Source organism: Erigeron canadensis, chromosome 7, assembly GCF_010389155.1.
Source record: "Erigeron canadensis isolate Cc75 chromosome 7, C_canadensis_v1, whole genome shotgun sequence".
In the NCBI taxonomy this organism is placed as follows: Eukaryota; Viridiplantae; Streptophyta; class Magnoliopsida; order Asterales; family Asteraceae; genus Erigeron; species Erigeron canadensis.
Genome location: NC_057767.1, coordinates 34770266 through 34832374, shown reverse-complemented (window position 1 = coordinate 34832374; position 62109 = coordinate 34770266). Strand labels below are relative to the sequence as shown.

At 31.2% G+C, this 62109-nt stretch overlaps 6 protein-coding genes and 1 long non-coding RNA gene across 7 annotated transcripts; 2 read left to right on the top strand and 5 right to left on the bottom strand.

Annotated features, from left to right (window-relative positions):
* Positions 1-3534: 3534 nt before the first annotated feature.
* LOC122607718 (UPF0690 protein C1orf52 homolog) lies at positions 3535-5778 on the top strand. The gene is made up of 3 exons (XM_043780746.1): positions 3535-3627; positions 4094-4260; positions 5164-5778. The coding sequence occupies exons 2-3, from the start codon at positions 4113-4115 to the stop codon at positions 5547-5549; spliced, it is 534 nt and encodes a 177-aa protein (XP_043636681.1). The 5' UTR covers positions 3535-3627; positions 4094-4112; the 3' UTR covers positions 5550-5778.
* Positions 5779-6930: 1152 nt separating this feature from the next.
* LOC122607043 (homocysteine S-methyltransferase 2-like) lies at positions 6931-10175 on the bottom strand. Its single transcript, XM_043779966.1, has 6 exons — positions 9832-10175; positions 9082-9368; positions 8652-8781; positions 7895-8095; positions 7699-7770; positions 6931-7262 (listed from the first exon to the last, which is right to left on the bottom strand). The coding sequence occupies exons 1-6, from the start codon at positions 10006-10008 to the stop codon at positions 7110-7112; spliced, it is 1020 nt and encodes a 339-aa protein (XP_043635901.1). The 5' UTR covers positions 10009-10175; the 3' UTR covers positions 6931-7109.
* A 1966-nt stretch (positions 10176-12141) lies between these two features.
* Positions 12142-18415, top strand: LOC122608261. The gene is made up of 2 exons (XR_006325194.1): positions 12142-12347; positions 17785-18415. It is a non-coding gene; the product is annotated as an uncharacterized LOC122608261 (long non-coding RNA).
* A 5606-nt stretch (positions 18416-24021) lies between these two features.
* LOC122608340 (serine/threonine-protein kinase STY13-like) lies at positions 24022-26090 on the bottom strand. The gene is made up of 6 exons (XM_043781435.1): positions 25868-26090; positions 25438-25559; positions 25130-25356; positions 24856-25030; positions 24434-24568; positions 24022-24231 (listed from the first exon to the last, which is right to left on the bottom strand). The coding sequence occupies exons 1-6, from the start codon at positions 26088-26090 to the stop codon at positions 24022-24024; spliced, it is 1092 nt and encodes a 363-aa protein (XP_043637370.1).
* Positions 26091-27150: 1060 nt separating this feature from the next.
* Positions 27151-32101, bottom strand: LOC122609395 (serine/threonine-protein kinase STY13-like). Its single transcript, XM_043782443.1, has 6 exons — positions 31894-32101; positions 29076-29197; positions 28486-28685; positions 28223-28397; positions 27725-27859; positions 27151-27446 (listed from the first exon to the last, which is right to left on the bottom strand). Exons 1-6 carry the CDS (start codon positions 32099-32101, stop codon positions 27231-27233), a joined length of 1056 nt encoding a protein of 351 aa, XP_043638378.1. The 3' UTR covers positions 27151-27230.
* Positions 32102-34776: 2675 nt separating this feature from the next.
* LOC122608014 (protein ANTAGONIST OF LIKE HETEROCHROMATIN PROTEIN 1) lies at positions 34777-37087 on the bottom strand. Its single transcript, XM_043781095.1, has 2 exons — positions 36692-37087; positions 34777-36145 (listed from the first exon to the last, which is right to left on the bottom strand). The coding sequence occupies exons 1-2, from the start codon at positions 36930-36932 to the stop codon at positions 35118-35120; spliced, it is 1269 nt and encodes a 422-aa protein (XP_043637030.1). The 5' UTR covers positions 36933-37087; the 3' UTR covers positions 34777-35117.
* Positions 37088-39172: 2085 nt separating this feature from the next.
* On the bottom strand, positions 39173-43508 carry LOC122606804 (sulfate transporter 3.1-like). Its single transcript, XM_043779659.1, has 12 exons — positions 43062-43508; positions 42533-42740; positions 42249-42420; positions 42069-42134; positions 41819-41932; positions 41223-41339; positions 40609-40735; positions 40218-40504; positions 39938-40128; positions 39770-39855; positions 39591-39667; positions 39173-39503 (listed from the first exon to the last, which is right to left on the bottom strand). Exons 1-12 carry the CDS (start codon positions 43402-43404, stop codon positions 39294-39296), a joined length of 1998 nt encoding a protein of 665 aa, XP_043635594.1. The 5' UTR covers positions 43405-43508; the 3' UTR covers positions 39173-39293.
* Positions 43509-62109: the final 18601 nt, after the last annotated feature.

Sequence of the window (62109 nt, the reverse complement as noted above, 5' to 3'; positions counted from 1 at the left end):
GAGGTATAGCTCAAATATTGGATTTTTTAAAAACATATATAAACATCCAAAAACGACATTTTTATCGTTTTTTGAAAATCAAGTTATTGAAAAGTCTACTGAAATAAACTTTAAGTGAGCTTCGAACATGAATATATTTTGACACGTGTCACCCCCGGTTTTGCATGTAAAGATGGTGTGAAACTACACCATGGCTATTGACTAGCGTGATCTCAAGATGGTGGCTTCTATGTCACGGCTAGCATGTCGTACGTGTAGTTGTGTTTTTCTTTTTCTTTTTTCCCCCTAATTTTTAGATTTCGAATTTAGTAGTATTGCTTAAATATAAATGATTTGTGTACTTTAAAATGTTTTGTTGGTCACTTGTCTATAAAAACCGTTTGTTTTCAAATATTCAGTGAAAAAAATAATTGTTTTTACTCACCTGCTTATATACTATATTACCTTTATTTTTACTCTTTTATAAAATATTTTGGATTTTTTATTTATGGTATGTCTTAAAAATTAAGCATATTTGTTTGTTTCTTAAAAAGCCCTTTCAACATATTTATGGTTTATAAAATGTCCCTCCACACATTACAACATTAAATTACCACATCTACCCTTATAACAAATTGTCACTCCTAAAACAAAATTTCGCTGCAATGCGCAAGTATTATATATGCTCGTGTTATACTCATATATAACATTTTATATATATGGTGACTTAGTCGAAAGTTATTGCCAAATAGGATGGCATAGGTCGGTTCCAATAGAATGGCATAGGTCGGTTACGTAATTGGTACTCGTATAGTTAAATTTCCCTCTATAAATAGGAGTGGCTACGTTTTGATATCCCAAAAAAATTTATAGGATGATTTTCATACATCCCCTCCCTAATTAGCAAAATAACATATTTACTCAACTAAATATGATAATAATATATATATATATACCCAATGTAAACCTAAAAGCTCGCACATTAATCCATTTTTATAAACGATTCAATAAAAAAAAGAAAACAATGATTTTTTTTATTTATCATTAGAGTGTTTTTTCTTTTTTTAGAAAAAAAACAAGTTAAAAAAATCATTTAATGCATTGGTTATGTTTCGTTAGTTAATTACGAGTATTTCGTTAAGCTATGTTTCGATCATCTAAACTTGTAAAGCACACACAAAAGTCTAAAAAACATAAGTTAATTACTTAATATTTTTTTCTCAAGTTAAATGGACAAGTAGCATCTAGATTTATTTTCCCCTAACATAGAGACTTTTATCATATCGTAGATATTCACCTTCATTAAAAAGAAATGAACAGATTATATGACACGCTAATTGCAAGAAAGAAAAAAGAAGACAATCGAGCTTGTACGTTGTAGTATGATCTAAAAGCCTCTTGTACGTATTTCTTAAGTCCATGTATAATTATTTATAAAAATGAAATTTTATGTTATTTCCCTTAAGGGGAAAAAATAGGGTTTTTAAATATGTAAAAATGATTTTTAGTGAATTTATTTAAGAAAATGAGTAAATGTGAGAATTTTTATGATTAAACTGGGTATGTATGATATTATGATGTTTACTTAGGTAAATATGTTAGTTTGCTACTTAAGAAGGGGATATATGATAAGTAATATCATTTAATCAATTAAAAAAAAAAGTATTTCGCGCCAATAAGTTTGTCTTCCAGTTTTCTATTTCGACTTTTTCTAGCTTGTTTATCAAAAGGTTTTCAAAAATCCCTTTTCAATTTTAATCCCATTTAACAAGCTTCGTCGTCATATCACCGATCTATATATGTCGGCCTATATATCTGGTGGATTTGTAGTTAGCGTAATTTACTGATTGATTGTTATACGTTACAACCAGATGGATCAAACACAACAACAAGAACAAGAAGCAGGACAAAACAAATCTGTTTTCTCAAAACGGACAAAGAAACTCATAAGAATAAGGACTTATGAAGATGATGATGGGAAATCCGACGTAAATAAGCTCCACAAGAACTTGTCACATGACCGAGATTCTGGTCATGAAGTTATGGAGTCTCCGTGGGCTCATAACGTGCCAGGTATTTGTGAGGATTTTAAGGTGAAGGGCTATTGGAATGATTCATGCGAGTCTCGGCATATTCATGGGTCTTATTTTCTTTTCAACGAGACAAAGTACTCGCGTATTGCGGCGGTTAGATGGTGGGGGTGATAGGTCTTAGAGTATGATAGATAATAGAAGGTGATAGGTCATAAAGTGTGATAGCCAAATGTCTTAGCCGTCTAGGCTCCGTCATCAGATTTAAAATTTTGTCAAAAGTATATCAAATGACATCTTTAATGAAAGAGAATAAAATTTTAAGAACATCCATATAATTATTATAACTTATCGATGTATGATTTTTTAAATAAAAGATTTTGAATGAATTAGAGGAATAAAATGATTTATGGAGGACTGAAAAAAATAAGTGGTTGAGATTTGAGGAGAGAAAAAAAAATGAGTGATTGAGATTTAGTATTAATATTGAATGTTGAAAAGTTGAAAGTTCAAAAGTGAATTTGTTTTATAATATAATATAGATAAATAATAACAGATTTGGGAAGAACAATTAGCATTTATCTTATGTTTTATCTATTTTATATGCTTCCTAGTTTATTCTTTCCTTTATATTTGTTTTTTTTTTTTTTTTATTTTTCTATTATAAAGAACTTGTCTCTGTCAATATGTCTTTAATTAACTGCATCAGTTTATATGTGTTATTCTTTTTCATGCTAGAATTTATTGAATTTAAAACTAAAAAATAAGTAATATATGTATATAATTTTTCCGTGCTTTTGAAACATATGATTTACGTGACCAACCGCAATATATATATATATATATATATATATATATATAATCACTTTTTCATATAAACATTTTTTTAGATTATTTACGTTTTACAAACATAATAATCAGATAATCACTTTATAACGCAATCTCAAACATCCTCTTAGAACTTGATACAAGTTTCAAAACACAATTAATACCAATCATATTCCTTTAGCTAATTTAGGTAGGTTGATCAGGGTACTTCTAAACCAACCATGTGAGCCTCGAAGGTGAGTTTTTCCCAAAGTCTCGGGTTCGAGTCTTAGGTTTCTCATCTCAAGGTATATATTTTCCATGAATAGGGGGTAAAAGGTTCAACAAATCTTTGGTTAAAATTACTTCTAATACTGTTACATACCAAATAGCCTAATGGGTGAGAGAGCCCATTTGGTATATAAACCCCACGTTGGTTTCCCATACAACCGATATGGGACAAGTTCCATACCTTGCAATAGTTTCGATCCGTAACAAATACGTCTGAATCGAAATCAACTTTAAAAAAGAAAAAATTGCTAATAGATTTTAACCGTTCAAAAAGAAAATAAGAATTACTACAGATAATCTAATTATTTAATTCTATGAAGTATCAAAATCATTAGTGAAAAGATTTATAAATAAATTATTTGTTATAAAAGAAGATTTATTATTTTTCTTTTTCTAATTGTTCACCTTAAAAATACAAATACACTACCACAAACATCTACCATGTCTTCCAGAATCCAGAGTCTGATACAATTGGGTCCAAAAAAAACCCAAATTCAACTTCCGTCCGTAATTCATAAAGGTATCTCTCTGTCCCTCTCTCTAATTTCTTTTATTTCTTACAATTTTTAGATGATAACTAATTTTGAAACCCTAATATTATATCTGTATCTATTAAAATTCACAACTCTGTGGTAGCAGTAAATAATAATATACATGTTTCATGAGCTTTTTGGTTCATTCGATAGACATCATAAATAGTTGAGAACAACTTTGAAATCGTCATATAAGTTGTCAACCACCATATAACCACAGATTTGAAATCGAATCCGTATTTTACATTTTATGAAAACCTAGCTTGTAGATAATTACTGTATGCACCCACAGTTTTTCATAAGGCCCAGAGGTAGAGAGACTGCTTCCATAAGGTCCTTCGGCCAAATGAAGCAAAAGTAGGAGAGTGTAAAGAGTTTAGTAAGTCGGATTATCACCTGCCTACATTAAAGAAGACCGTGTTGTATCATATAAGTATATATTTTGTTTTACAGCATTTCTTGAGCTCGATACATGATGAAAAGAACGATGCCATGGAGCGATGATGATGATTCTTCGTCTGATGAGTCTTCAAGTCCTGAACATTCAGATGGTTCCGATAAGGATCAAGTTCCAAAGAAGAGTCAAAAGAAAAGTTCTGGTGGATCCTCCAAATCTAAAGGTAATAATGTGTCATTCTTGCTTATGCTATGACTTTTTGTAAACCCTGGCAACCATTGGCCCATTGGTGAGGTACTTGTATCTTGGGGTTTCGTCGTTGAGCATATTCGTGAAAGTCCTAGGTTGCAACTTAGGCATTCAAGTTACTTTAGGATAGTTTGCCGTTCAAAAAAAAAAAAGACAACCCCTTCATGCATGTGCTAGCAAAGTCCTTAAAGGGAAGAAGGAAGTGTTTACGGGTCAATTCAACTGCCCGAATTGGTCTTGACTGCTCCTTAGACTTCGTAAGTTTGGACTCATTAGCTAATCCATTTAATCATTCACATCATTTTTTAGAGTATAACTATTAATCTTTGGAGTTCCATTTCATTGTTTCTCTTCGTTTGATCCGCGTTGTCAACATTGGTGATAACTTTATTTGAAATATTTTCTTCACCTTTAGATAGATTTTAATTATCCTCGTGTTTCACTACCATTATTATGCAATTCCAGTTTTAGCTCTTAAGAATATTTCGCTTCTGAATGATTTAATAACGTGTTGTATTTTTTTGGAGTCAAAATAAATAGTTTTATACTTTTATTTACCTGCAAAACAGTCATGTATTTGTTTGAGAATCTCGTACCTCAAATACATATCTCCTATTTTCAGAAGAACTTTATATTTGGTCATTTTATGCACTATCTTTATACCGAATCTGACGTACTTTAATCAACTGACAATAACAACATCAAGTAGCAACGTCACACCCAAACCGTGGCTTCTGTAACCATTTAATAAAAAGTGATTATATGATCTATCAAGATCACATAAGGACTTTCATAACGCAGATTTGTGCATGCTCATTGTATCATCATAAGAGTTGTCTCATATTCTCATTTGTTCCTTTGACATAAATTTATGCAGTAGTCAAACCTGCCAAGACAAAAAGTAAAGGTATTGACTTTGAAGCGTTGAGTCAACACGGCTATAAAGGTGGACTATCCGTTCTGAAAGTCCCACCACCAAAAGAAGACGACAAGGACCGTGATTGGTCTTGGTCAACCGGCAAGGATACCCGTGCTGCAAATGAGACCGAAGAAAGTTACCAAGAACGGCAAAAGACAAGAGCCATGCTACTTGAAGGAGAGCAATTGGCACACGCCCGGACCCAGAAAGAGAAAAACCTTTCTTTTTCACAGAAAGAAAAGAGGAAAAGAGATATTGGACAGGCTAGTAGGGGAAAGAGCTATGTTGAAGAAGAGAAGAGGTTGTTGAGGGAAAATGGTGTTTACTCTGGTTTTGATTCTTAATTTTACCAACTTTATGTACTTTGTGAAATCTGAGTTCATGCTACATACTGAGAAGATAACTCGAGCTATGTTATAAGTTGTGTTCACTGATTCCAATATCCCTTGAACTTTCAGAACATACTGGATGAACTGGGTCGGTTCACTGCTAATAAGCATTTAGCTCAAGTGATGAATGTTAAATATGTTGATCATTCCATCAAGACGAATATATATATATATTTTTTTTTCACTCTGAGCTTTGGCTCTACCAGCAGATTTAATTAAACTATCAAGTAACAACCACCTAGTTCTTTGCATATTACTATTTTTTTTGTTTTAGCCAAAAAGGACTGTCTCTGTTAGGGATGAATTGGGCTGTCATTGCTGATAAGCGTTTGGCTCACAAGTTAAATGTTAAACATGTTAATTATTCTGTTAAGACGAGTATTAATGGTTGTACGGATGGGTTTTTCTTTACTCTGACCTTTGGGCTGGACCGTTATGTTTATATGAAAATAGTTATTGTTATTAGTAGTTGCATCAATTTTCATATTCAAGATAAGTGTGATTGTGGAATTATTCATTTTGTGCTATCTGCATTAAGCCATCTACGGAGGAAAAAGTCGCAGTCAGAATCCGAAACAAGATTTAAGATTTGTTAATTAGTGTTCTTATTAAAACTATTGTACTAACACTTTTTGCTCTCCTTGTAGATGAAAGTTTTAAGCTGGATCATAGCGCGACTGGTATGCTAATTTTCCTTGTACTTTCAAAACGTGTGGAAAAGATGGTTCTTGATGTTCACCTTTTCCTTTTATCTTGGCTCTGGATCAGTACTTCTCGGCTCTCGCCTTCTCGGTTTCTGTTTGATCAACTCTTGGATTTTATCTGATAAAACAGCCATTGATTGTGTAGCTTTGAACAGGACCCGAAGTGTGATTTATCAAAAACATCAAACTTCATCTTGACCTTCTTTTGGCGATTCGGTTAACATCTTTATATACATCAAAAGCAATATACATATTTGTTAATTTCATAATAATTGATAAAGCTTTGCTAATCGGTTCCGTTAAATGAAAGGTTAGTATTATGTTTAACATGACAAAAAAAATAAATAAATCAAGTTACAGAAAAGTTTACTCGAAGCTTTGGGATATCAATGCAAATTGAGTTGTAAAGAAATGTTCGAATTTTCAAACTTCATTCATTAGAAATTTTGAACTTGACACGCTTCCTTAATTGTTTTAAGAAAGAGTGTGTTCCATAAGTATGGAACCTAAATTAATCCACATAATAGTATAGTCAAAGTCAACCTTTCCTTTTTATTGTCGGTCGAAACAAATTTTTGAAACAAGAAGCAGCCATTCTCAAATGTAACTTGAAAGTTTATGCGAATGCAATGTAAAACCAAAACCAACATAATTAATATTCAGAAGATCATTCGTTTACAAAAGACTCAGACATTTGTAGCAAAGACATGGTGGCTCAGCCAAATCTCTGATATTGAAGTTGAAACTGCATAGCTCTTAGATAATATAACTACAAAAATCCCAATTTGTTCTTGTAAGCTTTCTGTGATAATCATGCCATATTAGATTTGCTAGGAAGAGTTCTGCAAATGGCTCTAATTGTGTCTGGGGTAGTTCTGCAACAACCTCCTACAAGTGATGCTCCTATCTCGCACCATTTATTCACGAAGGAAACAAAATCTTCATTTGGGACTCCGGTGTTTTCCTGGTGACAGAATATATAACAATTCAAAGACTTACAAGAGGCTAATTTCATAGCATCTATCATTCCGGAGGTGCTTAAAGTGAACGATACCTTATACTCTTATAGGCAAGTTGGGTAGCTGGTCACAACAGATACATTTTGTGTGAATCAAATCAGGTCAGGTGAGGACGAGTACAACGGGACACTATCTTCCAAAATTTTGAATTGGTGTGTCAAATATTATTCTAAAGCTTGAAAATAATCCAAATTTTCGATTAACATTATTTATAAGGTCAACTTTTGTCAACTTTCGACCCGTTCAACCATGAAAGCTATTTCATTCAAGATATTTTATTAAACTGTCTGTTTGAAATAAATCATGTAAATGGAAAGGGCCATTTTTTATATAATTACCTAGTTATATATAACATAACAATGCAAAGGGGGAAGCACTCACCACCCACTGCTTTATCTCAGCATCATAAGTTTCACCACTATTGGGATATATAAGTACCGGTTTGGTTGTCACCTGAAAATTTTGCAAGGGATAAAAGAAATAATTATCACTACTTCAATTTGTTGTATCAACAAGGATTCAGTCCATGAAAGAGTGGATGTCTGAAGCAGACAAAAATAGAAAAACAGAGCAGTACCTTTCTGATAGATTGAATCAGATCACTGATAAATCTAGGTGGTGTACAATTGATTCCTACAGCAACAACTTTTGGGCAAGAATCGGCAATTCTAGCACATTCAGTCAAGGAATCACCACTGACAACGTTTACACCATCTTTGGAGTTAAAGGAAAACCATGCAGGAATGTTTATGCCTTCTTGAAGAAGCTCAGCATAAGCCTGTTCAAGCATTTGAAAATTTCAATATGTAATTTCACATATAAGACCAGAGTAAAATACCAAAGGAAGAACAGCTATGCCTTGATTTTTAGGTGGTCCTAAAGGGTGGAATTAATAATTAAATGTACACATTATGATGATTGAGAAGCCTTTAGGTCATAACTCATATAGTTTTGAGTGGAGGCAGTAAATCAGCAGTCAGGAAGCGGGTCATAATGAAATTAAGACAGAACAGATCGGAACGGGTTGGGTTGACACAATCTATCTTATCCAATAAATTACATTTATTAAGATTATTAGTATGTCCAATAAGATTACAAAAATTGTATTGCATCAAAGTGAACCTAATATCTGAAGTAAATGATTAAAGGGTTTTACGTGTTACAAATACAACTATGTAACCTAAGACACATTCGACATGTTCTCTTAGAACGCAATTTGTTGATTTTACATGTTTAACCCGTTAATCGACTCATTCATAAGTAAAATGGGACATAATTGCCATTTCTAGTTTAGAAACGATAAAACTGGGAGACAGTAAGGATATGTCCTATACCTGTGCTTCAAGCTTGTTTGGCACTGTTTCAAATGCTATTAGGTCGGCACCAGATTCAGCTAAAACTTGAACTCTTCTCCGATGAAAACTCTTCAAGAACTCGAGATTCATTGCATCACCATAGTCCCCACTGTAAGATGACAGGGAAACATAAGCACAGTAATCACATAAAATTCACTTCATGGAAGCTAACAGCAATTAAGCATCTTTAAAGCAACATAATAGTTCTTCATGTCCGATTTCTACCAATCAATTGTTGAGAGCTTTTTATGTCAAGATGGTAACATGTTTCATACATTATCAATTAATCTAGAAAGCATTTTAAAACCGAACGGAACAATATCAATTAGCCCAAAATTAAGTAAAAACGGCAAAATTCCAACTAAAAACCAAGCGTTTGTGCAAAACTTAAATAGTAACGTCAAGTAACCTATATTCAGAACCATCAGCCAAATATGCCCCATAACTTCCGACAGACGCAGCAACTAAGATAGGCCGATGCTTGAAAATTCTAGCATCACCACTATAATCCCCAGAAGATTCACGACATTTCTCATAATATACATTCCTTGCCTCACGGGCAATATCTACACTTTTCCTAAGCATAGCCTCACTTTCGTCCTTAGAAAAGCCTTTGGCTTCAAACCCTTGAATCGTTGCCTGGTAAGATGCTGTGATTATTATATCCGCACCAGCTTCAAGATAATCAAGGTGCACCTGTATTACGATGCAAACAAAATGAAATACACAAAGTTGACTACATTTCGTATTCGGTCTTCACTTATATGGGTAATTGTAATGTGGCAAAAAATAAATTATAAAAAAAGGGCATAGTAGGGGGAGGTGAAAGGCTTCAGGAGGTACTATTGAGGAAAACTAACGACTAGCAACAAACATTTGTTCAAAAAAAAAAAAAATCAATCCAATTTACTTATTGGCACTAAACTAAGGATGATTAAATAAAATAAATAAATAAATAAATAAGCAACTTGGATTCCTTCATTAAAAAAGTAGTTTAGCCTTTTAATTTGCATATACTGATAAATTAAAAATTAATGTATTAAAATCTAATCATCATTTTTACTTGCAAATAATACCAGACAGATAATGAGTCGGTTATCCGTTATATATACATATACATATATATACAATACATAAATAAATATATAATATAAGGTACCTGACGGAGAAGGCTAGAAGAAGTGAGGAGACACGTGGCACTCCATAAAGGGTCGTTAAGGTCGGCGCCATGACGTTCAAGCTCCGTCGCAAGTCCGCCGTCAATAACCGCTACTCCACCGGATTTACGGATGAATTCAGTCATCATCGTCTCTACTGTATCACTACTCGCTCCCATTGTTTTGAAGCTTCCTATTTTTATTTTTTTTTTAAATTTGTGTGTGTTTAACTATAAACTAAAATATATGTCAGCGGCGCCACGGCGGTAATCAGTTCAGTGACCCGGCGAATCTGAAGAAGACAGGTTTAGAGAGTGTGTGTGTATTTATAGAAAGGATTTAGGTGATCGGTGATGTATGTAAATGGTAAAAATAAGCAAACATCTAGGGTGCGTTTTGTTCATAGTATTATTTGGAGGAATAAAATGTAAAAGAACAGAATTTGGCCAAATACAATTCCATAGAATTTGAGAATCTTTCATTTTCCAACAAACAAAACACACTCAATGGTGGAATTCAATTCTTATTCTTTTCGAATTATATGAATTAAACGCAACCTTAATATTTTTATTTTTTCATTTAAAGGATACTGGTCTGCATGATGCAGTGCCGATAATGGTAACGACGGGATGATGATGACGGTGACAAATAGTTGTGGTGATATAAAAGAGATAATGTAATTAATTTAGAAATAAAAAGATAAATATTGTAAATTCATTAAAGGTATATTGGGTATTCAATTTACTGATAACAGATAATGTTATTCTATTAATAAAAACAATTTGGGTATCATAAATGTGGAAAAGTTGAAAGGGAGAAATGATAAATGCTTTAAATTTACTAGACATGTTTTCGTGCGATGTGGCAGTCTGACGACGATGACGGGTGTTAATGGCGACGATGAGGATAGCGGTGGAGGTGGTGGTGGAAACGGGTGGTGGTGTCGGCAATAACGGCGTCAACAGTGCCGTTATTAGTGTAAAGATAATTGATGTAAAGGAAATAGTTAATTAAGGTTATTATAAGTATATTAAAAAAACATATTATATACCTTTAATAAAAGTGATTGAAGTTAACAGTAAAATGCATTTTTTGATGCATGATGTACAACAATTACGATGTGTTTACAATATATGTAAGTGTAGAAATAGTTAATCAAAGTTGGATTTTGAGGAAGCAGTTTCTACTTTGTCTCATGAATGAGAGCTTGGGTATTAGGCTGCTATAGGGTTTAAATAGGCCTAATTTTGATTCATTTATAATGCATTCTTGAGTTTTATTTCGAAAAGATAAGAAAAGAAAGGGTAAGAAACTTTTAGTTTTTTGTATTCTTGAGTTTTTGTTTTAAAAGAAAGGAAAAAATAAGATGTTTTGATCCTAAAACTTTCTTGCCACTTTTGGCAAGATTTGGAAGAAAAGGTGATGAAATTATTATTATACCCTCAAACTTATATAAAAGTTTTAATTACTACAAGGCTATAAATGTAAAATTGTATCTTTTTATCCTTTCTTTTTCTTCCCTTCTAACTCAAGAATACATTTAACTATCAACTTTCTTTTCTTTTCTTTCAACTCAAGAATGTCTCTTTTTTATGTAATTATCTATCCTTTCTTCCTCTATTTCATATTCTTCTTTCTTTTCCTTTAATAAAAACTCGAGAATACAAGCCACTTATAAATAATTATTTTGGTTATTTTGAATTTGTTTCTTTTTATTTTTTATTTTGAATTAATGTCACTTTTTTTCACATGGTTTTCTTGATTTATACTTTTGTTTAGAATTTTGAAAGAATTTTGGTCATCTTATTCTTTTCACAAAATAGTAATTGATGTTGAAATATTTTGATTTTTCAATTCTTTTCACATAATAATTTTGAATGTTATTACCGAAAAAGCGCAATAAGATACTTAAAGCCCCACAAAATGCAAAGGTCGTGTTTGAAGTTAACAGTAAAATGCATCTTTTGATGCATGTTGTACAACCATTAAATTGTGTTTACGATATGTGCTATGTAACATCCGTAATTTTTTACTATGACTTTGTGGGGAATTTGACGAATGAAATTAATTAATGACACGATTGAGCTTATTATGTGTTTTATTGACGTGTGTTATAAGTAAGACGAGGTCAGTTGACCATTTATTATGTGAAACGATGTTTAACGATGCTTAATTAACTAGTAAATTGAAACGGGTCAACCCGTGGATATGATCCATAACCAACTAAATTACTGAACCCTATCCCATCTCAACCCTTACACTCTTCTCAACCACACACACTCTTATCTCTCCTTTTCTAGTTTTCTCTCCAATTCACTTTAAGAAAATACACATTCTTACACTCTCTCTCTCTCTCTCTAGATATTTATCACCTTTATTATATTTTGAAGCAAGATTTATACAAAGAAACATTATCATTTCCATTAAATCTATAACATATCAAAAATTCGGGTTTCAAAGTGCAAGAAAACATCACATTGGGGTCAAATTTGGGTTTGAACACTTAGTGAAGATTTTGGTAAGTTAAACTCATCTCACATTCATCATTTTATACTTATTAACTTGTTTCTAGTTTAAATTAATGAATAAATATTGAGGGATATTCTGAGTTTATCAAGTCGTTTTTAAAGAAATATATTCATGTGTACTAAATGGTTTAAATGGTTTATACTTTATAAGATAGTAAGTATAAATATATTAGTAAAGATAAACATAAGTCCAAATAATGTTGTTTAATTATGATAGTGTATAGATGTACAGAAACTGGATTCAAATATATGGTAAAGAGATAATCTTGCATTTTAAAATGTACACATGCGTTATAAATTTCCTCACTTTTCATTATAAAATTGAGCAAGTTACATGTTTTCATCTTATCATTAAATTAATAATCAGCTTTTATTTCTCAAATGATTTATCATTTCTTGGATTATGAATAGAAGGGTGATTGGTAATGTATGTATACACATAGATTACATACTAAAAGTTAAGGAGCTAATGTGTTGCAAGCTAGTATTGTAGTAAGAGTTAGCAACATATATAAATCTCTTTCTGTGATTATACTCAAAGCTTTTCATCTTTATCTATCAAAAATGAAATTGGCGATAATCAAGTTAAGTCCAAAATGTGAGAATTTAATTTCTTTATTGACTTAATTTTAAATGGAGGAGGAGAGACAAAATACGTAAAGATATTATAGATGACGAGAGATAGTTCCCGTACGTTGCGGCGGTAAGATGGTGGGGGTGATAGGTCAAGTCATAGAGTATGATAGCCAAATGTCTTAGCCGTACGGTTCCACACTCGCATTTAAAAGTTCGTCGAAAGTTCATCGAATGAAATATCTAATGAAAGAGCATGAAATTTTAAAAACACTCATACAATTTTTATAATTTATCGATATACGGTTTTTGAGATAAAAGATTTTAAATGAATTAAAAGAATAAAATGATTTATATATGAGAGAGAAAAATATGAGTGATTGACATTTGAGGACGGGAAAAAAATGAGTGATTAGGATTTAAGGTTATTATAGTTATATTAGGTAGAGATGTTTAAATTAGTGAATAAAAAATATGAAGAATTTTAAGTAGTTCAAATCATCTTTTTTTTAAAAAAAAAAAATGCTTTATAAGATAGTATTAGATTAGATATATAATCCGTAAAGATGAGAAAAGCTTCTATATACTATTTGACAAAGTTTTATTACGATGTCATCTTATTTTTACTTTTTTTTTGTTGTAAACCTTTGTTTAGAATAATTGCCATAGTTTTTAGCTTTATATTGTATATAAACAAAGTAAAATTACTTGTACGTACGTCTTCCTTAATGGAATAATGGCTAGATATAATTAGATAATACTTTATCTTATCATCCTACGAAGTCCACAAGCAATAAAAAGCAAGTGAGAATTATGTCATCCGAGTAATCCCACAAGCAATTGTCCATAACACATCTTCATCATATCTTGTAATGGAATCTAAAGTCTTCCTTTCTTAGCAATTTTATAATCTTTGATATATTCCCACTCTCTTTGCGTAGAAAAATATGGTCATTAATTTACGGGTGATGATTTTTACACTTAAAATTTTACTTCATATGCGGAAATTCAGTTTAATTGACTAATGTACCCCCAGAGTAAATTTAATGTTTATTTTATTACTCCATATTCTTTTTTTATTATGGAATTGAACACATCCTCAATTTTCAATCACTTTATCATTTTTAAAAAGCCGACTTTCTACACCTTTTCTCGGATACAGATTCCGGCAACAACTCCTAATGATCCGACGACGTTGTATTACATCACATCATTTATACTCTATATACTATATTATAAGCAGATCTCTCTGTTTACATTTTAGGTTTCAAACATTTACTTTTCCAAAATACTCATATACCAATTCTATATTTACCTAACATTTTTTTTCTCTCCTCAAATTTCAACCAATCATTTTTTTTCTCTCTCCTCCATAAATCATTTATTCTTCTAATTCCTTTAAAAATCTTTTATCTCAAAAACCGTATATCGATAAATTATAAAAATTATATGGGTGTTCTTAAAATTTCATGCTCTTTCCATTAGAGATGTCATTCGATATACTTTCGATGAATTTTTAAATCCGAGGACGAAGCCCGTACGGTTAAGGCATTTGGCTATCACACTCTATGACCTATAACCCCCATCGTATCACCGCCGCAACGCGCGGGTACTTGCTCTCGTATATTATAAAGCAGATTTTTCATGTTTTCATTTTAAGTTTCCACATTTATTTTACTAAAATGCCCATACATCAATTCTATATTTACCAAACACATGTTATCTCTCCTTAAATATCAACCAATCATCTTTTTTCTCTCTCTTTCATAAATCATTTATTTTTCCAATTCATTCAAAAATTTTTATCTCACAAACCGTACATCGATAAATTATAAAAATCATATAGGTGTTCTTAAAATTTCATGCTCTTTCATTAGAGATATCATTCGATATACTTTCGACAAATTTTTAAATCTGATGGCAGATTCCGTACGGTTAAGGCATTTGGCTATCACACTCTATAACCTATCAAACTTTACAACCTATTACCCGACCATCTTATCGCTGCAACGTGCGGGCACTTACACTCGTATATCAAAAAAATGAAAATCCTATCATATCTCTTCCAATACAAGATTTGTAAGATTATGAATACAAGATCTTTGAAGAACCAATCAAACCGTTGCCCCCTTTTCACTTTTTCGGCCAACCAACCGCGTCCATTCTCCACAACTACCACCACCATTGTCTATATATGTATCTGAATTATCAATACACAAATTGGAGATTAGACAAAATAACCTTAGCCTACAAGTCAATCTTATATTATCTTGAAAGTGACATCGACACCGCCGGCCATTTCTCCGGCATCAAGTACAAAAACTCCTGCCACCCTTCCAATGACTGCCGCCACTTCACCACCACCTTCCAATCTGTTTTAGTCTTTTTCCAACATAAGGCTTAAAAAATGAAAGCTAAATAAAACAACAAATAGGAGATGGTGGTTATGATTGAACGTTGTTGTACTAAATTTATTAAGAGATGAATGGAGCTTGTTAGTTGCAAACGAAGTGGAGAAAAAAAAATATGGAATTTTTGTTCTACTTCATTAGAATTTTTCTGCAATTTTTTCCTTATAAAAAATGGAAATTAAGTGATTTTGTTAGGGAAGAAAAAGTACAGATGCAAAGAGATGAAGGAAAAGACTGTAACGTAAAGAGTAAATCAAAGGAAAAGATATTCAGGGGTATAATGGTCAAATTATATTGTATGTATGTATGTCAATCACAAAGCTCCGTGTAGAAATCAGTTGCCTTAATTTACAATTATGATCATTTATATTAGATCATAACCAAACTTTAAATAAAAGCAATTTCATTTTATACTTTTTTAGTCAACATTTTGAACTATGGTTTTCTATGTCTAATTAAAAATTCACTCATATATCAAACTATACTTCAAAACATAACATACGTCATACAATAATCTTTTTTGGTAGTTCATATATCATACGGGTTAGAGTAAATTTATATTTAGCAATCTTGCTATGAATGAAAACACATGAAACAAAACATATACGAGTAATTACTTTCAACAACCTATGAATGAATGAAAGAAAAATGAAAATAGGTTCTGGATACTTACTTAGTCCTGCATTTGTCAAACGCCTGCAGCCAGGCAACCCTTCTAATTTAACGACACCACTACCATGGGTAAAAAAAAAACTCCATGAGGTGATTGAACCATGGTATAAATTCAAATAGTGGATATGCTTCACACTTAACACAAGGCCCTTCAAAACTTCCAACCAACTTTGAGAAAACCTTTCGACGATCACCGTATTCATATTCATATAATCTGGCAAAAGGGTTTGGACTTCATCAAACGCGAACCGGTCCTTGTCTCCTCCTAAGAAGGTGAGGATGTTGTTGTGCGGCGATGAACTGATTTTTTTAAGAGTCTGGTACTTCTCATAAACACCAGCATTATCAACGACATAAATATAGGCCATAGATCTACAAAACGTCCCCCGAACTAGTTCCCCACATGTAGCAACTCGAGCTCCCATCACGCTTAATGCAACAGCTCTCCTAAGCTGCATATTCAAGTCTAGAATGGACTTACCATTTGGGCTTTTAAATTCCTGAAGCAGACATCCAAGAAATTGGATGGAGTGAGGGGGTGCATCACATGAATGTGGCCAGCTTCGTATATCGTACAATCAAACTCCCTCCCTAAAGCAAAGTATATATGCCTTAGAATATCCATTTCAGAAGATAATGGTGATAAAGCCTTTAAACTATCCGCTTTAGAGCACTTCTTAAACTTTACTTTTGGGAAGTTACTTTCTACATAGCAGTGATAGTTTAAAGATTTTATCACTATCATCCTTTGAAGTGGTTATTGTAAGGCATAGATACTTTACTCCAAGGAGGGAGTTTGACTGTCCGATATACGAAGCTGACCATATTCCTGTGATGCACACCCTTACTCCATCCAATTTCTTGGATATTCGCCTACAACTTTAGGATTTTAAGGGCCCAAATTGTGAGTCCATTCTAGACTTGAATATGCAGCTTTGGAGAATTGATGCATTAAGTGTGATTGGAGCTTGAGTTGTCAGATGTGGGGAACTGGTTCGGGGGATGTTTTATGGATCTATGGCCTCTATTTATGTCGTTGATAATGCTGGTGTCTATGAGAAGTACTAGTCTCTTAAAAAAATCAGCTCATCACCGCACAACAACATCTTCACCTTCTTAGGAGGAGACATAGACCGGTTCACGTTTGAGGAAGTCCAGACCCATTTGCCAGATTATATGAATATGAATACGATGCCCGTCGAAAGGTTGTCACAAAGTTGGTTGGAAGCTTTGAGGGGCTTTATGTTAAGTGTGAAGCACATCTACCATTTGAATTTATACCATGGTTTAATCACCCCATGGAGTTGTTTTCATCCGTGGTGGTGTCGTTAAACTAGGAGGGTTGTTTGGTTGCAGGCGTTTGACAAATGCAAGATAGCTAAGTAAGTAATCTAAAACACTTAATATGCGGCTAAGTAAGTAAGTAAGTAATCACATATTCGTTTGTGTTATATATAAGTTGGAAGCGGCTCTTCCCACAACGGAGTCCGCATTGACTCTATTTATTACTCCCTATGTACCATATTAAGTGTCTTATTTTGACTTATAGCGTCTTTTTTTTTTAATTTTGACCAAATATATAGTTGTTTGTGTTATGTAACACTTGATATAACATATATGAATTGATTGAGTTTTAAATGTACTTTTCATTGATATAACTTTCACCAACTAATATATAACACAAACAAAGATATTTACGATCAAAGTCGTAAGATATAGACTTGGGCAGTCAAAATAAATGTGATTCACAATTTTTTGGTATGCTATGCAGGCCTAATTGTTGGAATCTGGTTCTAAGCCACCCCTGGATATGGAATGCAAATCGAAGACTGATATTCATCAAGGAACTCTAGGAGCTTGTGTTTGATAGGGTCATCCCTACCCTTGTAGACAGGCCTGGACTACAAAATTCCGTGGCTGGATGCTGGGATCCTTTTAATCCTCTTGGCTAGACTAACCATTTCACCACCGGGGTTTGGGACAACACCTATCGAGAGCATATGATCATACACCTCATCAGGTTCATTCGTAATCTTTACTGCCACCAACTGGCATTGAGCAATGGATATCATGATTATCATTATCAAATTGGCCAGACAGTGGTCGACCTGGAGCAATGGAAATGACTATACTACCTTCATGCATAGCACTCGAATTAGTTAACGGATTAGAGAAAATGTGCATTTGCATAAAGGACTGGATGTGATCCTTATCCTTCCCAAAAGGACTAGCAGTGTTATTCCAGATAGTTAAGGACGAAACGTGATTATTGGGGTAAGCCACAGGACGGTTTCAGCCGTTTATTATTTTTTAAATTTTAGATGCACATATATTAAATGAAATGTGAGGTGTAATGTGTATGACTCAATAACCTATCTACAAAGTTCATATAATTTTGGACACCCTTTGATGAGTTTGAAATTTTGGACAAGTCCACGTCATCAAAGGCACATAGCTCTTTTCTTACATTGGAGAAATCTAGTGTTAGTGTTGCTATGGGTTTGAGAAAAAGGGTGAATCTACGTTTCTTAAAAGAAAAATGAGGTAAATTGCTATTCTTTAAATATAGGTTCCTTTCCGAAGGCGGTATTTTCGCCACGTACTCGTTAGCAAATTGACACGCAATAAACTTTCAAAAGTTTAATTAAAATTTGGGAAATGCTAAATACAGTCATAAGGGCTAGGGTTGTATTTAACGTGCATAAAAAAACTTGTACCTTCCATATTAAAAGTCCGCCCCCTGATTTTCATGGTAAATATATAAACAATTTATGCACCTTAAACACAGCCCTAACTCCCTAAAGACTGTATTTGGCAAACTCCTTAAAATTTTAGATAAGAATTGTTAACTTTTTTGTAACACTTAATAATTCAAATTTAAATTTAAAAACGTAGATCAAGTCCAACTATCCAATTTATATGATTGTATTTGCTTCATTACGATATATATATGGTATCTTTTAACATGGTACATAATAGATAACCCATAAAAGGAGATTAGGCTCCAAAAGAAAAATAAAAATAACAAGGAAGAAATTATACATGACTCAACTTACCACTATGGCCACATGCCATTTTATTGGGAGGTGATATGATAAATTTACTACAACGGTATATTTTTGACTCATATAATTTGTTATAAAACTTATATATTATGATATATGCATAAAAAATAATGGTATGAATATCACATACTTATTCTATTATAAAACTTTCATGTTTGACTCATTTGACTCTAACAACTACCTTATGCAATCAGAAAAGATAGATTTATTATTTGTCCTGGTCCTCCTGGACATAGCCGTGGGGAAAAGTCGGTTTTGGGCCTTAACCGGACCTGACCCGGTCTAAACCAGTTTGGTGGGCGTTGACCCAAATCGGTTTTGACTAAAAACCCGACCTGGTTTGGAACAGGTTTTGATGGTGGAATACCCGAGCCATTTGGAACCAATTAGGGTTGGGTTGGAACCGGGTCGGGTCCAAACCGATCCAAAAACCGATTTCTTTTTTTTTTTACAAAAAAAGTCCTAATGGCCGTTAAAGTTGGCCTAACGCCCGTTAGCGAGTCGGAGTATGGACCTTCAGTGCCTAACAGCCATTACAAAAGTATTAACGGGCGTTACAACCTCGTTTTAACTACGTAAATCGATTTTGGGCCACTTGATTTCTAATACACCGAGCCTTAAGACCTAAAATACCTTCATAATGATAATATCTAGTGAATTAACATAAAAAACTCCAAGTCATTTCACAAAAAATACTTAAAAAAAATTGAAAACTCGCTAATAATTCATTTAACGGCCGTTTAGGCCACTTTTTTACTACGTAAATAAATTTTGGGCCACTTGATTGCTAATACATCGAGCCTTAAGACCTAAAATACCTTCAAAATGATAATATCTAGTGAATTAACACAAAAAACTCTAAGTTATTTCACAAAAAGCACTTAAAAAAATTGAAAACTCGCTAATAATTCATTTAACGGCCGTTTAGGCCACTTTTTTACTACGTAAATCGATTTTGGGCCACTTGATTGTTAATACACCAAGACTTAAGACCTAAAATACCTTCATAATGATAATATCTAGTGAATTAACATGAAAAAATCCAAGTTATTTCACAAAAAACACTTCAAAAAATTGAAAACTCGCTAATAGTTCATTTAACGGCTGTTTAGGCCACTTTTTTTTACTACGTAAATGGATTTTGGGCAACTTGCTTACTAATGGCTCGAGCCTAAGACCCAATATACCTTCCAAAGTGATAAGATTTAGTTAACTGACACAAAAATCTCCAAGTTATTTAACAAAAAACACTTGAAAAATTGAAAACTCGCTAATAATTAATTTAACGGCCGTTTATGCCACTTTTTTACTACATAAATCGATTTTGGGCTACTTGATTGCTAATGGCTCGAGCCTAAGACCCAAGATATCTTCCAAAATGATAAGATTTAGTTATAATTGTCACAAAAAACTCCAAATTATTTAACAACAAACAGTTGAAAATTTTGAAAACTCGCTAATAATCCATTGAATGGCCGTTTAGGCCACTTTTTTACTACGTAAATCGATTTTGAGCCACTTTTTTTTACTAAGACCCAAGATACCTTCCAAAATGATAAGATTTGGTTAATTGACACAAAAAACTCTAAGAACAAAAAACACTTGAAAATATCGAAAACTCGCTAATAATTCACTAAGAAGTCACTTTTTTTTTAATTATTATAGATCAAATTGTCTTCGAGCAACTTCAAATACATAGTCTTCTAAGAATTACAACTTCAAATAACAACATAGTCTTCATATGAATTACAACTTCAAATAACAACATAGTCTTCATACGAATTACAACTTCATTGGTCTTCGAATCTTCATTGGTCTTCAAATCTTCATTGATCTTCAAATCTTTATTGGTCTTCTTAAAACAATTACAAAGTATTCATCCAAATACAAGGTCTTTAACACATAATAAAAGTCTTCAAATAAATACTAAAAGTCTTCAAACAAATACTAAAAGTCTTCATACAAATAGGAGTTCTCCATTTGTCTTCAATTAGGTCTTCAATATTCTTCTTCGGAGTTTCCACGCATTGCTTCATCATGTAGGAGTTCTTCATCGGAAAGTGAGATTGCTTCACCATGTTCCACCTCTTCATTGAATATTTGTTCTTCAAGGTCGAGTACACTATATTCAAGACTTGATGCGTGTTGTACACGTTAAATGGCATCATAGTAATCTTTTAAGCAAATGCACATCTCCAAAGATGCCAGTGTTAGTCTTGTTCTTCGGATGGATAAGACCCTACCACTAAGAGAAAAATCAGATTCCGAAGCTACCGTAGAAGCTTCGACACTTAGTAAATCTTGAGCCATGGCGGATAGCACGGGAAATTGACCTTCCCTTTCTTTCCACCAAACCAAACTATCAAAGTTGTAGTATTACTCAATTCTCATGTGTTCCAAAAAGTTGGTTCCAATGTACCTCCCAAGTTCGTTATTATTAGCATTTGAACCTTCACCCCTAGCCCGTTTAGTGTTTTCTTGTCTTACCATATTATACAAGTGTATATATGGATCACTAACTTTTTTAGTAGTAACAAACGAGCTAGAACTTGAACTAAAAGCACCTTTTGAACCAAATTTATTATGATAAACACGAAATAACAATTTCAAATTTTCAAGAAAATCATGTTTCATCTTTTGGGCAAAAAATGGGTCTTTTTTGTGCAACTCCAAAAGCAAATCCACCCCACTAGTGTTCAAAAATGGGTTCAAAGCGGCGGCACAAATAAAAACCGTTGACATTTTCTCAAAATATTTTTTCATTTTTTCTTTCATCGAATCAAGCATTGGTTCAAACAATTCATTTTCATACTCATATTCCCCTAACTTTTCACAAATTAACCAAATTTGTCTAAGTACCAAATGACTAGTGGGATAATAAACACCCGAAACCAAGTTGGTAGCATATTTAAAAATTTCAAGTAATTTGGTTAATTTTTTAACTATCTCCCAATCCGACCCATTAAATGCCTTTTCAACCTTTCGTTTCCTAACTAGCCCATCATGAAAATGTTGCAAAGTAGATTGTTGTCATAAAGCACATTTAAACATGTTATGAGTCGAGTTCCATCTAGTAGGAACATCCCAATTAGGACTTAAAAAAATCGAATCCGTTTCCTTACACAACTTCATATAGTTTTGGTATCTCACTTTTGGTCCACAAAATACTTATTGCATCATTTTCTTAAAATTGCTTTTGACAACATCTATTTTGGGTATACCCAACCCATCTTGCACATACAAGTTTAAAATGTGTGCAACACATCGAGTATGATAAAAACTGCCATTTACACAAGGTTTATATGCCAATTTTAACTTTTGAACCGCATTAGTATTATTACTTGCGTTATCAAATGAGATTGAAAAAACCTTTTGTTCAATTTTATAAAAAGCCATCACAAGTTTTAATAAATAAAATAGATTATCACCGGTGTGTGGAGATTCAAATTGTTCAAAAACAATGGTACGCCTCATCATTTGCCAACTACTAGGATCAATCCAACGCGCCGTAACGTAAAGGTATGAAGTAGGCAAACCATGAGGAGCCGACCAAACATCTGTTGTTAAACTTACACTAGTATTTAAGTTTTCAAATAATGTTACTAGTTGTTGTTTAGCCATTTTTCACATGTTCATACATTGTCGTTTAAGTGTTGAACGAGTTAAAGTTTTATAACGAGGTTGGAGAGTGTTTTGAATTACCCTACTTAGTCGCGGATTGTCAAAGTGGTTGAAAGGCAAATCATCTTGAATCACGAATTGAGAAAATTGTTCACGAACCGCCGCCTCCGAGTATGCAAAAACCGTCCCATCTTTTGCTATGGGTGCTTGATCTTTGTTCTTTGCCCTCTTTACCTCCGGACAATACTTTGTTGCATGATTACTCAATGTTATGTTCGCCTTTGGACACAATAACATTTGATATTTTTTACGAGCCTTTTGCTCACCATTTGACATTTGACACGAATCAAAGTGCTTCCATGTTTTTTTACTTCTTGTTGTTTGTATTATTGCCACCACCGTTGATGAACTTGGAGGATTTGAAGCACCAACAGTATTGGATTGTGTTTGAGAAGCGGAAAACGCATCCATATTATAGGATTTCTTGATAATGAAATTATATAAGTGATTTTTGAGACATAATATAGTTTTGGTGTGTTGAAAATATAGTTTTTGTGTGTTGTAAATAAACAAAATACAAGTTGTCAAGTTATAGGAAGGTTAGAATGGCAAAATGGTGAAAAAAACGGTAACTAACGGTCAAAAAGGTCACTGGCAGTCCTTTCTAACAGTCAGAATTGACAGAGATAACAATAAGTCAATAACGGTCCGAACCGGTTCCAAACCGATATCTCGGACCGGTTTGCCGAAATCGCTTTGGGTGGAACCGGTATTCAAACCGATTGGTACCCAGGAACCCAGAACCGGTCTTAGACCACCGGTTTAACACACGAATCGAACCGATTTGGTCAAAATCGATTTTGTTCGGGTTCGATTTCTGGTTTGGTCGAACCGGGTCGGCTCAAACCGATTCCAATGCCCACGGATACCTGGACATGCGTATGCCACAAAATAAAAATGTAAATTAATCTAAGTAAAGATGCTGGTGTCCTGGACTTCCTTCTGGGCCTTGCCTTTATAGCTGGGCTTGTGAAGACGTACTGCACAGATGGGCCTGGCCCGCTGTTCGTGGTATCAGTACATTATTCAAAGATCGTTGCAAGTTTAATTAAGAAAGTAATGTTTTGTTATCCAAGATCAAAATCAGGAGCTACAACTAAAAAAGGGTATTCCTACCCTTTCCCCTTTCTGTCAATGTTGCCAAGCAGTGATGCAAATTACATTAACTTAATTTATGAGTAAATCGATCTTGCGAAACAAGAGAGAAGAAAAGATTTAATATTCTACGATACGAAGAATAGTAAAAAAGAGGTATAGCTAGATCAAGGACCACGAGGTGGCTTGACGCAGAAACAACCAGTGACTTTTTGATCCTCAGGTAGCATTCCACCTCCTTTGCTGGTGTCGATTTCCTCCAACATATTCACTACCTTTGCCATCTCTGGTCTCTTTTCGGGATTTGCATCCCAACATTTCTTTAAAATGTTGGCAAATGGTCGTGGACAGCACTTTGGTATACTTGGTCGTAAATTCTAAAATAGAAATAGACTAATAATTAGGGGCCAGTTAATTAGTAAAGGTTGTACACTTACAATTAGCTTGGTGCCTTAATTAGTTTAAGAATTCATAGCAAACTTATATAAAGTACGTAAAAATGCAATTTGCTAAGGTTAATCTATCAAAAACTATATATATGTTAACTTTATATATATATATATATATCATTTATCTCACCTTATGAACAACTGCGTGACATAGATCAGCGAAGGTAAACTCGCAATAAGGCATATCGCAGCAATATATTTCCCATAAGCATATAGCAAGACTATATACATCGCATTTCCTGTCGTAAGGTTTCCCATCAATTACCTACAACATATGAAATACAAATCATATCGCTTGCATTTGATGATGAAACAAAAATATTAATGATGAAGATAGCAAAAATATTCCAAATTAATTAAATTGTCACAAATAGTATGAACTTTTAATTACAATGAGCTTAATTAAGTGTCGATTGTGACATTACTACTAGTGGTAATTTTGATTCTGTTAAAGGGGTAAAATAGAAGAAAAGTTTAGGCTAGAAAGTGTTCACATTTTACTAAAAGATTCATGTTTTTACGACATTTCGAGTTTAATTAGCAAATATATACCTCAGGTGCCATGTAACCGATAGTACCAGTTGCACCGGTCATATCTGTAGGATTTTGAGCTTCAACACGAGCCACTCCAAAATCGGCAATTTTAAGCCTTCCATTCTCATCTAACAACATATTTTCTGTTTTAACGTCACGATGAACAATTTTCTTGGAGTGAAGATAGCTTAAGCTGCATTAATAAGTATTGAGTGTTAGATAGAGAGAGACTTGTTTGTTGATTAAAATCATGCTAAATGTTGGTATATAAAAATTAAACTTAATTAATTACCCTCTAGAGAGATCAAGAGCAAGTTGAACAACATTCTTGTAAGATAGTTTCTTTCTATAATGTTTGATCAAGTATTTCTTGAGCGTCCCGCCTTGAAGATATTCAACTAGAACACAACAGACTCTAGAGGGCAAAGAATAATCTGTTGTTTCGGTATCTGAAGTAGTAGTGTCGTCTGATGGATCCTTATCATTGAGATCCCACGTTCCCATTGAAGCTCCAATGAACTACAAACACATAAAACTATGAGCTAGCGAAATTTGTAATTGGCAACGATAAAGATTTGAAAAGAAGAGTGTGATGACTACCTTTGTGACATTTGGATGGTCAAGTTTGTGCCAAACCATGACTTCTTGCTGAAAGGATGCACGGAGAGTGAGGGCTTCGGCCGCAGTGGCCATGCCCTCGTCACCCCAGTCTAATAGCTTCACTATAGAAGTTAAAACCATCAAAAAAACAACAATGGATCGAAAACATACAACGAAAACAATTAAATGACTACCCTAGCTTGTAAATATGTTTAGATCCATATGGTAAAATATTATTGACTTACTAACTCATTATTGTTTTTACCAAACAGTTCCATTGTCAACAAAATAATTTTTACCGAATGGTTCCACAGTCAACAAAATAAATAACAGCAATACCATAAACTATAAAAAGCTCCAAACGTTCTTATTCTTACTAGTAATATTATAGGTATATATATATAAAAAAAAGTTGTATGGAATTAATTACCTGCCACATCTTGACCATCATAAACACCATGCTTATAAAGTGTGCCATATTTACCATGATCAATAACATCTTTATTAATTTCCAATTTTTCTAAATCAATCTCCCATTCTTCTTGAATCTCACTTTTTTTAGACATTATGTTTGCTAGTTGTGTATTCAATTGCACATCATCCAACTTACTCAAATCTACCTCATCTGCCCTTGTATACATATCTTTTGACATTGAACTCGAACACGGACCCAACCGATCGGTTTGAATCAGAAAACCATAAAAAAAGAAAAAGAAAAAGCTAAAAGAAATAACACGATTGTGAAGTACGTACTTTTTATCTTTTTCTTTTGAGAATGAAGAAATCAAATAACACGAATGTGGGAGATTATATACAAGTTATATATAAGTGGACCAAGTCGAAGTCGGAGTCTTGATAATTTTTCCAACGAATCCAAGTTGTAGAAGTTGTGTTGGAGTATAACTCTTAATGGAATTCTAAAAATCAAGCAAGAATTAGAAACAAAAACGAAAAGGGCGAGGAGGGAATGTAGCTTTGGTAGTTATATCTACATGAATTATTCTGGAAAACTGAAAACAACCGGTAATTAAAATTCGAAAAGATAATAGTACTAAATTATTTTTTCTAACAAGATTAATATATCTACAATATTCTTCTTATTATTATTTTTTTAACGTTAAATTTGGGACGCTGTGAAAAACCTTGTCACCATGAGCATTTTGATCAAAATAGGATTTGAACCTCTATATGAATTACTACAATAATATATAGCAAGTGATTTAATTAACCAAATATACATATTGATAATTTATTATATGTAAAAAATATAATAAAAATTCAGATGAGAATAAATTTTTTTGTAACGAAAGACAGCTCGGGTGATCCATATGCTCGAAGCTTGGGGAGTTAGGGGTGATTCTTTATTCATACATCAGTGTTGATTGGATTTTGGAGTTCACATGGTCCATGTCTATTCTATATGTGTTATTCTGTTTGTAATAGCTTATAGGTAGACTAGTATCTTTTGGTGTTGTTTTGGTAGTAGTTTTGCTTTGGTTACATATATGTGGTATTGTCACATATATGAATTAGTGTGGTTCCTAAACTATGCTACTTGTAACGAACATTTTAACATTGTTATAATACCAAGTCATCGGGGTAACCCTTTACCCAAAAAGAATAAATTTTTTTAATTAAAAACATGCAAAATTACATATGAATTGTTTTGTTCACATGTATCATTAACAATTTAACATATGTAAACTACCTTCATGCGTTATTAATAATTATAAAAGAGTTCTAATAATTCTTTCAAAATAAATGACGCTGGTAGGAAATTTTCTCTCTGCTAGCTAGTAGTGCATGTACGGATAACCTGGTGTGAAACTCCCTCTAATTGTTGGTGTGAAGCGCCACCAATCGTTATCTTCGTCTTCCTCCAAAAGTGTTTCTAACATCTCCACCACCTCCTTCATCTCAGGTCTCTTTTCCGAATCCTCATCCCAGCATTTCTTTATAATACTCGCTAACCAGCTTGGACAATTCTTTGAAAACTTTGGCCTTAATTTCTGCAAAATTTAGCGAACTTAGTTATCACATATAAACCGATATGATTGTTAACATTTTCGATTAATTGTCAAGGTTTTAGGTAAAATAAAACAAATAAAACAATATGTTTTTATTCACTGAAAATCACCGTGCATCATGAAAATCATCGTGAATCTTCATGCATCAATTTAACCATGATCTAAGGGTCAAGATCTTGTCATATTTGTTTTACTTTGATAATTGTTTTAAACATTGATCAATTTAGCTACAACAATTAGTTAGTATATATCTCGATCACCTGTTGAACCACTGATGATAAAACTTCACTAGAGCGAAGATCGGCATAAGGTGTGTCGCAACTAAAGATTTCCCATACGCATATGCCGAAACTATAAATGTCACACTTTCTATTATACGATTTTCCTTCAAGAACCTAAAAACATACATATGAAAATTTTAGTTAACTTTCATTGACAATGATGAAAATATATTTAGGAAAAGAAAAACTTAATCATCATGAATCTAAAGTTACAAGAAAATGCAAATTTTATTCCACCAAATTAATGGGCCCCTTAAAGTATATATTTTGAGTTAACCCAACCCTTTATTTCGACACATTTAAACAAAATATTAATTTTGACCCGAATCCTTTTTCATTCTAATCATTCTTGAGTTCAAACGTAGAGGTAAAGTCACAAATGGGGCGCCCGAGCATCCTCTAGCCTCCTACTAGTTCCACCTCTGAGTCCAAGGCCCATTTTATCGGTTCTAGTTATAATGGTGCATACATACATACCTCGGGTGCAATGTAACCAGGAGTTCCAACATCCCCTGTCTTGTCTCTATGATTTTGAGCTTCAAAACGAGCCAGTCTAAAACCGGCAATTTTAGGCCTTCCATATATATCTAACAATATATTTTCAGTTGTAAAATTACGGTGTACAATGTTTTTGGAGTGAAGGTAGCTCAATCTGCATATATACATAATGGTGAATTAACGATCGAGATGATAAAATGTTGTTAGCTTTAATTAATTAAAAATTAGATATGATCACTCACCCTCTAGCAAGATCAAGAGCAAGTTTAAAAGCCTTCCTTCTAGTCAGTTTGTTTCTAGAATTTCTGATCAAGTGTTTCCTAAGCGTCTCGCCTGGAATATACTCGAGCACCACACAACACGCTTTAGATGGTGAAGGTTCCATTGAATTTTCCTTAGATGGAATCTTGAGACCCGAAATTCCCACCGAAGCTCCATGAAACTATAAGGATGTATAAATAAATATATATATATTGATAAAAGTACCATAACTTTGGATAAATCCACATAAATTGTGCATTACATAAAAAAAAAAATATATATGAAGATATCAATATGGGCTCCCAAATTAATAGTGAAGTCCACTACAAGATACAAGTACAAAATGGTTAGTGTAGGAAATAACGGGTCATGACTCATGAGGTCATGTCAACGTACTCTTAACATGTAGATAGTATATATGTCAAATATGAACTCAACCTGACCCGGCCCGTTTCTTATATAACCCAAATTGACCCTTCCATATGTGAGTCAAATTTGTTGTCACCAATTTGAACTAGTGGATACCAAAAAATTATGTGAGGCTTAGAAAGTTATTCCTACCAATAATTACCTGTATGACATTTGGATGGCTTAGGTGTTGCATGACCGCAACTTGTCGATAAAAGGATTGGAGAAGAGCGAAAGCCTCAGCAGTTGTTGTATGACCATCCTCAACATTGCCTAATATCTTCACTGTAAAATAAAAGATATATGTACGTACGTGCTCGAATCGTCAAAAACATTATATTCATAAAAGATGCATTATTATGCATTTAAATGATACATTTGGTAAAGGTATTGTATCATCAGGTTTTTATCGGGGTTTTGAGTTTTGGGAGGAATATTTTCAAGTATTTAAGCAGGAATAAAATAACTTATTTATTCTACAGCCAAAAAAATAAATAAATATATAATGAGGTTTGTATCAAAACAAATAAAAGAATAGCAGGACCGGTCGAATCTGACGGCCAGGTTCACAATGCATTCTTCTGAAATAATAATTTTATATAATAAGAGTTTCTTACTATAAACTTTTTTTAAGTATAGGTTTTACTCAACTTAATTTCTTTCTTTTTTCTATTTATTAAAAAGGTCTTACCCTGATTAACTAGAATTTTTTTATATATAAACCCACGATAATCCACTTTTACAAATACGTAAAAAGTGAGACCCGAACCTAGATAGAATACCGCAAGATCAAAGACCTTATCAATAGGCCACCAACCTCATTCTCGAGTTTCTTTCAAATTTTACATTACGCGAAATTATTAAATATATGGTTCACGTACCCTAGGTCCGTACGTATCTGATCCGAACTCAATTTTAACAAAAAAAAATATAACATCTTAATTATATATATTAATGGCTACCACAACTAAGAGAAAAAAATAATTTCAACTATTGATCTAAACCATTGAAATTCATAATCAAAACAATCTTAACCCTTAAAATTAAAAGTTAACTTAGTTATTTTATATATGGTAACTATTTAAATACTATTTAATCTACACTTTTTTAATCATGGATATTATATACAAATAAATTACTTACCTACGTACAATTAGCAAATTTTTATGTTTTATATTTTTATATAGAGCGACACGTACAAATTACCAATGGATTGAAAATATTTTGAAGTTCAACAGTTTAGAGTGAGTCGAGCACTTTATAATATTGCAAACAACCTTAATGTGTGATATGTATGGTGAACATTTGAGTTTCATGCTAACCGAGAGATTATATGTATTATACGAGTGGTGTACCCTTAAAATGCAGCGGTGGTGGTAGCGATGAGTGGTGGTGACGGTAACAAGTGGTTATTAATGTAAAAATAATTGATGTAAAAGGAGGTAGTGTATTTATTTTAAGGATTAAAGTAAAAGAATGTATATTGTAAATAAATTTCATTAAAAATACTATAGGTATATTAACTGAAAATATATTTAAATTAGTGGGAAAAAAAAGGTAGCTTAGATCGTTAGGGTTGAAAAATATTTTAGAGATTTTTTAGGTTTGTAGTGTGTGAGTTGAAAATGTGTTGAAAATTAAGGGTAGTTTAAATATTTTGAAGATTGAAAATGTAAAAAAAAAAGGGGGGGGGGGGGGGCAGTTTGTTTTATAAAGGAAAAAAAATAATTATATAATACAGATTGTCCATATTTCAAAAAGAAGGAGGGCAGTTTGCTACGGTATGGGCGAAGCCCTTGCCGTCCGGCGTCGGCGCCGTGGTTGGGGTGGTCGGAGATGATGGTGGCTGGTGGTGGTTGTCTCGTGAAGGAAAAAACCTAGAAATTTTAAACCCAAAAATGCTAAAAAAGTTGTACTTACACATATGTAAGTCTCGCCAGAGATGGTCGCCGGAGGATCATGGTGGTGGTCGGAGATGATCATGGTGGTGGTGGTGGTGATCGGAGATGGAAGGAAGAAAGAAGAAGAAGTTTGTAAGTTAACTTACACATGTACTATAAAAAGTACATATACTACAAATGGAAGGAAGAAGGAAGAATAAATGTGTAAGTTAACTTACACATATATTATAAAAAGTACATGTACCACAAATAACTTTCATATATATATATGGGTGAAAAACCCCTCACATACCAATATTTTATTATTTTGAATAAATGTTTGGCCCCCCATGATTTTTAATATTTAAAAAAGTTTCTTCTACGTCATATTTTTTTATATCATTTCACATGTGAATGGACAAAAAAAACATATAATCCAATACAAAAAAATGGTTTTCAAAATAAGGAAAGTTATATATATATATATATATAGGGTAACGTTATTTTGAGAACCTTTTTTTGCGAGAACCTTTGAGAACTTTTCAAATCAAGCCCAACCGATGATTGTTCTTTACATGAAAATTGTTTTTTGGTTGTATTCTGAATAATTTATGTGTAATTTTAAAGTTTATAATTGTGTGGAGCATGAATTATCATCCGTTATACAATTATGTGGAGATTTGGATTATTGATCACATGTGTACGAATATTACTATGATCACATGTAATCATAGCAATATTCGTACACATGTGATCAATAATCCAAATCTCCACATAATTGTATAACGAATGATAATCCATGCCTCCACACAATTATAAACTTCAAAATTACATATAAGTCATTCCGAAAACAATCAAAAAACAATTTTCATGTAAAGAGTAATAATCGGTTGGGCTTGATTTAAAAAGTTCTCAAAAGTTCTCGTAAAAAAAAAAGTTCTCAAAAAAACTTTTCAATATATATATATATATATGTATATTATATATATATATATATATATATATATATTGTTTCTAACCTGGTCAACGACCGAGTATAGATCTAATTATGATGTGGCTAGGCTAGCTAATTAAATAGTAATAAGCAATATATATACTTACTCGCGACTTCACGACCATTATAAACACCTTTGTAAAGAGTACCATATGCACCATTAGCAACAACATTCTTGATATCCAAGTTACTCAAATCAATCTGCCATTCTTCTTGAATCTCTCTTTTTGATGCCCAAAACTTTGCTAGAAAATCTTCTTGATCAACATACCAGCTTCTGAAATCGATATCAAATCCTTGTGACTTAGGGTACATTTCATGGTTTAAGTTTTTGGAAAAATTTGACTTCTTTGAATCCTTAGTAAAGAGGGGAATACGAAAACTGCCAGACTGAAAATAGTTAAACATGATTTATTTGGCGATTACAAGTTGCGTTAACCAAGTAAAAAATTTACTGGATATATGTTAAGATCGACTAGATATACTACGAGTACAATCGAATGGAGTTAAAAGATATTAAAAGTTCAAAAGTGGGGATATATATTTTATATTTTATTTATCTTAGGTATAGTATATCTACAACAAGGAAACATGAGCTAATTAGAATTAGAAGTTCGATACAATTATACGTAAAAGGTGGTGTTGTATTTTCTTTTTATTCAAACAGGTCGTACTATTTTCTCTAATTTCTTTCTATATATTTCTCAAACACAACTATATATATCTACTAATAATTAAATATTAAATAAATAATTGATAAATTATTTATAAAAGTGTTTTCCCTTTATTCAATCTCTTAACTTTTAAATTTAATTTATCCTGAAACTAAATTAAAATTAACTAGCCCTAATATTTATACATTTGCGATAGTTCTATAAATTGTATCATAAAGAATTTTAAATATGTCTCATACATGATTCATGAGTAAAAAATAAATTGTGGTTAAAACAAATCAATAAGCGAAACTAAATTATAATAAACATTAATGATAAATTCAATATATGTTTAGTTAAAATTTTGGATTTATCTTTAATTTTTAGAACCACATCAAAACCTGAACTTGTTAGCATAGTGGATGATGGCAAATATAGTCTTGTGATTTCGGATCGTAAACTAAAATTTTTGAAATATTCATGTTAGTAAGTTATTATAATTAATACAAGTAATAGGAGTTGAATAATTGAAAAAGAAAAAGAGACAATTTATTAATGAGAAAACGATCAATAAATAAGGTTATAATATCTTTTGTATTAATCAGTCAAGAGTTAAAGTTTAGTTCTAAGTTTAATAAATTAAGAAATTAAATTTGTATACAACTAAAAAAAACTAATTTAACAAAACAAATTAATTAAAAAGACACATGTCGATCAAGGATTACGTATCGTTTAAGAACATGTCAATTCTGTTTTAGTTTATTGATAGATTGCTCATCCACCATCATATATGATAACTTTTATTATTTATAATAATAATAATTTAGTTTATTCTTTAAATATTATCGTACTTATTAAATAATTGGGCCGAACATATCCAAACATATCTCTTGAACAATTAAAGTATTTAGAATTAAAGTATTTTTTAACGGTCAATGATTCGCAAATCAAATTGTGAAATACCCAGGTCGTATCTATAAGGTAAAAGTTTGATTCTTATAAATTTCATTTGATTGAAGTGTTTGTGTCGAAAAGATGTAGCAAACCCAATTTAGATAACCAATTATTTTGGTTTAAGTGAGCCCTTACCTTTGAATGACTCTTTTTATTCGACATGTGCCATTCAAGAAATATTTTTTATGTAATAAACTCATTTAGAGGTGCAAATATCAGTTAACCGGTTCCGGTTATTTTTAAAAAAAAAAAAAAACGATTACGGTTAACCGGTACCGGTTAATAACCGGTTTGGGTTTTAAAAAACTATAACCGGTGTAATCGATTTCGGTTAATAATAACCGGTTAACCGATACCGGTTAACCTAATAGGTTATTTTTTTAACCGCCCACTATCAACAATATATAAGCCAAAAGGGGTTTTCTTTTTCAACATAAAACAAGTTGTTCCATCCGAATCCACCCACAAACACCACTTCTCTTCATCATCATCTACCCCTTATGGCCGCCACATATATCGATGTATATATATATGACTGGGCGGTTAGTGGAACACACATACACATACATCCACACAGTACGTAATATTTTTGATGATCTTGAAGAGGTGATCAGTTGGTTCTTTCTCCGGTCTCCGATGCTTTTTTCGTTCTTTCCAGATGTATGTGACTTCATTTTTCTTTTTATATCTTGATGTATATATATATATATCACCCAGTAAGTGGTGCGTGGTAAGTATAAAATAGAAAACAATCCCAATTATATATAATTAATCGATTAACCGGTTAAAACTAAAAATAAAAACCGATTATCGGTTAACCGATTAGGAATCAGTTTTTGGTTTTGAAAGTGCAAATCGATTACTAACCGGCGGTTTTTCCTAACCTATAATCGGTTTGTACTGTATCGGTTACTAACCGGTTACAATTATAGGTTAACTTTTGAATCGGTTCGGTTAACCGGTTTTTTTGTGCACCTCTAAACTCATCATTCCATTGCTTCCCTTTGGGCCAAAGTCCAAAAATTGGCCCAAAACCGATTATCAAGTTAATTAATACAGTAATTACCAATTTACCATAGTCAGTTTGTGACCCATAATTCCATAAATGAACCAACTGGACCAAATTTAACCAGGACCGGGTCCAGGTGGTTTTCAGTTCTGAAATAATAGAAAACTTGTGGTTACTACTTAACTGTCGTTTTATATCATACTTAGCTGACCTAACCGATCCAGGTTCGCTTTCGCCCCAACTAATGAACTAATATGAGACAAGAGAAACTGCTAGAGAGGTAACCTTCTTTAAACCCATTTTGACCCGTTAGAGAACGCACCTAGAGTCCAGACTTCTCACCTCTTAAGTTAACGAATTTGTAAGAAAAAACCTTAAATGAACCTTGAATTATATTCAGCATATGCATCACAACTCACAAGTTACAACTAGCTTTACATATGCCAACTATATCTTCAAAAGATCCCTGGCATTTCGGTTACATTCCAACAACCATTCTAGCAAAAAGTTACAAAGTCAAATTATACTTCGCGAATATAAGCAACTCTAGACTAACTTGTGTAACTATAAATGCAGATAAAAGAAACCAGTTATCATCCGCACTGTGGCAAGAACTGCTCATTCTTACAAACTATAATCTATCTTTAGCGTTTTTACAAGAGAGATGAGTTGTCTATGGCGGAAAACCAAATGTCATGCACAAAAAAACTCATTTTTAAATGGTATGCGCCAAGTGTGTAGCTAGGTTTTCTCTCATCTGTTTCCCAATAGGGTCAACATGCTTACACCATTTTTCGGTATACCCTGAATCATGATGGGATGACAAAGGAACATCTGAATTAATATGATCACCGCAATCTATGATTATGTTATGAAGCAAACAACATACCACAATGATGCTAGGAAGTTTCTTTTTATCGGGTCTCCACATAACCTTATTAAGAATCCTCCAACTTCCTTTTACTTGTGAAAAGGCCTTCACAGCAAGTGATCTTGCAGCTTCATGGACCATATTGAAACCCGACATTGCATCACTTTCACTTTCACGATAAGGGGTTATCAACCATGGAAGCAGTGGATAATTAGCTCCACCAACTATAAATTCTCTAATCTCGGATGTATTAGATAACGACATTGGTTTCCCATTTAAACGCTCACCCTTCTCAGAAAGTTTGTAAAAACCTGAAAACTTTAGAAGCTTCGGAATAGTCATGCCACCAGGCCAACCCGTTACAATATCAAGAAATCTTGATTTGTCATCAACTATTCCCTGCACCAACATACTGTAGTTTTTAACTTCATCACACCAATCATCTGAAGTTTGAACAGACGGAAGGGTCATAACTATGTGAGTTGCATCAATGGCTCCACAACAGTTAGGCAAGTTAAACGATTTTTCAAATTCTGATTTAATTTTCAGCAATTCATCATCATTGGGCCACTTCAAATGGTGTCTGCTACGCTCCTCCATTGCTTCTATGAACCTCCAAGTGACTTGAGAAACCGTCGACTGGCCAACTCCAAAAGACCCGCCTACAGAAACTTGAGATTCGCCTGATGCTAATCTTCTTAAAGCAATTGCAACTTGTTTCTCGACACTGAGAAGTCTTCCCTCAATGTTGATAAGACCTGAAGGTGGGCGTGAAATGAGATTTTCTCTTACAAGAGAACATATATACTCAAATGTCTTCTTTGATACCCGAAAAAAGTACTTGAATCCTTCTTCCTCATCTTCACTTGAACCTACATATATGAGTTACATAAAAAACTTAACGCTTCAACTATAAAACCTTAAGCTGTCGATCGATGACATAGAGTCACTACACTGTCTCTGGCTCTCTGCCCAGGCCTAGGAATCCACATTTAACCTCAGTAAAGACGGTCTAATTAGATACTCGTATATTATAAGCTAAAACTAGCAATTTATATATATATATATATATATATATATATATTCTTATAATGTTTATACTTTATACCGCAGTGTCTACCGTATAAGTTTAAAGCAACGTGTATGCCCAACTATATGTTGTGCACATTCATAATATTCTGGGCCTCAACCTCTAACATTTTACCATTTGCCTATCAGCGTCGTAAAGCGGTTCAAAAACTCGACACAACTAACTAAATCAGTTGGGTTAGGCTTGCAATATACTTTTCGGTAAAATAAACCCTAATTCTGAAAACATAACCTAATTCTAAAAAAGACATAATAATAAAGCTAATTAGCATAGCAACATAAATTACTATCTATAATTTCAAAAACCAAATTAAAAAAATTGTAAGTACCACAAAAGGGGGAATTTTTTTCCCAAAAAGAAATCCACCAATCAGAATCAATGCCTCTGTTTTCACTGCTGTTAGTGTTACTATTACCCGCTGTAATTGTTTTTTCAACTGCTGCTACTGGGGTTGAGTTCAAATTCAATGAAGAGGATGATTTCTTCTTGTTTAATTTGATTTTTATGGAGTCGTTTTTGAATTTGATTTTTGTGGGAGTGACTTCATGGGCTGGTTTCTTTGGTGCCATTTTTGGAGATCGGTATCTGTCTTTTGTTAGATTTATTATGAACTTTCTATAGATTGCAATTAATTCATTCACAGATTGTCAATAATATCGCCATAATCTGAAAACTGTTTGAAGTTCAGTGATAGTCGTAACTCGACCCACTTCTTTAATAGTCGTATAAGTTCAGTGAAAACTTTGGGGTTTTTTTTTTCCTACATTTGATTTTTATATTTTTCAACTATATTTGTTTATTTGAATCTAATTTATGTTTAATACATTCCGTTGTGATGGTGAGGGTGATTGTTGGTGGAGAAGGTGACATTGAGTAGTGTTAATAATTGATGTAAAAATAATTGATATTAAATGTTGATGAAAATATTTTAAAAAATAAATAATTGATAGTGTAATTCAATATTGAGTTAATTACAGATATCGTCCCTATCGTGGTACTCAGCTTGCAGGTTTCATCCCTAACTTTCAAAAATTACAGTTTTAGTCCAAAAAACTTTGCTCCGTCAACAATTTTAGTCCTGCCCATAAACGTCTATTTAAAACCAAGTCACATGATTCGCACGTGATTAATAATCTCGTAAATTGACTTAATAATAACAAAAGTTAATTACAAAAATCGTCCATGTTGTGAATCATCACTTGCAGCTTTCATCTTAACTTTCAAAAATTACAGTTTAGTCCAACTTTCTTCAACTTTTATCATAATCATCAACAATAAATAGATGTATAACAAAACCCATAAATCAAAAGCAACCCAGAAATAATCAACAATAAATTTAACAATAAGTAGATTTTTTACTTTTATGTTAAAATTATTATTAGATGATTTTGTTATATTCAATACATATATCCAATAATAATAGATGTATAACAAAACCCAATTAATAATGTTATGATTTATAATAATAAACAATGCCTATCTATCTCTCTATTTTTCTCTTTGAAGATATGTTCTTAACCATCATCACTTCTGGTCACCAAACTCACCACCACTTGCACCACCACATATATACATAGATGTAGATGGCTATGTGTATAAATAGATCTTGAAGAAAAGGTATATCGATCGGTTCCTAGCCACCACAACTCTCATCCATTGTCGGATCTGATTTTTGTATAAATTTGATATGTAGATCTGATTTAAAGTTAATTTTAATTTATATTTTTCATTTTTCATCACAAATTTACACTTTTTAACAAAAAACTCTAATCTTAAACTTAATCTTATCTTAATTTCAATACTATATTATATTAATCTTAATCATAATCATAATATATACTATAAAACAGTTGAACTAATTACTTGTTAAACAACAAAACGTTCAATTTTATCAAAGTAACTATCGCTTATGTAATCATTTACATTAAGTATAAATTACTTGAATGTCAAATTTATGATCACAAGTATATTTATATTTTAATTCTTTATTATCTTTCATCATTACATCACATTACGAGTATAAGCTAATAATGACACGAACTTGTGATTATTATACCATAATTTGCAAAGTATAATACTTAGAACCGTATATCTTTAAAATTAAAAATTTTATAAATTAAATATATGAAGATCTGATATTGATAATATCATAAATCTCGTGTTCAGTGTTAAATACGGCTCTAAAATCTAGTTTATTATTACTAATTTCGATCTTTTCCAAGCCATCTTATTAAGTCAGGATCGAGTTTACATCTTGAAGTTTACCTATAATATACAGAGCACCTTGGTTTGACTATTATATACGCATAATTTCTAATTATTTTCAATTAACAGTTTATGATAGTTGTTATGTTAAGTGTCACGTAGCTCTTGAACATGGCATACACATGTGGACGATGATGTGTTACCTGGGGTAACATGGAGCCGCCACTTAGGCAAAAGCTGACATGTACGTCGTTTATGCACAAATTAAACATAAGAAACTCCCGACAAAAAGAAGAAAATGTACAAGACGATGTCAATATTACTAGGAGTAAAGTTTTGATGATATTATCATTCTGAAGAATACTACGAATATCTACGATTCACCTTTAATTGATAAGGAGATGTATTATCACGTTTGATGATATATTTAAAGGATTTTTTACAAACATCCTTAATCTTGTCATGTCTAAATCGAGTTTATACAATAAGTTGCACTCGCTATATGATCGATGTAGTTAATGCTAGCTTCATCGTTCTATCTCGCAACTATATATCTCTTTTTATGATTTGCATATATAGATTTATGCAAAAGGAAAAGAAGAAGTTGTCGAAGTTAACATTAAGATATAACAAAACGGGAACTAAACTCAATATACACATTATTTATCATTACGAATACACCTTTTGATCGACAAATAATATCAAATCAAAATAACGACATCGAATTAGACATTATTGTCATTCCATTTCTCTTTTCCGGATGATGCTTCATTTGATGTTGGCTTATCATCCTTCTTGTAAGTATGAAGCATGTAATTGCACGCTCCGACGGCCTCTCCCACGGTTAGATATATCCATTCTTGCCCGATCACCTCTATTAGCTTCCCTTTGTTCATCTTCTTTATCACCTCCCCTCCCGGATTTGCCAAAACCAACTGCAAAAAAGAGTTACTGTTAGTGACATTCTTCAATTCTGTTATGCGTCGCTCAGATTTATAAAAAAAAATAAATAGGCGCCATACCTTTAGTCCTCTTCTTTCCATGAGTTTTTTAACTTCTCCAAGCATTGTAATCCCACTCGTGTCAATATTTCCAACAGCTGCAACCATCAAATATATGTTATTTTTACTCTTATTTTGTTCCTCAAATGAAATTTATTTGATATTATATATAATGTATGCTTTAATTATTGAATACTTACCACTTAATGCAAGAATTACATATTGCAAACTTTTTTCCCCTGTAGACTTTAATCTGTCTTCCTCTTCATCAACCCATCTAGAAATTCTGATAACGAAAAATTAAAATTTTAAAATCATCTAGACTAACGTTTGTAGGCCTATAAGTCGATGAAGTATGTAAATTTTACCTTTCTCTTAAGTAGCCAGCATTCGCAAAATAAACAGGTGCATCTATTTGAAGTATCAAGATTCCTGGAACAGTTTTGGCATTTTGGTATTGATCCATGCTTCTATAAATTGTGGAATCGGGTATTTGACCCACCGCGGACGTTCTTGGCCTTGCAACGAAAAGGAGTACCCTAAGCAAAGACAATGCAACCTACATATGTCCCATTTGAAGCAAGTTATTATATTGAAAATGTAACACATATAATAAAAGGTCTTTAGGTGTACAGTCAAGTACTATACCGCAATGACTAATCCGATTTCAACACTCCCAAAGACCACCCCGAAGTATGCACTCATACATACAACAAAATCAAACTTGTCGAGATGCCATAGGTGAATCGCTTCTTCGTAGTTAATAAGCCCAAGCATCGCAGAAATGATAATGGAAGACAACACGACCAGTGGAGTATAATGAAACAACGGCGTTAAGAATAGCAATGTGACCATAACCGCAAGCGCCATCACAATGTTTGACACCGCAGTTTTGCATCCGGCGTTGAAGTTCACAGCCGAACGCGAAAATGGACCTAACAAATCAAATTAGTTAAAAAAAAAACATATTACGAGTAGAAGTTACGACAAAATTACATAAAAAGTTGTCGAAAAAGAGTAAAATGGTAATTTTACACACCAGTAGTGAGGTAGCAAGAAGTACAAGAACCAGCAATGTTCATCATGCCAAAAGCAATCATCTCTTTGTTACCATCAATGTTGTAATTCTTGAACATGGCAAAGCTTCTTCCCACAGCAATTCCTTCCTGTTATATAAAATTTACATTGTTACCTTTTATGATAGACATGTCTTAATACTACGTTAATGTTCTAATGTATGGACTTTGTTAAGAAACTTTAGTAATTAAACTTTGAATGAAATAGTGACTAGTTAAACATGATCTTGTGGGATTTGTAAACAAATTGGGAATGGGAATAGAGACTTTGTGATGACTTTTATTTTATGTTTCACTTATGATGTACTTTCCATTGAATTTTTGAAATGTTCATTGAATTCCTTACAACATCTATCTTACTTCCAAATATTCCTAATTAGTGCCATAAATTAACTCCTGGATCTAAACCCTAAGTCACAAAAACTTTCATCATAAAAGTTAACAGATTACTCTCAAATAATTGATTATCAAGGTGAGTGACATTCGGTTGGTATTGTGTACAACATTTGGAAAAGTATGCAAGTGGAAAAAATAATAGAAGGTACAAGTAGTACATCATAGAGTACAAGTGACTTACAGCGAGGGCAATGACACCCGTGACAATGCCAGTTTTGATTGCTGTAGATAGATACTGGGATCCAAACGACAAGTCCATTATTGTAATTGGGTTTAGTCCTTTCTTCAATTCTCCAATCTGTATTTTACCCAACAGACACATATAAAATTATTGTACTAAATAACTTCATTATGAATTAATCATGTCACTTATATAAAACTAAAAAAGATTCTTAGCTTTTAAGTTTATGTGTGACAATTGACAAGAGGTCAAATGACTTTCTCAATTGTCAAAACTATGTCGGGCAGGACTATAACTTGAAAAGGACATACTAACATGTGTTATAAATTCTATGGTACGATCCTGGATTTATATTTCAATAGACAAAAGTCTTTATCAAGTAGACTAACATTATATTTACCGGTTTTATTTTTGAGTATTTAAAAGAATGAAGAGCAAAAATTTTATTCTCAATCTATAAAAACATATAGCTTTTTTTTTTTTTTTACCGAAATAGAGTTAAAGAGGCATTGTTATTATTTTTTTTCGTGTTTTTTTTCTCGCCAAAGTTATAAAACTCAAAAGCGTAGTGTAATTCTGATGAGAAAAAAACTAACCACTTGAACGCCATGTTTCTCGGCGTGGGTTAGATAAACAAGAATGCTTCCTAAGATGACCGATGTCAATGGAGCCATAGCTGATATCCAAAAGAGCTTTGGTCGTTTCGTGCTCTGTCGATCACATAATATTTATTTTATTAGGTTAATTATTATACAAAAGAATAAATAGCTTGATAACTATGATCAAATGGGTTAATTACTATATATATTTTGTAAAGATCAAAATATGTAAACTATATATACTTACAACATATCTAGCAACCAAGAGATAGAAAAGGAAGCCAATGCCCAAAACTGCACTCTCCCATCTCCACTGCAATTACACATAATAATTATATGTTACAATCTTATCATTTATTTTCACTAGATATATGGCACATATAAAATACTCGTATATATATAGACATGAATAGGTTATTTCAAGAACCTCGTGGGTTTGAGACAAGACAGATCGCATAACCGAAATAAGATCAGTTCCGTGGGTGAAATGTACTAGACCCAGTATTCCTTTCAACTGTTGCAAACAAACAACAGTCGCCGCGCCACCCATAAAGCCTACTATCGTTGCGTGTGACAAGAAATCGACGATAAACCCTAGCCTGCATGGATATATATAACCATCAACTAATTAGCTTAATTAAGTATTAAAATGGAGTTAATTAATTACTTCAAGTTGGTATTGTTTAAATGTTAAATAGTAAGTTTGATTACCTTAGGAATCCCAATGAAGCTTGAAGAACACCGGCGAAAAATGTAGCTGTGAAAGCTAATTGAAGATATAACTTTGGTTCTTCATTGGCATTCACCACTGCTCCCAACATGGAACCGATTAGGAGGGACGCCACGGCCACTGTCCCCACCGCTAGATCCCTGGAGCTACCCATCATGGCATACACTAATGGCGGGATGAAGCTCGAATCTACAAAAAGATAAAATATCATAATTCTTTTGTATTGTATTGATGTTGAATTTCCACTAAAACTGTTTATCTGCTTATTACATTTTTATACGGTAGATAAGTAAAATAAAGACTTTTAAACAAGCTAGAGTCAGGTTGGGTTAGTTATTTCAAGATATAATAAGCAAATAAACAGTTTTAATAAACACATTAAAACTGTTCATCTGCTTATCATCTAGCTATTTGGTGCAATATTTATATTTTTAAACTAGCGATTTTAAAGTGTTTGTCTGATTGTTAATTTCATAAAAGATGGTTAGTAAAAGTGTGGAGAGAGCTTACACAAGCCGAGAATTGGGGGTAGATTAGCCAGCTTAGCATAGCTAATTCCTTGAGGAATTGCTAAACTTGCAATGGTGATACCAGCAATGACATCCGACTTAAAGAAACTCAAATTGTAACGAGTCATCCAGTCGAAAATGGGGAAAAAGTATTGAACTCCAAGTACTAATCTACGTGAGGGTGGCTGGTTTTTGAATTGTCTAAGGGGATCATCAGGGAAGAATGTTTCTTTCAAAGTGTTCTTCAGAGATTTTATAAATGGTTGTGGTGGTGGGATGGCAACTTTGTGAGGTGGTTGTTGCTCAAAACTTGATTTCGGGTACTCGTATTCTCCGGTACCCATTTTTAGAGTTGTGAAGTGCGGAATCTTGGCTTTTTGGTAGTGTATATATAACTCAGATGGTAGAATTGGGGAAGGTTGTCAAATGAGCTCAAGTATGAAGTAGGCTGATGAGTTTGTAGGAGAATTGAAGTGGCTTTATATATTGGTTTTTGAGTGGGGGAGTGGGGCATTTTTTTTGTGACAATATAACAATATTACTATTGTGATTATGCCATGTGGTATTTCTTATAGTGGATTCTTTTGTAGAGTATTCAAACTTGAAGTGCTAGCTACTTGGAAATGATTTTAAGAGTTGGGAACTAATAACAAATGTATAAGTTTTATCTATAAATATATATATATATATATATATATATATATAGCTTATGATAATTATTACCTTTCTTTCACTAGATAAACATGACTCATTAGTAATGAACTAGTGCCAACGCTTTGCTGTGGGTTTTCACATGCCAACAAAAAAAAACATCGTATAAGTAAACTTGGTGTTTAATTTATATAGCAAATAAACAAATCAGAAATATCATCTGCCACAACCAATTTTTTGGCGTTGACCGCCGTTGTATGATATGTTTTGGATTTCAAAACAGGTGGATGTTTGTTATTGATGGCAACGATCGGATTTTTTAGCCTGAAAACCTTTATGATAGAGTTAAGTGATTGTTGTAGTTAAGAAGCAAAAATTAAAGAAAACTAAAGTTTGTAGCATAGCTAAAAAATTGAAAGGAATGCGGTAAAAAACTAAAATTAAAAAGTCAAAGTAAGGGTAAAAATCAAATAAGATGAAAACTTGTGGCAAAAGTAAAAAATTAAAAGTTATGGGTTGAAGTAAAAAAGTTTTAAAAAAACCTCTTGTAGTTAAGTAAACTTAAATTGTTATATATACAATCCGGGCGTTGCCCCGGAAAAATTAACAATACGTAAAACTTGTAACTGGTATAAAGTGGTTGATACATATAAACGATAAACGTATATTACAGTAGCATATCATAAATGTGAAAAAAATACTAAACATAAAAGAAAAAGAGGTGCAAAAGTCTTTTTAAAAGATACAAAGAAACTTTCAAAATAATTACTCTGTCATTTTTTACATCAATTTACTTTACATTAATAACCTACACATTAGCCGTCGCCGCCATCACCACACCACTATAACTACCACTATCGTCGTTGCATCATGCAAACATACATCTAGCATTACCCACATGTTTGGTGGTAAAAGTTAGAAACTCCTAAAGTTTACTATAAGGGATAGAAAGAAAAAAATAAAATACAAAATGGGTGGCCAAAGTTACAAAATCCAAAAGTTTGATATTAAAAGTTAGAAAACTAAGTTTATATAATAGGTATAAAAAAAGGAAAAGTTGGTGGCCGAAAATGAAAACTCAAAAACTTAAATGGTAAAAATAAAAAACCCTAAAAGTTTACTATAGCTAAGATGTCTTAAATTGTTATATAATAATACTAGCTTTTTGTTCAATGGAAAATGAAAAAGTAATGATAGTAAAAGTTAATACTTTGTTGACAAAACCTTTTAAAGATAAATGTAGAATAATAACAAATGAAATAAATAAAAGGTTTTGTTGTAACGGAAAATTGACAATTTTTTTATAAAATGTTTTCAAGTTATCTTTATTTTATATTAACCATTAACCATAAAAGAATATATCATTAATCTTCTGTATTTGTATTCTAACAAAGTAATAGTTGTTTGTACTTAGTATTTACCTCTCTCATTGGTTATTGATCACAATCCCAGAAAACAATTTGTCTATGTTCAAAGCGTACAAGGCTCTTCATCCTAAAAGCAGTTCGTCCTTGACATTCTATCGTGTTGGTGGTGGTTATTATGGAAAAATAGAAACAAGGCGGCATTTCAACAGGATCATGACACGAGCAAGACAATTTTTAATTCTACTATTTTGATTTTGTTTTTACGGTTATCGTCTCGTTGTAATAATAAGTTTAATATACCGTGGCCTGCAAGATAGGTTAGTCCATCTTATCTAATGTAACCGTCCTTCATCGGCACTTTGCTGAAGAGTTTACTAAAAACAAATTTGTTTAAAAAAAATAGTTGTGTCTGTATTTACTTAAAGGAAAAGAAAAAAAAAAGAAGCTAAAGGTCTTAAGTTATAAACTATGGTAAGGTAACTTTGAATTTGATAATTTTATCGTCTAGAGTGAATATTATAATCATAATAATGCAATGTTAACTGGTGACATATTCTTTTAAAAATTCACCAAAATGTGTAACGAATGTTATTTTGGAGCATAAATAATTATTTTTTAAACAAAGTGGATTAACTTTATGGAAACGAGCAGGATGTATCTTCATAGTTGTTGATGACGTAATGAAATATGATTGGTTAAAGTAGATTTGGCAGGTAATATAGGTCAAGTGGCGGTTAATACAGAATATCAAAATTCATGCCATAACTTTTTTAGCAGAATTTAAAAAAAAAACAAAAATTCTAAGGGCAAGGGTGTAGTCGGTAAAAATTATCGGCAAAAAAATCGGTTAAATCGGTAAATCGGCAAACCTATAGCACATGCATCGGCTTCTTTTGGCAAGTTTAATTGGCAAGCAACATCGGTTAGTTTTGGCCGATGCAAGTAAACGTTGGGAGCGTATGAAAATGACCGTTTTTTTTAGTAATTGGTAAGAATTGGCAAATTGACACTATAGCATGTACTTTGACAAGTTTTGGTTAGTTTTGACATAGTTTGGCTTTGACACGTGTCATGTTATGATTAGCTGGAAAGTTGCCAAAACTTGTCAATTAGCCACAAGATCGGCACTACACCCTTGCCCATAACATTATACTTTTTATCATAACACGATAGCTTAGTAATCTTCTCAACCATAAGATAATAACATATAAAAAATTAAAAATAAAATTAAAAAAATATTCATTGTAATTCACGTGTCATCATTGTTTTTTTTTTTTAAAATTAGTCTAATTTTCTAAAAATATTATCATTTTCAATATACTTTTTATTGAAAATTTATTAACATCTACTGGAACCGATGTGTTGGTTTTGTAAATCTATCAAAACATAACATGATCCCCTATTAATATGATTCTATACCCGTATGGTTGTACATGGAACATATATGGTGCCAGGCTACCAGCATTTTTAGTATTTTCAAGTTTTAGTTAATTAGAAACCATTTAAAGTGAATACCGGTTTTAGTCTCACTTAAACTTTGATATTACTTTTTGGTAACAAATCGGGATGGTCAAATCGGAATTTAATTTGGCTAGACCAAAATCTAAAATGTATGTATCAAAACACACATATCACATCGATCCCACATATAGATAAAATATATGTTACACCTTCCGTTTAATTAAATGTGTCTACTTTTAAATTTTTAAAGTCATTTTTTTTACAACTTTGACTTTAAATATTTTTGTTTTGTTTGTATAATCGTATAATACAAAAAAATATAAATTAAAGTCAAAATTATAAAACAAAGTATTTAAAAATTCAAATTTGGAACTTTTAATTAAACGAAAGAAGTATTAGTTATTATTGATAAGATTAAACTAAGAGGGTGCTTGGTTGGATGTATTTGGGGGTGGGGAATGGGTAAGATAATCATTGATGATGTTTGGTTAAGAAAAAAATGGGTAATCAATACTAGAAGTAGGTAATGACCCATTATACAATAATTTGGGGGGAATGACTATCAATACCCCACTCTTTCTCTCACATCTTATTATTATTATTATTATTATTATTATTATTATTATTATTATATAATATATTTTATAATGATAGTATTCCTTACCCATTACATTTCTCTTACCTTTACACATTACATTTCCTTTACCCTTACTCTTTCTCTTTTTCGAACCAAACACCCCCTAAATTAGGAGATACTTAGTTTAGAAAGGTGTCAAATATGCCGACATTTAAAGGATAACTTTTGACTACCCCAACACTTTCGTTAATTAGTTTCCTCATTTAGGCGCCTACAATACTTAGATTTTTATGAATGCCCGACGCACCAAAAAAAAAATGATACTAGTAGATATCTTTCATATGTGTCTAATGAAACGAATACTTATTTTGTTTAATACTAAAACATCAGGTTGTATTTTCTTTTTCTTTTTTAAATTTCAACATATCATTATATAGGAAAATGTTAAATGCTAACCTTAATAATTATGAGTAAGATTAAAACTTTGTTTGTAACTCCTAGATTTTGGTATGACAAATTAGAGCAATAACCTTTAAGACATTATTAATTTCTGTTACAGTTAACATGCTAAAAATTAGTAGTGAGTTTTTTTTTGCTCATCCGTGCTTTAGACCACTTTAAAAGAAACTAAACTATAAGTCAAAAGTATAAACAATATACATTTCACAACTTTTATGCTTTTGGCCTTTTGGGTGGGTGGGGTGGGATATTGGTATGGGTCAAAATTGAGATGGTTTTAGTTGTTACGGGTAGATGAATATTTTATTTAGATTCTAAAGGATCATTGGGATTGACACGTAAATGACGACATTGCCCATGAGTTAAAAATTAAAAAAGAAAAATAAAGTCGAAACAGCACTACGAGTGGATCGTCAGCCTCCAAGACATGCCACGTGCACGCCTGAAATTGGAAATGATTCACTTCACAATCGATCATAGTTGGTCCACACCATTTATACGATATATATCTTCTGTTCCGTCTCGATCACCTATCAATGAAATTCGTTTGTCCATTTCTTTTATGATGTTAACTTGTTATTTATATCACTGTATATTTTATGAGAAATGATTGTAGCACTTCTACCAATCTTAATAAATGTAATTAGTCTTTTAAATATATCTTAGAAAAAAAATTGGTTTGTGGAGCAATTATTTTTGATTCAGAGTTCATACGAAACCCAACGATCCTTTTCTATATTTAGAGATAAGTTTCGATTAATCTTGTAATGTATGTTGATCAAAGATAAGTTTTGCACCATGGATTGAATGGGACAGATTCTTTTATATGTTAGCTAGCTAGTAAGCTTACACATGTGAATTTCATGGTCCACGTTTGATAAAAATAAGTCTAACTTGAATTCTTGAGGTGCACATGAATAGTTGCGCCCCTCCCCGCCCCTTAATAGTTGCGTCTCTGATTTAATCCACAATTGAATTATATATATACTAAATTATTTTCCCGCGTAATACGCGAAATAAACATGATAAAATTTCATAATACTATAATTATTGTAAAAGATTAGACATGTTGAAATATAATAGCAATAAAATTTCATAATACTATAATTATTGTAAAAGATTAGAAATGTTGAAATATAATAGCTGACTTACACGTGATTTAATGGTTTTAGAAATTAACTTAAAACAATAAGTCATGCATTCAAGGTTGACATATTTATACATTTTAAAGCAGTTATATAATTATTTGGTATGTTGAAATGTAATAGCATTATTAATTTACTATTCAAAAACATATATTTTATATTAAAAATTGTTAGTAAGATATGTATGTTATATGTTTGTATAATGACGATGTCTACTGAAAAAAGATAATATTGTTATTAGAAAATAAGTTTTATCGTAAATGGTTCAACATATATATTTTTTTATATCTTTCTATAATGACGATGTAAAATTAAATATTGATGAAACATTTTTATTTAGTGTAACAATATAAATCTCAAAAAATACATATAATTTTTTTTACACAAAATCAAGTATTAAATTACTAACTTTAAACTATTGTATGTATCCATCTAATAAAGCAACATGTAATTAGAAATAATGTTACATTACTAAGTTTAAACTACAATATGTATTTTTTGAGCGTGTGTTTTTGTTTAGAATGACATATATAATATATTATTCATACTTTTAAATTACATAAATATCTGAAATGGAACTTAAGATTTTTGAAAAACTCTCTATTAATCATCCCTTACAAATGTGGTAGACTTAAACCCAAGTGGATCTTCAGGTCAAAAGTTTTATCAATTGGCCATCAACCCTATTGGTTTATCTTAATTTATAACATCATTAATCTAATCCAAAAAGTGTAAATCGATATTTGAAATTAATACAACTATTAATGTAAAAATGATTGATGTGTGGGTAATGTAGTTATTTTAAGGGTTAATGAAAGTGTGTTTTAAATAATTTCATTTAGAAAAGTGGAAATATTTGAATTAATGAATAAAGGAGGGAGGTAGTTTAAATAGAGGGTTAGAAAATATTTTAGGGATGTTTTGGGTAGATGTAGTGTGTGAGTTGGAAATGTGTTGAAAGTTAAAAGTATTTTGGATGCTTTAAAGATAGAAAGTTGACAAGGGAATATGGGTAGTTTGTCTAATAAAGAAGTAAAAGTTATAGTATTTATCCAAAAATAAATATATGATTGAGCACCACATTGTTTGATAGCATGTCGTCATGACCGCACAAAATGATTATAGTAGGATATAATTACATTACATGTATTAGATTAATTAAATTAAATAGGAAAATACTAAAAGTAACCTTTAGGGCTGCATTTAACGTGTATAAAAAGTTTGTAGTTTTTATATCAAAAGTTCGCCCTTTAATTTTACATTAACTATATAACTATTTAATGCACCTTAACTGTAACTCTATATAAACGGATCGACATGTTTGTATTAATTATTAAAATATTTATGTGTTATTATTTGGAAAATATTAGAATAAAAGTGGCAAAGTATATTAAATTTTATATAGTATTCTTTTTTATAACTTATAAAGAAATTACTTATTTATATAGTATATATATTACACTTTCATGCATACAAAGTTTTATATATTGTATATTTGCATTTCCAATATAGTTTAATTGAGTATTTGACAAAGCTTTAATTTAATATGGGTTCATAAATTGAATAAGATATGTAAGTTTTGATAAAAATTTTTGATAAATTTACTATATACTTATTTATTTGTTTCTAACATATACCATTTACTTCACTAGTTACCTTTTAATAAAAAATTTTATTTGTATGATTTTTTTTTACGTTTTTAATGTAGTTATAGTAAAACATTAATAGTATTATATAGTTAGCAAAACTTCCAATTACATATTATTTTCATTAATAATGTTTTATTTCAACGACGCTATCAATAGTTTTCAAAAATCTTTATAATTACATGGTGTGTTGATGTGATTGCTTAAATACATAAATTAAAATAACACCTTTGGTACCTTAGGGTAAATATTTAGTTACAACTTATTGTTAATAAATATATCTCTTTAATATTTCATGTATATAATTTAGTGTTATGGTTGAAAACATGAATTGATAACATGTTTCCTTAACAATGAATATGGTATTATAATTGTTGTCTAAGTATGTAAAAATCTATTTAGATGTTATTAGTTTTCAGATATTAAAAGTCTTTTAATGAAAAAATATATACAAATCTCGCGTGTTATGCGGGTTATAAGCTGGTATAAATATAATTATGATCCATAAATTGCTATTATAAAAAAACACTAAATAACATAAATAGAATTTATTATTATAAATTTATAATTAAAACGAAAATAAGTTTTTTAAAAGTTTCCATAATACATATAAAGTAGATCTTAATATAATGATTATTTAATGTTATATCCATCTTGTAATGGTAGGCGTACATGTAATACGGAGTAATATTTACGGCTATTTGTTTAATTTATTATTATAATAAATATTTATGGTTTATGATTTAAGGGTTTTTTTTTGTCTAATCATATCAAGTATAAGTATCAATATTGTCATTCTTTAAAGTTGAAATAATTAAATTTGATCTAATGGTTCTAAATTAAAGGTAAAATTCATCTAAAGGTTCTTATTTGTTTAGGAAATGAATTTAGGACCTTGTTACATATATATTGGTAGATTATAGTGGTATATGTGTTTTATCAACAATAGAAAATGAAACTTAACGTATAATCTCTAAATATTTATAAAACAGAAACCTTAATTCATAATTGGAAAAAAAAAGAATCTTTGGATGAAGTTCAACTTTTAATTAGCGTCATTAGATAAAATGATGGTATCATATACTTTTTTAACTTTTTAGATTTAATTTTATTTTAATAAATTTAAATAATTATTTTCCTTATATAAGTTTGTAGACATTAATAGTTACTATTTTTAATGATATAATTATGAAAACTAATATTTTTATGTTTTACATCATTTTCCATCTGTAATATTATTTTTTGATTTTTTTTTATAATACAATTTTCTTTTTTAATGTAATACGTTTTATTAAACTATATTTTTTATAGAATTTTTATCATATAACGTAATAAAATTTGGTTATAAGTATTCAGTTTTATATCATTAATATTATATTATTATTAAATCAATGTTTTAAAAACTGGATCGAATGTCAAATCGGTCTTCTTAATAAGAACTAAAAAATAAATATGGAATGTCTAGTAAGCTATCACAATTATATATCAGAAAAATAAATGTATAGGTTGTGTAATTGTAGTATAGGTTGCTAGTTTGGAAAGATATAGGTTGTTTAATTGTAGTATATTTGGAATTATGTAATTTTTGGTTGCTAGTTTCTTGCTTTGACCCTTATATATATTATATACATGCTTTTGCCGTTAAAAAAATAAAAAAATGTATATATCAGAAAAATAATTGTATAAAAATTACAATGATATTATGCATAATTTTAAGTTTAATTAATACAACATACGATATATAAATTGATAATTAAATTTCTTAGTAATTTTAGTGGATAACTAAATTATTCAAGCAAAATGTTAAAGCACCAGTACAATGACAATGTAGACATATCCGGATGAATGAAAGATTTCCAAAGAAACGAAAACCTTTATTAGCGAGACCTCTAATAGATAATGTATTCATTTTTTTAACTGTTTGGTCACTATTAATCGGAATCTAAACGACCACTAATGTAACTTCATGTTTTTAGTGGTTTAATTTTTACCAGGTTAAATATTTGTCAACTTATGGTATTATAAAGATTTAACATATCATTAAGTTTTTTTAAAAATAGAATTTCATTAATTATATATGTTTTTCGCGTATTACGCAGGTAATAATCTAGTTCTTTTAAGAATAATAAATAGTAACCGTATATTAAGATAAACAAGAATCATATACTCCAACATGAATTTTTTTTTTTTTTTTTTTAGAAATATCTATCTATGTGCTTTAAACTTATACAAATGAAAAGCAAAAAGTTAGGAAAGAATCATATTTACCTTTAAGGATATTATAATTAGTGAAAATATGATTGGACGTTGATTCTAACATAATGAAGGTATATAACAATGAATATGCGGTATTTTCATATTTTAAATTCCTAGCATACTTCTTCGTATATATATATATTCAATTGATAGAAAGGAAATAAGTTGTTCCATACATGGGGATAGGAGCAAATCAAATTTTATTTAATACAACCTAAATTAAAGTATCATACTTAACATTATTATTAATTACTCATTAGAAATTCAAAAAATAAATTTTTGTACTTGACAGTTGACACTACTATTAATAAGGCAATATAGCCAATAACACATTTATAGGAGTGGATTATTAGAAATTTTTTTGAGAATCCGGTTTCATCTCAGGTATGTGTCTTGAATGTTAACTACTAAATACTAAGAGGGTGCTTGGTTGGATGTATTTGGGGGTGGGGAATGGGTAAGATAATCATTAATGATGTTTGGTTAAGAAAAAAATGGGTAATCAACACTAGAAGTAGGTAATGACCCATTATACAATAATTTGGGGGGAATGACTATCAATACCCCACTCTTTCTCTCACATCCCATTATTATTATTATTATTATTATTATTATTATTATTATTATTATTATTATTATATAATATATTTTATAATGATAGTATTCGTTACCCATTACATTTCTCTTATCTTTACACATTATATTTCCTTTACCCTTACCTTTTCTCCTTTTCGAACCAAACACCCCCTAACTTGTTGTTCACAAAAAGCAATATGAAAGTTCGAAGCTAATTAAAAAATTGTACTAATAAAATTTAAAGACAAAATAAATATTGTTTAAGTTGAACATGAGTAACCAAAAAGTATAGAGTTTTGAAAGAATATGAGATTTAAAGAGTTCCAAGAGTTTTGATAGAATATGAGATTTAGAAAATTACAACTTTACAAAACCAAAAATGACGGATGGGGAAGAAGATATAAAGTCATAAATTAGTACTCCGTATTTTTTATCTTTAGGACTTTTAGTTGTTTGGATTTGCGTTTTTGTCCCTATAGTTTACATACTTTACGTTTTCATCTGTCCATAGTCCGTATCAAATATAATAAAAAGTGTATTAAAATACCTACTAAATTTAATTCAATGAAAAGGTAACAATTTTTGGGAGAGAATCTCCAGAGTTTTTTCTTTTATATAAAGTTAGTTCTTTTATTATATACTTCTAATTATATACTAGCTTATTACCAGTAGTGGTTCAAGGGTAAAACAAGTGAAGCAAGGGCTTTAGGCCTCAAGTATTTGAAGGCCTTATATTTTTCTAGTTATGCATATGATTATGTACAAATGAGAATTAGAGAACTTAAGTTTTATCTACTAGGTGATAGTTGCTTCAGCAAATACAAGCTTTTCAAAGCTTAACTTATGCGAAAAGTTTTATTTGGTTAAACATTACATAAAAGATTAGATTTTCTAATCTTTTAGGAGTTATTTATCATTTCCAATTAGTGTTTGAAATTTGTTACAATTTTTGCATTTAATCAGATTGAAAAAATTATACTCTATTTAGAATATCAATAGTTTTGTTACCCGAAAAGGCCCTGATAATAAGAATTTGCTTTAGGCCTCCAATTTGATTGAGTCGCCACTGCTTATTACCCGTGTAACACGCAGAATTTAAACTTTTTATTTGCATTATAATATTTTTAGTATTCGAAAACTATTAACATCTAACTAAATATTTATAAACTTTTGAATAACAATTATAATATCATATTCATTGTCAAGAAAGAATGTTAACTAATAATGTTTTCAACCATAAAACTAAAAAATATATATAAATTATAAAAGAGATATATTTACTAACACTAAATTGTAACTATACCTCTATTCATATGAAAGGTAACAAAGGTGTTATTTTACTCTATGTACTTAAGCAATCATATGAAAAAACCATTAAATATACAGATTTTTGAAATATAGTGTCGTTGTAAAAAAATGTTATTAATGAAAAGAAAATGTAATTAAAGTTCTCGTAACAATTTATTATTTTTAATATTTTATAATTATAATTAAACACTAAGAAAAGTAAAAAAATGATAAATAATAAAAAATCATAAAATTAAGATTCTTTACCATAAGATAATTAGTGAAGTAAATGGTACTGGTATAAATTATCAACAAACAAATAAACATATAATAAATTTATCAAAATTATCTTATCAAAACTTAAATATCATATTTAATTTATCAACTCATTTTGAAATGAAAATTTGTCAAATACTCAATTAGACGATATTAGAAATACAAATATATAAAAATAAAAGTTTATATACATGAAAATATAATATATAATATATAAGTAAGTTACTTTTTTATAAGTTATAATGTTAAAGAATAAGGAGTATCATTATTATAAAATTTTGGTTAATAAAGTTTTTAAGAGGTATTCAGTTATGTCATTAACTAAACTAAAACAAATTAAATTAAATGATTTATTTGTATAAAGATAAAGTATGAGGATTAAAAAAATATTATTGACCAATTTTTTGGTCAATGATGATGTCATCAATGAAATCTAATGGTGGAGAATAAAGTGTAACGTTAAATAATTGGTTCACTGATTTAGGATATCTGAAATTATAATTTATACTTTAGCAATTTTTTTACGTTAAAGAGTGTCATACGATTTGTTTAAAAGTATGCACACTTTCTTAAAACTTTTTGTTATACTTTGTTTAGAATGTTGAAAAATTTGTCGTCAAAATATTATGTTATTATATCTTGGTATTGACATGTTATTTTTAGGGCCCCATTTTTCACACTTGAGCCGGGCCCTGAATTTTTTTTTACAATTTTAAAGACGGCAGTGATAAAAATATGTACTTTTTATTATAAAATTTAAATGATACGTTTATATATATATATATATATATTCAAAATTTATGTTATTAACAACCCTTAAAAATATCATTTGATATATCTAAAGAGCAAATCAAAGATTTTAACTAGATAATGTTGGTGGATCCATGTAATATCCGCTTAAACATTTCAAAGCTTAGTTATGCCGAAAGTATCAACCACATAACATAAATATTATTATTTTTTTTGGGTAAAAGATGAATTTATAACAACTCAAAAACATATTAGTACAAGTAATGTGACTGAATGTCACATTAGTTCAAGAATGTGGCAGGAGCCACATTAGTTCGTATGCAACATGTTGCATATCGAGCTTATATAATACACGCAGTAACGCACAGCCTATGTCCTATATCCTACATTACAATCAGCGACGTATAATGCAAGCTAAATAGAAATATATAACAACTAGATTCTGTTCACCATGGGAAGACGCCAAGAGTCCAGCAAAAGCACATCTCGAGCTGACCTCTTTGGGTCGATAATTGTTGAATTCTGCATCACCAACACTTTCGTGCATTTATATATATATATATATATATATATATATAAATACTTGTGCTATCTGAATATTTATGTACCAATATTATCATTATTCAATAATTGAGATCTTTTTCTATCTATATTATTTTAATACTTGTTTTATAATAAGCAGTCTCTTTAACGATTAAAAAAATCTATGTATATGTAATATTAAGACTAACTAAGCATGAATATTTGTTATGAACATTTATTGAACACAATTGTGGCCCTGAGAATTCAAACATCGGTCAGCCGAGTCAAGAAATAAATGTCCTCAACTCCAACTGAATTCAAATATATAAACAACTTTTTTTTTATAATGATAACTAACAGAATTATAACAAGAATTTATATACGTATAATTTTTTTTCGTTTTGATAAACAACATTTTATTATTAATAAATTAGCAAGAATTTAAGATTTTACATAATCAACTTCAGAAAGTTACATTGAAAAATTATATATGCATAATAAGATCATAATTAAGAAATATATATCATAAAAGACATTAATTAAAATAAAACCAAATATATATTTATTAGATTATAACCCGCGTAAAACGCGAAAAAATCATATAAAAATATACATTTATACATATAAAAATATGACATAATAGAAAATGACATTAAAGGTTTAAAAAATTTGAAGAATAAAAAATAAAATAAAACAAGTACACAAACTAACAATGAAAACATAAATACTTTTCTACATCTTCTGCTTAAAAAAAAAATACAAATCAGACATTTTATTTTTTCTTTGATCTTCAAGTATATATATAACATAGTCATAAATTTTTTTGTAAATATCTTGTATTATAATATTAAAAATTAATATATATTAGTCAATCCTCTAAGCAAATTACAACAAGTAACATATATACGAAATTTGTATATAACACAAGATCATGATTATAGCGATAACTTTCATAGCATTATCCAATCATCATACACAAAATAGAGAATTTTATTACATCACCCTATGGTTTGCCATTTTATCAAGTTTCGCCCCCACACTTTTCTTTTATTATTACATCACCCTGTGGTGACTTTTTGCTTCATTAGACTCCCCTCCCTCAATGTCCGTTTATCGTCATCCGTTAACCCCCTCATGTGCAGCGCACATGAAAGTATTTTAGTCTTTTTAACCTCCTGTCTTCTTCCCCAATTATTTTTCTCCCAAAACAAATATATCTATGTATATAATATACATCTATAAATTTGTATAATAAACACTCATTTTTTCCAATTCAAAATCAAAAATCTATATTGATGAGCGGTAATTATATAGACTTTTACCGCACTTGTTTTGGCCATTTTATAGTCATTTGAGTGAACTTATGATACTTAATGGCATGTATGTGTGATTTCAGGTTCATTGCCCATGGAATGAAGGAAAACATCAAGAAAAGGTGATGAAGGACTTAAAGGAAGATAAATGATGGTTCAATGAAGATTCGGGTCGAGTTTCAAGACTTGAGATAAAGAAACTTGTGTTGACATGAAGCCTATGACCATGTGTTAGTACTTTGGGCATAACTTCTTCATACGAACTCTGTTTCTGACGAGTAAGCTATCCACGGAAAGGCGAGAGAAAGATCTACAACTTTCATGTTGAGCCTGAAGCCTCCAGCACCACTCATTTCTCTCTAGCCCCACTGGAAGTCATCCTGAAGCTAACCAGCGCCGCTGGTGGCACTACCAGCGACGCTCCTCACCCAGAAAGCATGCCAAGCGCCGCTGGGACCTCACGAGCGCTGCTCCCACCTCATGAGTGTTGCTGGGACTTCCCCAACGCCGTTGGGAAAGTCGGTTCAACTAGGGTTTGGTCCAAAAACCTATAAATACCTTTCTAAACCCTAAGTTACGGAGAATACTTATTCCAGTCGACTTTGGGGCCGTTTCTAGGATAATTTCACTAGATCTAAACCCTCCTAACACCCCCATATCATTCGGAGATCAAACATCAATCCTTAAACAACATAATCATCAATCGAGAGGGAGGTGGTGTACGTCGTGAGCGAGAGTCACAGCCGCAAAGGTGACGAGCAGTAATTCGACGTCAATCAATTCCCTATTTCTCTATTGGTACATTATGGATTTATATATTATTGATTGTGATTGTTCTTTTATTATGAGTAGCTAGATAAGTAATCATCTACTAAGATGATGTGACATGATTATGTGATGGTTGTATGATAGATACACTTAATGTCTTGTCGTGATCTTAATATATTTAATCCTTGTTATTTATTGTTGAATTGTTGGTTGTGTAAGCATGCTTGTAATGGTATTATCTATATGTCTGCATGATCTTGATTGTCTAAGGTTTAGATAGTTGGCTTCATGTCATGGACTGATAAAGAATAATTCAATAATAATAGGATTAAGTGTATTAACGGATTGGTAATTCGGTAGACAAGATTGTTACTTAATAGTTAAACAAATTATTTGGTTAGACAACTATAGGTGGACAGGGTGGTACTCACACTTGTAGCTAATCAGTTAGGGGATTTAAGTAGGAGACACAAATTCGTTAGCGGATAGGGTGGTACCCATGTGACCGAGTCTAGTGACTTATTTAGATCTCAATTATTGTATTGAATAGTGCAACCTGAAACATGTCCTGGATCTGATTCGAGGTAGATGACTTTTAATCTTTCTGTTTAAAACAACTCTCTTTAGATTAATTCCTCGGAATTACTAACTAGATTTTTTTACTAACTTTCAAAAACAACGTGACAACTCGGTCACAAAACCCCCCAACCAATCTTAGATTTACTTAGTCTTACTTAGTTCTTAAACATAATCCCTGCGAACGAACCTGATCTTACCTAATAGTTGTATTATAAATGAACGGATCCACTATCCATGAGTGTGTATTTAGTTTGGTATTTCCTTAACTTATAAATTTAAAACTTGACCGCTTTTCATCATACACAAACGACACATCATATATCATAATTCATAGATAGTATGTGTGCATCTATATCAATGTGTATCTATATCACATAGATAGTATATACATATATATCTAAATACAACCAATGTACACACATATATATACACATCATACATCTCAATAATCTTATATCTATATCTTTCATCACAATCAGTCTTTTTTCTCGCACTACTCCTTTCTTTGATTTACACACGCTTACTGTGTGTATTCAAAATATACATACATACATATATACAAATTTGTTACAACAGACTTCACTTTATTTTACTAAAATCACAAATTAAATGTGATGGGAAGTGGCCGGTATCTCCCACTTTAATCCATCGACGGTGTTGAATTAGAACCGACGGTGGGGTTGGATGGCCGGAGACGGTGGGGTTGGATGGCCAGAGGTGACTAGAGACAGTAGGGTCGGTTTTTGGGATTTGGATTTTTCGTTCTTATCATCATCATCGCCAAAAAAGGAAGTTATGAACAAGGGTGTACTAGACAATAATGATTTCTTTGATTAAGTAGTTGTGTATTATTATTATTGTTGTTAATTAGATATTAAATATATTATTGTTAAAATTTGTAAGCAGATCTGAGATAATTACCCGAAAAGTGATAGGTTAGTGAAATTCACAATGGAATTTTTGTTCTTTCTTTTTTGTTTGAGTGGATCTAGGGAACAAAAGAATCACTAGTGAAAGGAATAAACAAATTGAAACCCAACCCTCCTCCCCTAATCGCCCGTCGCCAGGAGCAAACTCAGATCTGAAAATTATAAGTGTTTATTATTATTATTATTATTAATATTGTTGTTGTTGTTGATGATGATGATGATGAGAAAGTGATTAGTGTATATATATATATATATGTTTATTATGTGTGAAGTGTGGTAAATATTTGTGTGAAGTGTCGTAAATTTTTCTCATAATTTGAGGGGTTTTGTTTTGAGATGACGATGGGTGAATCGTGGAGAGAGAAGAAAGAAGAAGAATAATTTGAGAAGAGATAATCAGGAAGAAGAAGAAGTTGGGAGTGATATAAAGAGGATGTGATGTAAAATGACTTGAATATCACATGAGGGGTTAACGAACGACATCAAACGGATGTTAGAGGGAGGGTGCCTAATGAAGCAAAAAGTCATCACAGGATGATATAATAATAAAAAAGAAGTACGGTGGTGAAACTTAATAACATGACAAACCACGGAGTAATTTAATGAAATTTTCTCAAAAAAATGTATTCTTTTAGAATATCAATCTCCAAACTATAAAAATTCTAATTTATGAATTTATTTTTGAAGATATTTTTGTGACATGAGCTCACAATTGAAAAAGCTTAAGAAAAAAAATTGAACTATTGAGAACATAAGAAGATGAATATTATTACTCTAAAAAAAATTTGATAAATAAAAAGTTAGAGAAATAAAAAAGTGTATTTAATATTATGTTTTAGTTTAAGCAAATTATCCGAAATTGGAGGATGAATATCATCTTTTTTTCAAAAGTTTAGTCAAAGATGATGTAAACAATGAAATTTAAGGGTGGAGAATAATGATAGAACTTTAATAAAGGGTAAAGATTATTTTATGTTGCTATTTAAAGTTTTTGTTTTATTATATATTAGAGATATTACTCGTATAACATAGTTTTTAACATATTATGCATTATATGTATAAGATATAGAAAAGTAAATAACTGCTCAGTGCCGCCTTCTGCGAGTTTTGAGCCCAATACCTCGACGATGTATGGGGGAGGTTAAGATGTAGACGGACCTTACCTCTACCAAAGTAGAGAGGCTGCTTCCAGTTTCTACCTAAATGGTAGAAAATGTCATCCAACCTTTGCATGGGATGAGGATCGAACTCATGACCTCTGTCTCCAAAGACAAGGGTGTTTACCACTGATTCAACCATGCCGCTTTTATATATGTATAAGATAATACAAAAATTTTAAAAATTTATGTCCCCTTGAAAATAATCGGGTCTACCCCCCTCTAGCCCTCCCCGATTGAACATAATCTAATAAACATTAATTGGTTCATAGTTTTGTGATTTTGTCCTCTTCTATTGCATCATCCTATCATGTTATTCATTTTTCGGTAAGCTTTTTCAGGATACATAAACTTTGAAAGTTTTATGCAATCTATAGTAATTAAGGGCATCATCATCTTATAGTTGTATGTAATCATTCTATGTAAGTGCATTTTACTTGACTTCTTTAAAAACTTCAATTCTACATGTCACATCAACATAAATAGATGTTTATTACGGTTTAAAAGAATCGAACCTCTTCCTCTTCAATTTTTTATTTAATAAATCTATCATCATATCAATGAGGATGTTAATTGAATCTTATAATATGATAAATTGATAATCAAGAGTCGTAAATTGTTTTGATTTTGTACATCCATGATGCATATACAACACATGTCTTATTTGATGAATAGTCCACATGCAAATGCTTGAACGTACGTGTGCTCTACCACTTCGACCAAAATTTTTGCTCTATAGATTTTAGGAGCTGTTTTTTCACTTTTTGCTTTTCTGTTTTAGATTTTTAATTTTTTTTCCCCTGACTTATTTGGTAATATCATATAGATTTAAACTATATATTTAAAGGATTTTACTATCTAGTGCCCCTAAGGAGTTAGCACCTTTTTCTTTTTCTCTGGTCCTAGGTTAAGGGGGAGTTGGCCGGGTTCTTCAAGTTTGTGAAGAATGTTAAGTCCATATTAATGTTTGTTATCATTTTTGGGAATTTTTTCTTTTCTATAGATTAGTGTAGATTACAAAAGAAAAAAAATGTACCATCTTAGCTAGCAAACTACTTTTTCTAAAAAACTTGCTGATACGTACCACTAACTAGAGACCATTTTTGTTGCTCCGTCTTGACTTTGCTATTAATATTTTACATGTTTTTTGAAAGAACATATATAGTTGCTGATTTTATATAAAATGTTTTTGTAGTTGCTTTACATATTTCAACTTAATAGCGTAATTATTTTTTCTTTGAACGAGCAAAAGTTAGTATCGTATAACCAGTTAATCACTTAATTGGTCTTAGATCAAGAGGTCAGTTGGGGTCTTCTTTGGGGGAATTGA

Coding starts and splice junctions, on each gene's coding strand:
- LOC122609395 (XM_043782443.1), bottom strand. CDS start 32,101: ATGTACCCTAAGTCACAAGGATTTGATATCGATTTCAGAAGCTGGTAT. Junction 28,686..29,075: donor GCCATCCAAATGTCATACAG/GTAATTATTGGT, acceptor ACATCCTTATAG/TTTCATGGAGCTTCGGTGGG. Junction 27,860..28,222: donor CTGGTTACATTGCACCCGAG/GTATGTATGTAT, acceptor GTATGTTTTTAG/GTTCTTGAAGGAAAATCGTA.
- LOC122607718 (XM_043780746.1), top strand. CDS start 4,113: ATGATGAAAAGAACGATGCCATGGAGCGATGATGATGATTCTTCGTCT. Junction 4,261..5,163: donor TGGATCCTCCAAATCTAAAG/GTAATAATGTGT, acceptor AAATTTATGCAG/TAGTCAAACCTGCCAAGACA.
- LOC122606804 (XM_043779659.1), bottom strand. CDS start 43,404: ATGGGTACCGGAGAATACGAGTACCCGAAATCAAGTTTTGAGCAACAA. Junction 40,129..40,217: donor AAATCGGATTAGTCATTGCG/GTATAGTACTTG, acceptor GGACATATGTAG/GTTGCATTGTCTTTGCTTAG. Junction 39,504..39,590: donor TGGAAAGAAGAGGACTAAAG/GTATGGCGCCTA, acceptor TCTTTTTTGCAG/TTGGTTTTGGCAAATCCGGG.
- LOC122608014 (XM_043781095.1), bottom strand. CDS start 36,932: ATGGCACCAAAGAAACCAGCCCATGAAGTCACTCCCACAAAAATCAAA. Junction 36,146..36,691: donor AAAAAATTCCCCCTTTTGTG/GTACTTACAATT, acceptor TCATATATGTAG/GTTCAAGTGAAGATGAGGAA.
- LOC122607043 (XM_043779966.1), bottom strand. CDS start 10,008: ATGGGAGCGAGTAGTGATACAGTAGAGACGATGATGACTGAATTCATC. Junction 7,771..7,894: donor TGATTCAATCTATCAGAAAG/GTACTGCTCTGT, acceptor CAAAATTTTCAG/GTGACAACCAAACCGGTACT. Junction 7,263..7,698: donor CTGAGATAAAGCAGTGGGTG/GTGAGTGCTTCC, acceptor TTCTGTCACCAG/GAAAACACCGGAGTCCCAAA.
- LOC122608340 (XM_043781435.1), bottom strand. CDS start 26,090: ATGTCAAAAGATATGTATACAAGGGCAGATGAGGTAGATTTGAGTAAG. Junction 25,031..25,129: donor GCTCTTGATCTCTCTAGAGG/GTAATTAATTAA, acceptor TTATTAATGCAG/CTTAAGCTATCTTCACTCCA. Junction 24,569..24,855: donor TCGGTTACATGGCACCTGAG/GTATATATTTGC, acceptor CATATGTTGTAG/GTAATTGATGGGAAACCTTA.